This window comes from Rattus norvegicus, chromosome 1, assembly GCF_036323735.1.
Source record: "Rattus norvegicus strain BN/NHsdMcwi chromosome 1, GRCr8, whole genome shotgun sequence".
Taxonomy (NCBI): domain Eukaryota; kingdom Metazoa; phylum Chordata; class Mammalia; order Rodentia; family Muridae; genus Rattus; species Rattus norvegicus.
In genome coordinates this window covers 59,475,512-59,547,600 of record NC_086019.1, presented here as the reverse complement: position 1 = coordinate 59,547,600, position 72,089 = coordinate 59,475,512, and the positions used below count along the sequence as shown (strand labels likewise).

Sequence of the window (72,089 nt, the reverse complement as noted above, 5' to 3'; positions counted from 1 at the left end):
TGTATGAGAGTCAATGTTTTTCGCCTCACATTGAGGAAGGGGCTTAGAGAAATGAATTATCCCCCTCCAACCTCCAAAAACATACACACACACACACAATCAATGACATGTGTAATTGTACCAGGAAATACCCGTATTTTATAGAATGCCATAATGGAAAGTAAGAACCATCTTTTTCGTTAAGGGTTGCCAATATATTCTTTTTTCAAGGTGTGTGCAGCCGTGCCAGTCTTGTTCACCATGGGATGGAAGAGGTCCCTGACCTGTGAGCCTAGAGGTGACCAGGTGCTCCATTCTGAGACTGAGAAAGGCAGGATGCCCACTCAAGGGTCCATAGCAGGGAAGGTTTTCAAGCTATGTACAGTGCTGGAAAAGCCTACACAGGGCATACAGTTAGCAGTGATGTGTTTGCAGGGAGTCCAAGGAACCAGCTTTGTACTGATGCAGGTGGGCAAGCATTTATCATCCACCTGCCACTCTGACAGCAATAAGAGTATTGCTTAAGTTTTATTTCATAGATTTGATCCCTGACCAAAATACCAAAAACTGCACCCTTAACGATGTAGCAAATAGAATAGTGGATACTAGGCCAAGAACCTTTGACTCTTCTAATACCATTGTGTATTTCAGAGCAAGGAAGGAGAGGTATCAATGGACAGCAGTCTGCTTTCCCCACGAGTGCTCTACCACTGAGTTAGTAGCCTTAGCCCTCCTCACCTTTAGAAAAAGGGTGTGACTAAGTTGTCCATGGTGACCTTGAACTCATGCTGTAGACCAGGCTAGCCTTGAACTTCTGATCCCCCTTCCTACTGTGTGTCTTGATTGTCTGGTATTACAGGCCCATTTCTCTACAGCTGACCAGCTTGCTTGCTTCCTCCTTTCTTTTCTTCTCCTTTCTATCTCTCTCTTTCATTCGTTCTTCCTTCCTTTCTCTCTCTCTCTCTCTCTCTCTCTCTCTCTCTCTCTCTCTCTCTCTGCCTTTCTTGATTTTTCGTTCTTTCTTTCGTTCGTTCTTTCATACTTTCCTTCCTTTCTTTCATTCTTTTCTTTCTTTCATTCTTTAACTTTCTTTTCTTCCTTCTTTCATTCCTTTGTTCCTTTCTTTTAAGATTCAATTATTTGAGTGGTCTATCTGCATGTACATCTGTGTGTCCAAAGAGGGCATCAGATCTGATTATAGTTAGTTAGTATCCATAAAATGGTGAATGGAATCAAACTCAGGACCTTTGAAAGTGCAGCCAGGCTCTGAACCACTGAGCCTGCTCTCCAACCCCAGCCCATTTTCGTAAACTTAGCACACTTGGTTCACATGAGAATTGTCTGTCCATGAGCAAGATAAGGTTAATCATAGCAAAGAGTGCTTATCCCTTGCCAGATCAACCTGGGGTCTCCTGTGACTTATGCTGTCCTTTTCCAGGCCTGTCATCAGTGCCTTGGCGTTTGTGGGACTCATCCACAGAGGCATGCAACTCAGAGAACGGTACCCCAACTTGGTGCACAGGAACTCTTTCAGGTGTCACTTGATTGTCACAGGTTTCTGCTCGGTCAGCAAGGAAGGGAAGCCTAGCCCTGTGCCAGGTCAGTTCCCAGTACAGAAGTTCATTCATGGCAAACCCAAGTGATCATTGCAGTGAGCGTTGGCTGTCTTGAGCCCACATCAAGGAGGCCTTCAAGACTTTGGAAGTGGAGAGGGAGGGAAGAAAACAAAAGTATGGTACACTCACACTTTGGAAGGACACACATCCATCCTAAGTGAAACACAAGTTCTGTTTTCCAGTTGACAAGTATATAACATGGCTCTTAAGGCTACACCCACATAAAAAGCCGGTGATGTCAATCACAGCAGGTAAGATGTCAGCCACCTGAGTCATGCAGAGTTTGACCACATGAGACTCACCCCAGGACTTAAATGCAGTGTGTTCAAGGACTCACATGCTATGCTGCGTGGGCTCCTCCTTATGCCACACCTTGACCCCATTGCACCCTGGGCCTCCACACCATAAGCCAGAGTGCAGTTCCCTGGGCACAGTAGGACACACCTAGGCTAGTTTCCACTCCCATGGATGTTCTTGTGGCCTTGTCAGAGCACTGTGACCACATCCCACATCTGAACAGCAAGCTAATCAACAGGATGCTCTAGGAGTCCATCCGTTTGTCTTCTTCAGAGACGCCATAATAGAGGGGGCAGAAATCCAGGCTTTAGGGAGCTACCACAGCCATGATTGTTCATTTGTCCCAGTCACTCCACCTTTGGCCAAGTTACAGCTCTGCCAGGCCCTGCCATGTTGTCTTCAACATGTTTGTGTGTCAGTGATACTTGTATGAACTATGCTACACGTTGGCCTAGAGGCTGGGCTTTCCTCTTGCATTTCTAGCAAGACTACAGAGTTCCCGTGGGAGACTCTCATGGCTCTTCATGTTCTGGCAGCACAGTCTGCAGATGTCTCTAAGGTATTGGACATCAGACCCACTGAGGAGTGAGAGGCTTTCAGTGGCTTATAGACCCAAGGCCTGGGCATGATGGCCTTTATTGTGTGTTTGATAGCATGTATGCTCTGCTCCAAGTGTAGACAGACACTCCCCATGACTGTAGTCTATGCTTGGAGTGTGGGTACACACTCTCCATGCAAACAGCTGTCTATGCACACACAGATGCCATTTTCATGATTTAGACCTGTTATCTTTGATGTTTCTTTTAAAAGACAATCATATAAAGTTACTGTGATTTTGTGCTGGCTTTCTTTACCCAGCCCACAGATGAATATTGGAAGGAGACTCGAATCTGCGTGGGCTCCTCCTTATGCCCATACCCTGACCCCATTGCACACTTTTAGGCAGAGGCATGGCAGAGCGTGGCCTGTAATTGTCCTGTCCATTCCCTATGGATTGTGACCACAATCTGCAATTCTGCACAGCCTGGCATCCAAGGAAATTGGTATAGTTCCCTACAATGTCTCCACAGGCCCAGAGGAAGGACATAAATAGAATCTTTTTGAGACCCAAGTGGCTTCTCAGGGTCAGCCAATGCTCTTGGCTCCTTCTTGTCTCTGAAGACACAGGGCACAGGTCCTGACCTGCATGCACCTGTAGCTGCTGCACACACTAAGGATGACTTGTGCTGGCCTCTGATGCTTCTGGGAGTCCTGAAAACCACAATCCCTGGGCCAAGGGGACTAGTGAGGGACAAGTGAGCACAAGGCCCCTGCTTGCTCCCTGGAGACCAGAAACCCCAGCAGGGTTCTCACTGCTGTGTTCCCCAAGATAGTCACAAGCACCTGTTACAGCAGGTCATGCTCTGGTGGGAAAGGCAGACAGGCGCATCCAAGGCTGTACTGTGGCCATGCTGGGCCTGCCTGCTCTTCAGGGGCATACTCTACCATGCCACTCAGCATACCCCAAGCTGTGTCTGGAGTGCTTTGGTCTCACAGGAATGCTGTGTTCATGGAGACACTGACAAACTAAGGACCAAGACCCTGTCAAGTACCCATCCACACATGACTCCTGCCAGGAATCAGCAGTATGGGCAACCACGTAAACATGGAGACATGGATTATTTCTTCCTTGGGAGCACTTGTGAACCACAGGGTCAGGTGACAAGCTCTAGACCAGGAAAGGGTCAGGAGGAGCAGAGTGACCTCACCTGAACTTGAGGAATAGGGAACCCAGCAAGGGGAGTGACCACCCCTGGTTCACACAATTTAGGGACATATGTGGTGGGAAGAAGCTAAGTTGAGTCAGCCTGGACACATCCCAAGATAGCAGGTGATTGGGGGGGGGGCGGTGTAGGCTTGCATGAAATGATGTGTGTGTGTGTATGTGTGTGTGTGTGCCTGTGTATGTCTGTGGATGGGCCTATCCTGACACCAGACCTGACCGATGCCAGGCACCCACAGCTGGCACAGACCCCACTTTACACTAGGGTTTTTGTTCCCAAAGGTTTTCTAATGGAAGGTAATATGAGTCTTGTACAGGGCTAGTTCACCAGATTTTGTACGAAAGATGAAATCTGATCTTTACAGATTGGAGTCTGAGCTAGTGTTGTGGACCCTCCTCTTCCCACTGTTCCCAGTCTGTTTCGTGTCACAATGTCCAGGGAATAGAACCCTCAGTTCTGCCAGCACCTCTGTGTGAGGCATTGCATCAGATGACATCCAGAATGGTTGTCCCAACTCCACATGTTCTGGCCCAGGTCAAGGTGCACACCAGGAGGCCTAGATGAGGAGGTACTGCCCCACCCAGCCAGACAGACTTCATCTACTCTAACAGATGTTAGGAGGAGGTGCAGATATGACTCACAAAAATGCATCCACTATTGGGCTCAACTACCAAGAACCTGTGAGCAGCAGTGACATTCAAGTCTCCTCTCATCCAAGTAAAGGGACATCAAATACTTCTTTGGAGCCTGGTCAGTAAAGAAATCTTGAGGGCTCCATGAGTAGATAACATACCATGAACCATATCAGAGCCCATGGACTGTACCTGCTTGATGACCCTGGACCTCCTTGGCTAAGGTGAGGAGAGGAGACCCCAAACAGCCCTATACCAGTGACTCAGAAACACTGTCAGACAGGATGGACCAGCCTCCACAACCTGAGATGTGCAGTAAGGGTTCTTTTCCATTCCGTACAAAGATGTCTGGTTTGCAGAGTCTCAAATGGATCTGAGACATACTGCAAGGGAGGCTTTGTGTTGGGTGCAGTAGTTAAAACCAGGACATGAGAAGGGTAACTGCATAGCTGTGATCTCGGAAATTCTGCAGAGCCCAGTTTGGATTATTGGAGGCTAGGCAGGCTTTGCAGTCATAGACCTCCCTCTACTGCCCATGTCCCTTCATGACACCTTCTCTAGCAGATAAGACCAGAGTCCAGGCTGCTTCAGGGCTAACAAGACACTTGTTTCTCTCATACACTTATGCTCCTGAGAATCCTAGTAGCTTACAACCAGAAACAGGAAAAATAGAGCCCATCCAAAGCCCTATGATTAAGTCAGAGCTAGTCCCATCTCCTACAAGTGGGCAGGGAAAGGCGACTGATGTGGTGGGCAGAAGTGGTAAGGGCCAGCAACTGACTTGCTTGGAAAAGGCTGGAGACTGGTCATGCTGGAATGATCTCAAGCAACCTTCAAGGCTGGCTGGCACAGAAAGGGCTGCTGTATATCTCTTGCCCAGACCACAATGTCCTCCAGGGTTCTGTCTTCACCAGGCCAGTATAGGAAGAGGTAGCACCTGAACTTCATGCCATTGAGAGAGCTAACCTCTTGAGGAACCAGCTGGTCCACCAGTGTGCAGTCTCAAGTTTCGCTGGGTGAGAGAGTCGTGGGCTGTCTGTATGATTGAGCAGACACTTGTTGTCCAGGCTGAGGACATACTGGGCACCTCTGCGGTTGTTCTCTGCCTCTTCAACATACAGGGAGATAGAAAACATGGAGGTAGTCTGCACCCTGACTTTTGGCACTTTCTATGCTCCTACAATCCCAGGACTGAAGGTCTACATAGACCATCTAATTCTGGCAGAGTCGATCTGTCATGGGCCAGATAAGCCATATTGTTGGTTGCTCTGTCTTAGCTTTCATGACACACTGCCCTCTATTTTACCTCAGGCTGTCTCCTCCAAGCATCCCAGCATGCATCAGCTCCATATCCTGTCCAACATACCTTAGGGTCCCTGATAATTCCAGATACTTTAATGTTCTCCCAGGCTGCACTGTGGGCTCTTGTGTGCCTCACATTCATCCTAGAAGTTCTTGGGAGCCTCCATGCCATGGCATAGGATATCTTTGTGTCCACACAGAGCCGAGTGATTCCATCCAGTACAGGATTCTCTCCCTATTGTTGAATTTTGGCACTTATGTCTTTAGGAATGGCTCTGCGTGTGGTCAACACACACTACCCTGGAAGACCCGAGAGTTCAAGGACGGCCAACTTTCACTTAAGCAAACTTGTCCACAGACTGCGTGGGTCCCATCAGCTGGGAGTAGCCTCCACATTGCAGTGATGTGCAAACTTCTGCTTTTAAGTCATGATGGACTTAGGATCTAACCTGAGGACCCTACACAAGACACAGGTAGGTGATGTGTAAATGAGGCATGTTACTGGGTCAGGTCTTCAGTGCAGTGTCTTTAGCGGACAGGCTTTTGGGAGGGCATATGCTTCTCTATTAAATGAGCTGGCTCCTCTGAAGGCCTCAACTCTGCTGTGTCTGCCGCTCATGCTCCCTCCTCCAAGAATCTAACTGTCCCTAGCTCTCTGTGACTGGCTGGTCAGTCAGCCTTCATGCCAGTCCACAGCCACTCTACAACACAGAGCCCACACTGTCCTCTGCAGAAGTTTCACAGGACTGCTGCTTTAGTCTCTCTGTTGCGCTATGGGGGTCCAAAGTCAAGTTTCTTAGGTCCCTAAGGGTCCCTGAAAAGGCTTTAGAACAAGGTAGAGGTGAAGAAATCAGGAAATAAACTCCTGCAGTACTTCATGACTACCACTGGAGGGCTCTACACCTTTCTGGTCCTAGTGTGCCACTCAGCAAGCCCTCTCACTCACTCTAAGGTTCTGAGCCTGATGGAGAGGACTCTTGCTAAACCCAGTGTTCCCAAGAAACTGGCTGTATCAGCAGGGCTAACTGTAGAGGATTCTCCACGACCCTGAGAACACAATTTGGAAATCTTGGGTAGGCAGTGTGTGTGGGGGAGCAACCAGGGCTGGATGGAGACCTTCCCCAGAATTTGATCTCCAGCCCTGCATTCTGATTAGCATGAACTACACTCCTGTGAAGGTCTCTGGGTGGTTCCTGAAATTAGGTGGAGGAAGAGGAGGAGAAGGAGGAGGAGGAGAAGGAGAAGGAGGAAGAGTAAAGGAGGAGAAGAAGGAGGGGGAGGAGGAGGAGGAAGAGGAAAAAACAAGTAAGCAAGGACAAGACAGGCACATGGCCCGTACTCACTGCAGTGGCCCATCGTATCCTAGGTGTTTTCCTGCCCTAACTGTGAAGCAGGAACCAAACCCCACTCCTCATGGGACTGTCTGAGATGAGGCCAGCTGTGGGTCTGAACTGTCAGCAAGGAGGACGGGAGCTGTCTGTGCCATACATCGAAGCATAGTGTCCCACATAAGCCCATCTCACAAATGATGCCATCTCCTCCCCAGAGTGGCTCAAGTAAGGGTTAGGAGTGCCTGGTGAATGCCAAGCTCTCCCCTACTCCTGCGGACCCATGAATGGTGCCTTCTCAGGGCCCATCTATCCTGAGCCCAGGGAGCAGCCAGAGGGCATATTCATGCGATTTCATACTCAGGTCAATCTGCTATCCTGTACCCCATGAGTCGGGACTGAACCTCAGTGCTCAAGACCACTTGTTTTTTTCTGGACAAGACTTTCAGAATGTGGTCACACACAGTGTTAGTGACACATTGCATGCCCATGACTGGCATTCATTGTTGCCCTGAGCACCCAGGGATTCAGATCAGCATTGGCCAGATCGACTCTTTGCTACCTGGTCCTAAAGCTCACCTCCACTGTAGTTCCATGTGTCCTGACTGCTGCAGCTGCACCAGAAGCTACCAGATGTCTTCCCACAGAATCGTACTGTAATGTGGGCTCATCCACAGACATCTCACACTCTCCCTGGTGGGAGTTAGGTTGGATGCCTGCTGTGTGAGAGCTGCCTTGCCTTGTGGAGCAGAGTCAGAAGCAGTGGAGGAGATGTTGTCTGTTGCTCTTATTGTCCTCAGTGCCCAGTGCTTCCCTGTGGTTTGGGTTCAGATCCAGCTCCAGTGAATCACTGATTAAATTCAGCCCATAGAAGCTGGAAACACCATGGGGCACAGGGTAGACCAGGAATGAGGGGCAACCAAGCAACCCAGGACCCTGTGTGGACCAGGGAAGCCAATAATCCAGGTCAACTCTCAGGCAGGATGCAAGGCCAGGAGCTCTCTGTGCCCAGAAAGAGGTAGATGGGACCCTGACTCCCACAAAATGCTCCTTCAGAACGATTACATCATCAGCTTTGAGAAAGTCGTCCTCATTAAGGACTTTCCGCACAGCTTGCACTGCCATCTAACTCTGTCTTCCAGGGGTGATCCTCTTCAGGAATATTGACATGTCTTCTATGAATGGTTAATATTCTGATAATTTGTTTCATAAACATTGCTCAGCATAGTATCTGTCTCCAAAAGAAGTCATTCAGCAATTATCCCAGGAAAGGGAAGCAAAGTCCTCCCCTCTTCCTCCACCTCCTACCCCTCCTCCTCCTTCTCCTCCTTCTTCTTCTCCTCCTATTCCACTTTTCCTATTCCTTCTCCTCCAGATTTTTCTCCTCCTCCTCCTGCTCTGCCTCCTCTTCCTGCTCTGCCTCCTCCTCCTCCTCCTCCTCCTCCTCCTCCTCCTCCTCCTCCTCCTCCTCCTCTTCCCCTCTTCCTCCTTCTGCTACTGCTAATGCTGCTGGTGCTATTGCTGTTACTCCTGATGGTGCTGTAGCTTCTGCTGGTGTCTTTTCATTGGCCATGTGTCTGAAATCACCACCTGTTTATACACAGGATATGACAGAATTTCAAGATGACACTGTGAAAGAAAAAAAGAATTTATTCTAAGCAAAAAAAAATATGAGGTAGAATACTTAGATTACCATTTGGAGCTTTGATTGCTTTATTATTTTATTACTTCTTCTCTTCTACTTCTCAGTTAAGATTTTTGAAAGAAATTATTTAGAAATGTTACCAATCAGTAGGCCTTAGGAACAAAAAAAATCAGTATGCAAAAAACTATGCATGCATCCAGGATTCTGACCATCAACAATAACCCACAAACTAGGTTGTTGATACTTATTCAATGACAAACCTTGTTATTAATTTTAAGGCTTAATGGAATGGGACGTGACATTTGAAAAGATAAGACTCTGTTCTGCAGCACTTGGAATTGATGACCACATGTGCTAGGACCAGTAGCCCATGGAAGAGTCCAAGATCCCATGAACCTCTAGTCTTCACCCTGTGGGAGCTATTGGCCTAAGGGGGGGATGGAGTCTATCTGAAGGGATGGGTCAACAAGACAACTCTGTAGAGTGGGGAACTCATCAATCCTATTGGGTCCCTGCTGGGAAGAGGAGAAATCAAGAAGAGGCAGGAGGCTTGGTGTTGGGGAAACCTCATAAAGAACTTAGAGAAGATACAAGGTAAGAATTGTGGGGAAAATGGAAACCAGAGACAAGAGGAAGGAGGAGCATAGAGCAAACTGGAAAGGACAAAGCACAAAGGTACCTGGGCTATGCCTGCTGCTTGTTCTCTGGACTCTCCCTGTGGCTCATTTCTCGGGTGAGATGCTGTTCTGCCCCAGGCGAGGTTTCTTTCTCCTTGGCAAGCAGCAACAAAGATTAATCAAGGCATTTGCTATATTCATGGTCCACACATTAAAACCTCTGTGCCGGACCCTGCTGGAGATGGGCTTATCCTCTAATGGGGCTCTGTGGGAGAGTAGATTATCTTCTTTTATTTCCTTGTTGCGACTCTTCCCACTGAAGGGGCTTGTTGTTTGAATGCATGGGACACTCATGGCACATTTGTGATAGTGGTAGTGCCCTGAGAGGACCAGGCACAGTTGACCTTCTTCCTCCTTTTGGATGAGCCTTCTGGCCATACTGAGATACATGACCGTGGGAGAATGACACCTGCAAGGTGACAAGGACTGGCAGGCTTCCACTTTCCTTGTAATCTAAAAGCACCTGCAGGATCAAGGCTAGGAAATGGGGCTGCAATGGGACGCAATTGCTGTGCCTGGGCTGTGCAGCCATACCCCGGGAGGGCCTGCTGTTGTAGGAAGTAATAAGTTGCCATTTCCTCATTATATTTTCTTTTTATTAGGGAGTATTTTATTACAGAGGCTTGAAATCCCATGCATTTCATCGCACCCAAAATTTCAGGGTCTGGCCTGAGGGGAAGCAGTTCTTCACAACGACCTGTGAACCCCTTCCCATGTTCTTTGAACCAGGCGTGTTTCATCACCTCGCTGGATGTTGGTCTATACATTGGATTTACTGTTAGTAATTGACTAAGGAGGTTCTCCAGTTCTTCTGAAACCCCACAGGGGGCAGGATACACCCCTGCAACAACTTGTATTTGTAATTCTTGGATGATCACTGAATCAAATGGGAGCTTTCCCACTACCATATAATACAAGACTACTCCTATTGTCCACATGTCATTCTTCATCCCGTCATACAGAAGTCCAAGGAAGAGTTCCGGGGAACCAAAAGAGTACGCACCGCAGTGCTGGTTTAGCATATGTCCAGTTTGTGTTTCGGTGCTAAGCCGAAAGTCGATGACTTTGACCTTTTTGTTTTTATCGATCATTATATTGTCCACTTTCAGGTCTCGGTGAACAATCCCCTTTCCATGGCAGTAGCTCACTGCTGACAATATCTGTTCAAATATTTGCCGGGCCTCATCCTCCTCTATGTGCCCTGACTCTCTGATGTACTGGTGGAGTTGTTGGCCTTCCACCAGCTCCATTATGAGGTATATTCTAGTTTTGTTTTCAATGACTTGTAAGAGAGAAACATTGTTGGAGTGGTTGATCTTTCTCATTATGTTTGCTTCTGTCATGGCTGGCCGGAACCACTGCTTGTTCTTTCGGAGAACTTTGACTGCCACTGGGGTTCCTGTGAGCTGGTGGTGGGCCAGGAGGACCTTGGCATGGCTTCCTTTTCCAATAGTCTTCAGTATTTATATTGGGAATGAAAGGTTCCCTCCTGAGAGATACTGGGATCGGGCCTAGGAGGGTGTAACTCCTTGTCAATCTCTGTAGGCATTTTATCAGTACTAATGCTACCTAAAAATAACAGAAAAAATGGAATCAAATAATGAAAAAGATGGAGCAATTCAGGAACTAAAATTACACATGTGGAACCTAAAAGAAACAAATGAAACAAAAAGAAAAAAAATAAAAAAAAAGAAAAGACTAGACTAGAAAAATAGAATAAAATTATGAAAAGGGGGAAAATAGGAAGAATCATAAGCAAAAGCCACCCAAATAACCAACCCCAAAAGAGAAAGCCAAGAGCACACACATACTAAATGCAATGATGAAAATAAAAATCGTCATACTAGAATAGGATTGGGCAGCCAAAGCTGATCAATACTGTGAATGGATGTAGTTTGAAGAAAAAGGTCAGATGAAAGAAACGAGAGGAGAAACAATTAGTATAAGACAAAACAAAGAAATGTAAAAAGCCAACACTTAAGGGAAACTCCATTGAATTTCAGGACCTAGTGATCCACAAAACTCCACAACTCTCCAGAGCAAAATACTGAAAATTAAAATTAACCAACCACAAGGAATAAGGCAGTTAAATATCAGTGAACAGTAAACCTTAAACAAAGGCCGAAGAGTCAAAGTGTCACAAAGGGCAAATTTGTATCAAGACTAAGCCAATGATTGCTTGTACTCAATAAATAGAGAAACAGGAATAATGTAAAAGGATGAAACCGCAGGACATTGAAAATGGAGATAGAGTGAATCATCCGACTGCACAAATGTATATAATCAAAGCAGTAATATAGCATGTGAGAACATAAAAACCACCACCAAAAAATGAAACCAGCAATCCATAATAAAGAAAGAAAGAAAGGAAGAAAGAAAGAAAGAAAGAAAGAAAGAAAGAAAGAAAGAAAAATCAAAACCACAATAAGGAAATAGACAGTGGTCTTGAGAATATATGGCCTAATTCTATCTCTTAAACACAGAAAAAAAAATCAAACCATAAATGAGCAGGCAGCCATCTACATAGGCCTTTAATCTGATATTATGGGGTTGGCATATCAAAATCCTGGGAGCCACTGGTCAGCCAACACAGGTACTTGGGCAGCTGCAGGCCAGTGACAGAGCCTGTCTTGAAAATGAGGTTGATGACCTACCTTAGGAACAGGAGCCCGGGCTGACTTCTGGCCTCTACACTCTCTTGCACTGAGGTGAAGGTAATATAGATACAAGAAGGGGCAAAAGGGGATGGGAACGTGTGTACACACACACACACACACTCACACACACACAAACACACACACACACATAGGCACACACAGAAGCACACACAGAAATACACAAAAGTGTACTTATACTGACACAGACAAACTCTTACAAACACCCAGATTCACACAAAACCCAATCACATATGAACAGGTACACACATACTTACACACAAGCACACCAATAAAAACGCACATCACAGACACACACAAACATACACACAGGGACACACACATGCACAAGAAAACGTACACACATACAAACACATACACACAAACAAACCTGTAAACTCACACACTCCTACATATACTGACAAACACGGGCGAAAGTGTACACACAGTCACACACAAGCAAATCTGTCAACACACATCATCCTACACACACTGATACATACACATATGCACAGTACAGTAAAATCCGATACAAACACACACAGCTCACTAGATACAACCAAGTCGCAGAGGGCTCCACTCCACACCTCCTCTCAAAGCACTCAAAGAAAGCCAGGCCTGGCTACAGCTTAACATCTGTTGGCTGGACCTCCTCAAAGTCGCTCATCATGAGGTCACAATAGGACCTGTCATGACATGGTTGGGAAGGGCTTCAAGGCTCTGGCTTCTGTGGGCTATGGAGAGACTTTAGGCTTTTAGAAATCAAACCCTGTAAGATGTTTACCTCTCCTCAGTTCTCTGTTTTGAATATTTGCTGTGCCTCCTGCTTTAAAGTCCTCATGTCTATGCTCGCTGTGTCAATTTTTCTTTGAATTCTGAATGATTAGCCTCAAACTGATGGTACAGATTTTAAAAAATGAAAAAAGACAAAGCTGTGTTTCTAAACTGACCCATCAAGATGACACTGTTCTCATAAATCCTCAGAAAGGCTCTAGGTTATCATCAAACACCTGAGACAAAGCTGCAGGGATAGGCAGAGCACTTGCCTCCCAAGGGTGAGGACTTGAGTTTGAATACCCAAAGCCCACAAGCTCAGCATCTGTGCAGTGGGGAGGGGTTGGGGCTTGAAGACAGGTGGTCTGACATGCAGGCGTGAGGACCTGTCCAGAGGATGGCTCCTGACAGGACATGGGGTAGTGGTATGCATGGACACCTAGGCACATAAGGGGGTATGCATACACATCCAGACACTTCCTCTCACACAGAGGTTGGCATGATGTATAGAAAACCAAGTCCATCCTGAGTGTAGGGCTCACTTTAAATATTAAGGTCCAGTGATGGAACAGGCATGTATGAGGACAAGGAGCACTGTGCAACTTGGGACCAGAAGGAACAGAGTGGCTGTGCTGACACAGTTGAAATAAATTCTCAATCACAGTCTGTGAGAGCCAGGTCACAGGACCCAGGCAGCTGTGTTATTTGTGAGCAGCCAGTGCAGCCAGAAGCTAACTATTGAGCACTGACTGGCCCAAGCCCAGAAAGGGTCTCTGTTTTTCAGAGTGCTGTGGGCAGAGCAGTGTGTAGCGCTTTCCTTCTGAAGACTCTTCTGGGGTTTTGAATCCCCTGGAGAGGACCCTCATGGCTGCAGACACTCAGCCTGGGAGGAAAGATCCTCATCTGTGGAGTTCATTGAAAGACCTGAGAGCAGAAAAGGAAAGAAACAGGAAAATGTGCCACCTCTGCTCACTGTGGTTCAGCTTCTGCCTTTGCAGCTGAGCTCGGGTGTCCTGGAGTCCTCCCTAGCCTGAGTCAGTGATCTAAAGTTCAAGTCCCTACTTCCTGGTTTGTAGTATCAAACACAGCACAGTTTCAGGCAAGAAAAGCTGTGAACACCATCTAGACATTGCTGTCTACATTTGAGGGGGACTGTTGAGCCCCAAAGGGAGCAAGGTTACAAGGTCAGTTATTACAATAATGGCCAAGGTTGGAATCCAAGTCCCAATCTCCCTTTGCTCTGGGCAGAGGGTAGGCCTGGCAATTGGTTCTTGCTGTGTACATGGGGAGAATCAAAGGGACTTATGGGATTGCAGGCACAGACCGGCCCAAGCTTGGCTTAGGGAGCCTCACACCAACTCAATATTTGATGTGTTCCCAGCTTTGTCTACCACCCTCAGCTGTGTGCCATTTTCCCTGCCTTGTGCAAGGGACTCTAAACATCTTCCTATAGAAGGCGATCAAGGAGGAGTTGCACAAGGAGAGGTGGCGCTCTGTGGGGAGGTTCACATGGACTAACATGTTAGAGGGCGACAGTCCCAGGACTGATACTGGGTGGACACTCTCCTCTGACATCCAACACAGAGATCTTTGACAGAGATCAAGAGAAGGCTTCTCTGAATAGCTGTGCAGAGCACCTCCGATTCATGGACTCAGGACTGACACCCATAGGATGCTTTTGAGGAGCCGATTGTGATTCAAGGGCTCATCTTCCTGGGTCCCTGTGCCTCTAGAGATGAGCCCAGGACTTGGCTGTGGATGGTTATGGGGTCAGATCAGAGGATGGGAGGGGGCTTGTCCTTGGCTCCTGGGAGTAGTGCAATTTTTCATTCCGTGCTCCTGCTTTTTTTTGATTTTCTTTCCCTTGGCATAAGGAGGGACTGGAAGAAGTCTGTCTATGGGGAGTGAGGCTGTCTGGGAAACTGCTCGCTATTCTACATTGTCATGCAGCTGGGGGCTTGGGGTTGTTTGCAGGATAACCTCTGCACCATTCCAGTCTGCTTCTCTCCACTTTATCCATGCATCCCTGTCCCAGGGCTGGGAGACCTGGATACAAAAGTCCCACCTGTAGCTTCCAGTCCAGGGATGGAGTCACTCAGTGAATGGATTCCAGGTGGTTCTGTGTAAAGCAGCATCGAACAGGGTAGTTACTGAACATGTAGGTACATGCAGGAGGATACTGCACTGCACCCACCCACATTTCATATAAAACCAATCCTCATGCTCAGGTACTAATTGGTTCTATTTACACCTTTCACCATTTTTGCTACTCACTGTACTGTGAAGGGTGAATTTTTATTGTTTCACTTCTGCAAAGAGACAGAGTTTAGCATTGGTGACTCCCTACAGCCTGGCTGGAAGGGAGGCCTTAACACCCATGTGTCCTTCTAGGAAAAAGCTCTTTCATAGGATGCCTCCCTGAGTCCCAGGATGTGTGGAGGGCTCTGGGCCCTATCCAGGGTTGACCTCAGTATATTAACGGGAGCAGAGGCTTCTCTCTGATAGAACAGTACCACCCTCCTGCAATATGTCTATGATGGTTTGTATATGCTTAGCTCAGGGAGTGGCAATATTAGGAGGCGTGGTCTTGTTAAAGTAGGTGTGTCACTGTGGGCATGGGCTTTAAATCCCTTTTCCTATCCACATGCAAGCCAATCTTCCCCAAGCAGCCTTCAGATGAATATGTAGACCTCTCACTTACTCTGGCACCATGACTGCCTGGATGCTGCCATGCTCCCAGCTTGATGATACTGGACTGAGTCTCTGAACCTGCAATCCTGTGTCCATTAATGTTGTCCTCATAAGAGCTGCATTGGTCATGTTGTGTCTGTTCTCAGCAGTAAACCCCTAACTGAGACAATGTCGATGTTCCCTGCTCCAGCTTCCTGGCTATAGAAGCTTCACACATGACCGGTATTCTCTTGGGATATGGGCCTAATAGGCTCTAGGCTGTGTTCTTGATCTGAGAATGCTAGGACATCCTGCTCCTAAGGGCATTGTTACTGTTCCCATGCAATACTGTGAAAACATCAGCAGGCTCCTGCTTTCTTACCCCCCTGAACACAATGCTGCCTTTTCCAGGAGTGGATCCAACAGCTCTCAGAACCTCCTCAGGAACTATGTGTTTCGCAAGGATTACCTGCACTTGCTTACACACCCCTATCCTGTGTTCTGAAAACTTTTCAAAGCCCATTCATCTGAGACTGGTGAGTTCAGGACAGTAGTCCCAAGTGTCTTGTCCTACGCTGACAGTTCATTCTCATGAGGCATCACCTGCCCTTGACAGAGGATTTTTCCAAGGGGCATTGGATGTGCAGGAGAATTGTGTGTGCTGACTCCTGTCAGATCAGCACAGGATAGCATCAAGGCCCCATTTGCTCTTGATTTTGGAACTCGTGGTCTTGGCACTGTCTTGTTGTTATTTAGGTCCCTGTCAGTCCCTAATTGAATTTTAGCATGGGAACCCAGGGCAGTTGTCTACAAAGATATTCCTAGTATGGACCACATCTTCACAGTGCCATACGTAAAGCACAACAAAACACCAGCAGGCAGAGAACCCTCAGGGGCTGGAACTGGCATGTTCAAACACTCTGGCTTGACCTTGGACAGCAGAGATTCAGAGAACACCTTCTATGTAGGAAGATCTCCTTCCTCCTCTCAGAGTTTAGGACATCTAGAGGTAGGCTAAGGTGCTGGCACACATGTGAGCAGGGTCAGCACTCTGGGCTTGTTCAGTGTCAAAGCCTGCCTGCCACCCCTGTGTCACAGTCACAGCAGCCCATCTCATGAGAATTCTAGGGGTGCTGATATCCTGGATGAATAATCCATGTTCTGCTGCTATTTTCTTTGCTTCCACATGGACAACTGAGAGAAGGGATTGATTAAGTGTAGGTGAGGAAGCCCTGCAAATATCTACTTGGTGTTACCAAAGACAATGGATTCTGACTGGCAAGATCTTTGAATTAGATTTTGAAAAATGCCACCTCGGGACAGTTAGTAGGTACTCTCAGGAAAGTGTAGCATGGTGGGCACAATGGGACAGGATCCCTGAGGCTGGTACAGTGGGACAGGGTCATTGGGGCAGGTAAAACTGAGTAGGAACCCTGAGCCAGGAACAACAGGGAAGGGACCCTGGTTCAGTTACAACAGAGCAGGGATCCTGGGGGAGATGCAATGGGGCAGGAGTCCTGGGGAAGGGATCTTGTAGTAGTGTCCCTGTGGCATGTGCAACTGACAGGGACCCTGGGCAGGTGCACTGTGACGTGCACCCAAGCTGGAATGTTCAGACAGGTGTGTGTTTGCTTCATGCAGCTGCTGTCTGAAGTAGAGAACACTGGCAACTGCCCCAGAGGGGATTTTGGGAAGTCCTTCCAAGAATGCCTCAGCTCCTAACTGAGAAGCTATACATTCCACAGATGGGCCTTTATTGAGATGAGCAGATTCTAAGGGGGCTCCCTTCAATGAACAGCCAAAGAAAGCAGAAATGAAGAACAAGCAATTGCAACAGCCATGTCCAAGGTGTTTAGCCCAGAAAAGTAGGACTGGAAGAAACTGATTAAGTCAAATCACTTCTCTGTCTATCCATCCATCCATCCATCCATCCATCCATCCATCCATCCATCCATCCATCCATCCATCCATTTCCCTGAGGGAAGTCAGCTTTTCTTTCTGAGAAGGTAAAAGCAGCGCTCCCTTGTGGTGACAATGAGGATTGCAGGCAGTGAGATAAGTGTGTATTTATTTATTGATTGATTGATTGATTGATTGATTGATAGATTGCATGATCTGTGATAGACTGCCACTTGTGTCCAGTCCCCATCTGCATTGGCTGTACCACAAACCCAGTCTCAGTGTGACACAGAAGAGGCCTAACTGGAAAGTATGTCCTCTCTCTAAGGGACACTGTACGATAACATACTCCGGACTGCAGGTCAGACAAGGCCTGTGTTTAGGAGACTTGTGGACAGATGAATGCCTGTGAGTCTGGACTTAGACTCTGTGGAGGGCTCAGGTCACCTGACTGTCCTGAAGCTTCCCACTGTGATTTATTTCCCTCCTACAGAGTCAGCCACCTGAGCAACTGCATTTCCTGGTTATCCCCTATTCCTCTTACACTGTGTAGAGTGTTCAATCTCAGGGAGGGCCTGGGAATCTGAGAGACACCACTGAGCCCTCTGGGCCTGGCTGACTCAACCTGAGGCTACTCTGTGTTTCTTCATTTTGCTCACCATCCAGAGACCTCAAAAGTCAGCAGTGAGCTTACTGAGAGGTCAGGAACCTCCATATTGGCCCAAGAGCAACTGTCCTCTTTTACAGGTTAATCCACAGAGCCTGTAATTCTGATTGGTGAGACAGTCTGGAAGAGTGAAAGATGTCACCTCCCAAAGACAAGTGCTGTGATAGTGGACACTGAGGAACTTCAGGGATCAAACCCTTCCCCATTCTTCTCCACCCTCTCTTGTTCTTCCTTGAGATGTTTCCTGCAGATCTAAAAGATCCAGGCAATCCATGACATGGGTTTGAACATTTTCTCAACATTTTATTCATTGCCTGATAACTAAGACTAGGTAAAATTTATTTATTTATTCATTCATTCATTCATTCATTCATTCAATCATTCGTTATACATACGTACAGGGTAGCTGTATTTAGAAAGACCAGAGAGGGCATCAGATGTCATTAGAGACATTTGTGAGCCTCCATGTGTTTGCTGGGATTTGAACTCAGGACCTCTGGAAGAGCATTCAGTGCTCTTAGCCACTTATCAATCTTTCCATTTTCCAGGCTAACTTTTTTAGTTCCAATAATTTCTTCTTTATTCAGGTTACATCCTGATCCCAGTCACTATCCCTCTTCCCTTCCCAGTCCCACCTTACAAATCCTTTCTACCATAATGCTCTCACTTCTCTTTGGACAAGGGGAGAGTCCCTTGGGTACGACACCACCCTGGGACATCTAGTCCCAGGTGGCCCGAGCACATTCTGTCCCACAGATTTACAATCAGGCAGTCCGGGTATGGGGAACAGATCCAATGGCAGGCAACACAGACTGAGACAGTCTTGGATCTACTTGTCAGATGACCCACATGGAGACCAACGGCAGATAGCTAACCCGGCACTGGGGTTGGTTGCACAGGCTCTAGCATACTCCATGGTCTAAAGTATCTGACGGTAGGGGGCTTCTTGTAGTGTTTTAACCCAACCAGTTTGCTTGGCACTCTCCCCCACTCTTCCACAAGACTTCCCGAGCTCCATCTGAGGATTGGCTGTGGCTTTCAGCTGCTGAGTGAAGCCTCTGGAGACAGGTGTGCTACTTTTCTGTCTGCAAGTAAATCAGTAAGAATATCATAAATAGCGTCAGAGGTTGTGTCTGTCACATGAGACAGATCTCACTTTGTGTCAGTCATTGATTGGTTGGTCGCTCAATATCTGCTTTACCTTTATCCCTGCACACTTATTGGCCAGACAGATTTCGAGTTGAAGGTTTTGTGAATGTATTGATGTCTCCTACCTCTTCTAGAAGTCTTTCTTGTTACAGGAGGTGGCCATTTCATTTTCTTGCTCTGGTAAGCCTGCAAGGGAGGCTTTGTGTTGGGTACAGTAGTTAAAAGCAAGACCTGGGAAGAGGAACTGCAGAGTTGTGATCTAGGACTTCCTGCAGCAGCCAGCTCTGGGTCCTTGGAGCCTAGGCAGGCTTTGCAGTCATAGAGCTCCATCCACTGCCCAAGTCCCATCCTGACACCTTCTCCATCTCTATTACAGACCATTGTAATGCTGGCATAGTCGCTCTGTCCTGGGCACGATAGGCCATGCTACCCTGGAAGAACAGAGAGTTCAAGGACGGCCAAATTTCACTTAAGCAAACTGTTCTCAGACTGTGTGGTTGCTCTGTCTTAGCTCTCATAACACACTTTCCTCTACGTTGCCTTAGTCTTTATCATCCAAGCATCCCACCATGCATCAGCTCCATATCCTGACGACCCTACCTTAGGGTCCCTGATAATTCCAGATAATTTATGTTCTCCCAGGATGGACTGTGGGCACTTGTGTGGCTCACATTGATCCTAGAAGTCCTTGGGAGCCTCCATGCCATGGCATAGGATGTCTCTGACTCCGCACTGGCCTGAGGGATTCCATCTGGCACAGGATTCTCTCCCTATTGTTGAATTTTGGCACTTATATCTTTAGGAATGGCTCTCCATGTGGTCAACACACACTACCCTGGAAGACCAGAGAGTTCAAGGACGGCCAACTTTCACTTAAGCAAACTTTTTCACACACTGTGTGTGTCCCATCAGCTGAGAGTAGCCTCCACATTGCAATGATGTGCAAACTTCTGCCTTTCAGCCATGATGGACTTTAGGATATACCCTGAGGACCCTACACAAGCCACAGGAGGGTGATGTGTAAATTGGGCATGTTATTGGGTCAGGTCTTCAGTGCAGTGCCTAAAGCTGACAGCCTTTTGGGAGGGCATATGCGTCTCTATTAAATGAACTGGTTCCACTGTTGGCCTGGAGTCTGCTGTGTCTGCCGCTCATGCTCTCCTCCAAGTCTCTAACTGTCCCTAACTCTCCTTGACTGGCTGGTCAATCAGTCTTCATACCAGTCTAGAGCCATTCTATAAACACAGAGCCCAGACTGTCCTCTGCCGACGTTTAACAGGGCTGCCTTAGTGTCCTGGGTTCCCTATGGGGGTGCAAACTCAAGTTTCTTAGGTCCCTATGTGTCTGACAAAAAGCCTTTAGAGAAAGGTAGATGTGAAGAAATCAGGAAATAAACTCCTACATTACTTCATGTCTACCACTGGATGGCTCTCAACTCTTCTGGTCCTGGTGTGCTACTCAGCAAACCCTCTCACTGGAAGGCTCTGTGCCTGAAGCAGAGAACCTCTGCTAAACACAATGTTACCAAGAAAATGGCTGTATCTTCAGGGCAGCCTGTAGAAGATTCTCCCCGACCCTGAGGATCCAATTGGGAAAACTTAGGTAGGCAGGGTGTGGGAGCCACCAGGGCTGTATGGAGACCTTACCCAGAATTTAATCTCTAGCTGTGCATTCCGATTAACATGACCCACACTCCTATGAAGGTCTCTGGGTGGCTCCTGATATGAGTTGGGGGAGGGGAGAGGACAAGGAAGCTGGGTCAAGACAGAAGCACTGTCCTTACTCACTGCGTCTGGGCTTGTTCCTGCCCTAACTGTGAAGCAGGAACCAAACACCCCCTCCTCATGGGACTGTCCGTGATGAGGCCAGCTGAGGATCTGAACTGTCAGCAAGAAAGACAGGAGCTGTATGTGCCACAAATCAGAGCACAGTGTCCCGCATAAGCCCATCTTCAAATGATGCCATCTCCTCCCCAGAGTGGCTCCAGTCTGGGTTAGGAGTGGGTCATGTATTCCGAGCTCTCTGCTACTCCTGCAAACACAGCAATGGTGCCTTCTCATGCTCATCTATACTGAGCCTAGGGAGCAGCCAGAGGTCATACTCATGGGAATTCAGACTCAGTTCAATCTGCTATCCTGTAGCCTATGAGTCTGGACTCAACTTTAGTGGTCAAGGCCAGTGGTTTTTTTCCTGGACAAGACTTTGAGAATGTTAGTGACACATTGTATGCCCTTGGCTGGCCTTAACTCTAATAGCCCTGAGTGACCATTCCAGCCTGCACTCAGGGATTCAGATCAGCATTGGCCAGATCAGGCTTTTTGCTACCTGTTCCTATAGCTCACCTCCACTGTAGTTCATGTGTCCTGGCTGCTGCAGCTGCTCCAGAAGCTACCAGATGTCTTCCCACAGAATCCTGTAGTCCCTGTGGGCTCATCCACAGACATCTCACACTCTCCCTGCTGGGAGTTAGGCTGGATGCCTGCTGTGTGGGAGCTGCCTTGGCTTGTGGAGCTGAGTCAGAAGCAGTGGAGGAGATGTTGTCTGCTGCTCTTAATGTCCTCAGTGCCCAGGGCTTGCCTGTGGTGTGGTTGTGGTCCAGCTCCAGTTAATCACTGATATAAATTCAGCCCGTAGAAGCTGCGTACCCCATTAGGCACAGGGAGGACCATGACTGAGGGGGAACCATGCAATCCAGGACCCTGTGGGGATCAGGGAATATTCCAGGTCCCCTCTCACGCAGGATGCAAGGCAAGGAGCTCTGTGTGCATTGACACAGGGGCATGGGACCGTGACTCCCATGAAATGCTCCTTCATACCTATTACATCATCAGCTTTGAGAAGGTCTTCCTCAGTAAGAACATTCCACACTGCTTGCCTCTGCCATCTGGCTCTCTTTTCCAGGGCTGCATGCCCTCAGGAACATTGACATGTCTTCTATGAAAATTAATATTCTGTTAAATCATTTTGATAAACAGTTCTCAGCATGATATCTGTGTCCATAAGTAGTCATCAGCAATTCTCAAGGGGACAGGGAATCAAAATCTTCCCCCTGCTCTTCCTCCTCCTCTTTCTCCTCCTCTTCCTTCTCTTCCTCCTCCTCCTCTTCTTTCTCCTCCTCTCTTCCTCTTCCTCCTCCTCCTCCTCCTCCTACCCTCCTCGTTCTCCTCCTCCTGCTGCTGCTGTGCCTAATGCTGCTTCTACTATTGTTGCTACTCCTGTTGCTGCTGTAGTATCTGCTGGTGTCTTTTCCATTGCCATGTGTCTGAAATCACCTACTGTTTATACTGAGGACATGAAAGAATTTCCAGATGACACTGTGAAATAGACAAGACAACTTATTCCAAGCAAAAAAGACAGTCAGGTAGAATTCTTAGCTTACCATTTGGGGCTTTGATTTGCCTGACTATATTATAACTTCTTTTTTCTACTTCTCAGTTGAGGTCTTTGAAAGAAACCATTTAGAACTACTGCCTATAAAATTCAATAGATCACTAGGTCTTAGGAACAAAAAAAACCAGTATGCAAAACAATATGCATGCATGCAGGATTCTGACCATCAACAATAACCCACAAACTAGGTTGTTGATACTTATTCAATGACAAACCTTGTTAATTAGTTTTGAGGCTTAATGGAATGGGATGTTACATTTGAAAACATAAGACTCTGTTCTGCAGCACTTGTGATTGATGACCACATGTGAAAGATCAGTAGCCCGTGGAGGAGTCCATGAGCCCATGAACCTCTAGTCCTCACCCTGTGGGAGTATTGGACTAAGGGGGAGCTGGAGTCCATCTGAAGAGATGGGCCAACTAGAAAACTCTGTAGAGTGTGGAACTCATCAATCCTATTGGGTCCCTGCTGGGAAGAGGAGAAATCAAGATGAGGGAGAAGGCTTGGTGTTGGGGAAACCTCATAAAGAACTTAGAGCAGATACAAGGTAAGAATTGTGGGGAAAATGGAAACCAGAGACAGAGGAAGGACCAGCATAGAGCAAACTGAAAAGGACAAAGCACAAAGGTACCTGGGCTATGCCTGCTGCTTGTTCTCTGGACTCTCCCTGTGGCTCATTTCTGCGGGGAGATTCTGTTCTGCCCCAGGCAAGGTTTCTTACTCCTTGGCAAGTAGCAACACAGTTTATCAGGGCATTTGCTATATTCCTGGTCCACCCCTTAAAACCTCTGTGCCGGACCCTGCTGGGGATGGGCTTATCCTCTAATGGGGCTCTGTGGGAGATGGGTTGTCTTCTTTGATTCCCTTATTGCTACTCTTCTCACTGAAGATGCTTGTTGTTTGAATGAATGGGACACTCACGGCACATTTGTGATAGTGGTCCTGTGTTGGTGTCATCGGTAGTGGCCTGAGACGACCAGCCACAGTGGATCTTTTGCCTCCTTTTGGATGAGCATTCTGGCCATAGTGAGATACTTGACCATGGGAGGATGACACCCGCAAGGTGCCAAGGACTGGCAGGCATCCACTCCTCTTTGGTTCTAATCTAAAACAGCAGCAGGATCAAGGCTAGGGAATGGGGCTGCAACGGGACTCACTTGCTGTGCCTGGGCTGTGCAGCCATCCCCCTGGAGAGCCTGCTTTTGTAGAAAGAAATAAGTTGCCATTTCCTCATCATATTTTCTTTGTTTTAAAGAGTGTTTTACTACAGAGGCTTGGAATCCAATGCTTTTCATGGCATCCAAAATGGCCGGGTCTGGTGTGAGGGGAAGCAGTTCTTCATAGGGACCTATCAATCCGTTCCAGTGTTCTTTGAACCAAGGGTGTTTCATCGCCTTTCTTGCTGTTGGTCTAAAGTTGGGATTTACTTTCAGTAATTGACTAAGGAGGTCCTCCTGTTCTTTTGAAACCCCACAGGGAGCAGGATATACCCCTGCCACTACTTGTCTTTGCAGTTCTTGGATGATCACTGAATCAAATGGGAGCTTTCCCACTACCATACAGTACAAGACCACTCCTATAATCCACATATCATTCTTCGGCCCGTCATACCGATGGCCAAGGAGGAGTTCAGGGGAACCAAAAGAGTACGTGCCGCAGTGGTGGTTTGGCATTTTTCCAGGTTGAAATTGGTTGCTAAGCCCAAAGTCGATGACTTTGACCTTTTTGTTTTTATCAATCATTATATTGTCCAGTTTGAGGTCTCGGTGAACAATCCCCTTTCCATGGCAGTAGCTCACTGCTGACAATATCTGTTCAAATATTTGCCGGGCCTCATCCTCCTCTATGTGCCCTGACTCTCTGATGTACTGGTAGAGTTCTTGGCCTTCCACCAGCTCCATTATGAGGTATATTCTCGTTTCCTTTTCAATAACTTGTATGAGAGACACTATGTTGGGGTGGTTGATCTTTCTCATTATGTTTGCTTCCATCATGGCTGGCTGGAACCACTGCTTGTCCTTTCGCAGAACTTTGACAGCCACCGGGGTTCCTGTGAGCCGGTGGTGGGCCAGGAGGACTTTGGCGTTGCCCCCTTGCCCAATTGTCCCCAATACTTGGTATTGGGAATGGAAGTTGCCCTCCTCAGAGATACTGGGCTCGGGTGTAGGGGTTGGTAACTCCTCCTCAGTCTCTGTAGGCATTTTATCAGTACTAATGCTACCTAAAAATAACAAAAATGGAATCAAATAATGAAAAAATGGAGCAATATAGGAGCTAAAATTACACTTGTGGTACCTAAATAAACAAACAAAAGAAAAAGAAAACAAACAAACAAAGACAAAGTAAAAACTAGACTAGAAAAATAGAGCAAAATTATGAAAAAGTTAAGGGGAAAATATGAGGAATCATAAGTAAAAGCCACCCAAATAACCAACCCCAAAAGAGAAAGCCAAGAGCACACACATACTAAATGCAATGATGAAAATAAAAATCGTCATACTACAAAAGGATTGGGCGGCCAAAGATGGTCAATACTATGAATAGATGTTCATTGAAGAAAAAAAAAAACAGATGAAAGAAACCAGAGGAGGAAGAATTAGTATAAGACAAAACAAACAAATATAAAAAGCCAACAGTTAAGGGAAAACTCCATTGAATTTCAGGACCTAGTGATCCACAGAAATCCACAACTCTCCAGAGCAAAATACTGAAAATTAAAATTAACCAACCACAAGGAATAAGGCAGTTAAATATCAGTGAATAGTAAACCTTAAACAAAGGCCGAAGAGTCAAAGTGTCACAAAGGGCAAATTTGTATCAAGTCTAAGCCAATGATTGCTTGTACTCAATAAATAGAGAAACAGGAATAATGTAAAAGGATAAAACCGCAGGACATTGAAAATGGAGATAGAGTGAATCATCCGACTGCAGAACCGTAAATAATCAAAGCAGTAATATAGCATGTGAGAACATAAAAACCACCAAAAAATGAAACCAGCAATCCATAATAAGTAAGTAAGTAAGTAAATAAATAAATAAATAAATAAATAAATAAATAAATAAATAAAACAAAAAACAAAACCACAATAAGGAAATAGCCAGTGGCTTTGCCAATATGTGACCTAATTCTTTCTCTTGAAGTCATCCAAAAATCAATCAATCAAGAAATAGGCAGCCACCCATCTACATAGGCCTTTAAACTGATATTATGTGGTTGGCATACCAAATGCCTGGGTGCGACTGGACAACCAGCCCAGATACTTGGGCAGCTGCAGGCCAGTGAGTGAGCCTGTCTTGAAAATAAGGTTGAGAACCTACCTCAGGAACAGCAGCCGGGGTGACTTTTGGCCTCTACACTCTCTTGCACTGAGGTGCAGGTAATATAGATACAAGGGGCAAAAGGGGATGGGCACGTGCACACACAGACACACAGGCACAAACACACACACACACACACACACAGGCACACAAACAGGCACACACACAGAAATACACAGAAGTGAACTTATACTCACACAAACTCTTACAAACACCCAGATTCACACAAAACACGCATACTTACACACAAGCAAACCTGGAAAAACACACGTCAGACACATACACACATACACACAGGGATACACATACACACAAGAAGACATACACACATACAAACACATACACACATACAAACCTGTAAACTCACACACTCCTACATATACTAACAAACACACAGGCAAAAGAGTACACGCACTCACACACAGGCCAATCTGTCAACACACACTCTCTTACACACACTGATACATACACATATACACAGTACAGTAAAATTCGATACAACCACACACAGCTCACTAGATACAACCAAGTCGCAGAGGGCTCCACTCCACACCTCCTCTCAAAGCACTCAAAGAATTCCAGGCCTGGCAACAGCTTAATATGTGTTTGCTGGGCCGCCTCATAATCGCTCCTCATGAGGTCACAATAGGACCTGTCATGACATGGATGGGAAGGACTCTGAGACTGTGGCTTCTATGGGATATGGAAAGACTTTAGGCTGTTAGAAATAAAACCCTGTAAGATGTTTAGCTGTCCCTAGTTCTCTGTTTTGAATGTTTACTCTGCATCCTGCTTTAAAGTCCTCATGTCTACACTCAGGGTGTCACGTTTTCTTTGAATTCTGAAGGATTAGCCTCAAACTGATGGTATAGTTTTCTTTTTTTAAAGACAAAGCTGTTTCTAAACTGACCCATCAAGAGGACACTGTTCTCATAAGTCCTCAGAAAGGCTCTAGGTTATCATCAAACACCTGAGACAAAGCTGTAGGACTAGGCAGAGACTTGAGTTTGAATCCCCCAAACGCCTAATGGATGCATCAGCAAAGCTCATAAGCTTTCTCTGTGGAGAAGTTAACATGGACCAACAGATTAGAGGGCCAGAGCCCCAACCCATGCTGGGTGGACACTCTCCTCTGACATCCAACACAGAGATCTTTGTACAGAGATCAGGAGAAGGCTTCTCTTAATAGCTTTGCAGAGCACCTCAGGCTCAGGGACTCAGGACTGATACCCATAGAATGCTGTAGAGGAACCCTTTGTGATTCAAGGGCTCATCTGCCTGGGTCCCTGAGCCTCTAGAGATGATCCCAGGACTGGGCTGTGGCTGGTTATGGGCTCAGACAGGGAGGTGCCAGGGGGTTTGCCCTTGGCTCCTGGGAGTAGAGCAGTATTTCTTTCCCTGTCCCTGCTTTTTGAACTTTTCTTCCTTGGGAAAATGGAAGGACTGGAAGAAGTCTGTCTATGGAGAGTGAGGCTGGCTGGGAAACTGCTCGCTGTTCTCCATTGTCATCCTGCTGGGGGTTTGGAGTTGTTGGCAGGTTAGCCTCTCCACCATTCCAATCTGCTTCTGTCCATTTAATCCATGCATCTCTGTCTCTTCACTTCGTGACATGGTTGCACAAGTCCTACCTGTAGCTGCCACTCCAGGGCATAAGTCCCTCAGTGAGTGAATTCCAGATGGTTCTGTCTAGAGAGAAATTGTACAGGGTCGTTGCTCAGTATGTAGGTACATGGAAGAGGATACTGCACGGCATCCAAACACATTTCATATAACATCAATCCACATACTCTGGTACTCATCGGTTCTATTTACACCTTTCGCGATTACTGCTATTCACTGTACTGTGAAGTGTGAATTTTTATTATGTTTCACTTCTGCAAAGGAAGAGACAGTGTTTAGCACTGGAGATTCCAAAGGCCTAGCTGGAAGGGAGGCCTTGACACACAGGTGTGCTCCTGGGAAATAGCTCTTTCATAAAACGCCCCGTTGAATCCCATGATGTGTGGATTGCTCTATGCCCTATCTAGGGTTGATGTCAGTGTAAATATATATATATATATATATATATATATATATATATATTTACATATTAATATATATATATTAATATATATATTAACTTGAGTATTTCTTATATACATTTCCAGTATTCCCTTTCCCAGTTTCCGTGCAAATATCCCCTTCCCTCCTCCCCATCCTCCCCCCCTTGTCGCCCTCCTCCCAACAATCTAGTTCACTGGGGGTTCAGTCTTAGCAGGACCCAGGGCTTCCCCTTCCACTGGTGATCTTACTAGGATATTCATTTTCCATGTTCCCTTCCCCACCTTCCAGACTTTAGAAGCTTCACACATGAGTGGCATTCTCTTGGAACGATGAGGCTAAGAGGCTGTAGGCTGTCTGCTGGATCTGAGTGTGCTAGGATATCCTGCTCCTAAGGGAATTGTTACTGCTCCATTGCAATACTGAGAATAGCATCAGCAGGCTTCTGGTTTGTACTCCCTGAAACAATACTGTCTTCTCCAGGAGTGGATCCAACAGCTCTCAGAACCTCCTCAATAACTATGTGTTTCGCAAGGATTACCTGCACTTGCTTACACACCCCTATTCTGTGTTCTGAAAACTTTTCAAAGCCCATTCATTTGAGACTGGTGAGTTCAGGACAGTAGTCCCAAGTGTCTTGTCCTACGCTGACAGTTCACTCTCATGAGGCATCACCTGCCCTTGACAGAGGATTTTCCCACGGGATTTGGATGTACGGGGAATTGTGTGTACTGACTCCTGTCAGATCTGTACAAGATGGCATCAAGGCCCCATTTGCTCTTCATTATGGAATTCACATTCCTGGCACTGTTCTTGGTATTTAGGTCCATGTCAGTCCATAGTTATATGTTAGCATGGAAACCCAGGGCAGCTGCCTTCAAAGATATTCCTAGTATGGACCACATCTTCACCTTGCCAGACGTAAAGCACAGCAAAACACCAGGCAGGCAGAGAACCCTCAGGGGCTGGAACTGGCATGTTCAAACACTCTGGCTTGACCTTGGCCAGCACAGATTCAGAGGACAGCCTCTATGTAGGAAGATCTCCTTCCTCCTCTCAGAGTATAGGTCATCTAGAGTTAGGCTAAGGTGCTGGCACCCATGTGAGCAGAGGCAGCAGCCTGGGCTTCTTCAATGTCAAAGCCTGCCTGCCACCCCTGTATCACATGTCAGAGCAGTCCATCTCATGAGAATTCTAGGAGTGCTGATACCCTGGGTGACTATCCCATGTTCTGCTGCCAGTTTCTTTGCTTCCACATGGCCAACTGTGAGAAGGGATTGAGAAAGGGAAGGTGATGAAGCCCTGCTAATATCTACTTGGTGCCAGCAAAGAAAATGGGTTCTGACTGGCCAGATCTTTGAGTTAGATTTTCAAATATGCCACCTCGGGACAGTTAGTCGGCACTTTCAGGAAGCTGCTCCAGGGTGGGAACAATGAGACTGGATCCCTGAGGCTGGTGCAGTTGGCCAGGGATTTTGGGACATTAAAGCTGAGTGGGAACCCTGGGCCAGGTGCAACAGGGCAGGGACCCTGGTTCAGTTACAACAGAGCAGGGATCCTGGGGGAGATGCAAGGGGGCAGGAGTCCTGGGGTAGGGATCTTGTAGTAGTGGCCCTGTGGCATGTGCAACTGGCAGGGACCATGGGGCAGGTGCACTGTGACGTGCACCCAAGCTGGAATGTTCAGACAGGTGTGTGTTTGCTTCATGCAGCTGCTGTCTGAAGTAGAGAACACTGGCAACTGCCCCAGAGGGGATTTTGGGAAGTCCTTCCAAGAATCCCTCAGCTCCTAACTGAGAAGCTATACATTCCACAGATAGGCCTTTATTGAGATGAGCAGATTCTAAGGGGGCTGCCTTGAATGAACAGCCAAAGAAATCAGAAATGAAGAACAAGCAATTGCAGCAGACATGTCCAGTGTGTTTTGCTCAGAAAAATAGGACTGGAAGAAACTGATTAAGTCAAATTACTTATCTATCTATCTATCTATCTATCTATCTATCTATCTATCTATCTATCTATCTACCTATTCACCCATCCATCATCCATCCATCTATCCATCCATCCATCCATCCATCCATCCATCCATCCATCCATCCATCCATCCATCCATCCATCCATCCATCCATCCATCCATTCATTTCCCTGAGCCAAGTCAGTTTTTATTTGTAAGAAGAAGGTCACAGCAGCGCTCCCTTGTGGTGACAATGAGGATTGCAAGGAGTGAGATGGATTATTTGTTTGATTGTTTGTTTGTTTGTTTGTTTGTTTATTGCATGAGGTGGGATAGAATGCCAGTTGTGGCCAGTCCCCATCAGCATCCACTGTGCTACAGACCCAGGATCAGTGTGACACAGAAGAGGCCTAACTGGAAAGTTTGTCTTATCTCTAAGGGACACTGTATAATACAATACTCTGGACTGCAGATCAGTCAAGGCCTGTGTTTAGGAGACTTGGGAATAGAATGAATGTCTGTGAGTCTGGACTTAGACTCTGTGGAGGGCTCAGGTCACCGGACTGTCCTGAAGCTTCCCACTGTGATTTATTTCCCTCCTACAGAGCCAGACACCTGCGCAACTGCATTTCCTGGTTATCCCCTATTCCTCTTACACTGTGTAGAGTGTTCAATCTCAGGGAGGGCCTGGGAATCTGAGAGACACCACTGAGCCCCCTGGGCCTGGCTGACTCAACCTGAGGCTACTCTGTGTGTCTTCATTTTGCTCACCCTCCAGAGACCTCAAAAGGCAGCAGTGAGCTTGCTGAGAGGCAAGGAGCCTCCATATTAGCCCAAGAGCAACTGTCCTCTTTTACAGGTTCATCCACAGAGCATGTAATTTTGATTGATGCAACAGTCTGGAAGAATGGATGACATCGTCTCCCAAGGGCAAGTGCTGTGCTAGTGGATACTGAGGAGCTGCAGGGATCAGACCCCTCCCCATCCTTCTCCAGCCTCTCTTGTTCTTCCTTGTGATGGTTCCTGCAGATCTGAAAGATCCAGGCAGTACATGACATGGGTTTGAATATAATCTCATTACACTTTATTCCTTTCTCTGAATCTAAGACCAGGTAATTCCTACGTTTGTTTGTTTATTTACTTATTTATTCATTTGATATATATGTGTGGGGTGTGTGTGTGTGTGTGTGTGTGTGTGTGTGTGTACATATATATATAATGTCGCTGTTTTTAGATATACCAGAGAGGGCATCAGACCTCATAGAGATATTTGTGAGCTACCAAGTGGTTTCTGGGACTTGAACTCAGGACCTCTGGAAGAGCATTCAGTGCTCTTAACACTGAGCAATCTTTCTGATTTCCATTCTAACTTTCTTAATTCCAGTACTGTATTCTTTATATAGGTTACATCCTGATCCCAGCCACTTTCCCTCCTCCTTTCCCAGTGCCACCTTACAAATCCTTCTCACCATAATGCTCTCCCTTCTCTTTGTAGAAGGGCAGACTCCCTAGGTACCACCCCACCCTGGGACATGTATTCCCAGTAGTATCAGGCACCCCCTGTCCCACAGATTTACAATCAGGCTGCCCAGGTATGGGGAAGGGTTCCCATGGCAGGCAAGAGAGACTGAGACAGTCCTGGATCTACTTGTCAGATGACCCACATGGAGACCAACTGCAGATAGCTACACCTGGCCCTGGGGTTGGTTGCACAGGCTCTAGCATACTCCATGGTCCAAGGTATCTGACTATAGGGGACTTCTTGTAGTGTTTTTAACCCCTCTAGTCTGCTCACCACTCTCCCCCACTCTTCCACAAGACTTCCCAAGCTCCATCTGAGGACTGACTGTGGCTTTCAGCTGCTGAGTGAAGCCTCTCCAGAGACAGGTGTGCTACTTTTCTGTCTGCAAGTAAATCAGAGTAACGTAAGTACTGTCAGAGGTTGTCTCTGTCACATGAGATGGATCTCACTTTGGGGCAGTCATTGATTGGTTGTTCCCTCAATATCTGCTTTACCTTTATCCCTGCACACTTATTGGCAAAACAGATTTTGAGTTGAAGGTGTTGTGAGTGCATTGACGTCCTCTTCCTCTTCTAGAAGTTCTTTCTTGCTACAGGAGGTGGCCATTTCCATCTTCTGCTCCGGTAGGAATCTAAGCTAGAGTCACCCCCATACACTCCCCCATCCTCTCCCTTACCAGGCATCCAGCAAGTCACCAGAGATCCCTGGACACTCCTGCCCAGACAATTTGTAATCTCACTCCTAGCCCTCTTCCAAACCCCTCTCCCTAGACCTGACCAGCATTTCCATCTCCTTTCCTGCCTCTTCTCTTACCCTGTTCCATCATCCTTCTTAGACTATTTTGTTTCTCCTTCTTGTGAGATCCACACCTCCTCACTCAGGCCCTCCTTCTTCCTTCATGCCTATCAACCTGTTATCCTGCACTTTATGGTTAATGTCCACTTATAAATGACATACATTTTTCTGTGGTTCTGGGTTACCTCACTCAGGATAACATTCTCAAGTTCATCCATTTGCCTACAAAATTCATAATGTATTTATTCTTAATAGCTGACGAGTATTCCATTGTGTAGAAATACAATATTTCCTGTATCCATTCTTCAGTAGGGGGACATACAGGTTGTTTTCAGTTCTTGGACATTACAGGTAAAACCACTATTAACATAGTTCATCAAGTGTCCTTGTGGGATGGTGGGTCACCATTTGATTATATGTCCCAGGGTTGTTTTGCTAAGTCCAGATGAAAACTGATTCCCAGTTTTCTGAGAAACTGCCAATATGATTTCAAAAATGGATGTACAAGTTTTCAATCCAAGCAGCAATGGAGGAGTGTTCCCACTATTCCACATCCTCATCAGCATGTGCTGGATGTCACTTTAGATTTTTATTTTATCCATACTGATGCACATAAGTTGGAATCCCAGGGTGCTTTTGATTTGGATATACCTGAGGACCAAGGATGGTGACCAGTTCTTTAAGTGGCTCTTGGCCCTTCAAAGTTCTGCTGATGAATTTATCTCTGCACCACATTATTAGGTAAAGATATTTGGTCTCTTGTAGTTTCACTTGTTATTTATGTAATTTTAATTTTAATTTTGTGCACTATAGGGTTGGTGAAGATCCTCTTCCAACCTGTATGCAGACATTTCTATTAAGTGTTTTGTTTTACTTACAGAAGCTTTTCAGTTTCATCAAGTTTCATTTATTAATTGTTGATCTCAATATCTGAGCGCCATTGGTGTTCTGCTCAGGAAGTTGTCTCCTGCACCAATGTGCTCAAGCCTATTTCTCACTTTTTCTTGTATCAGATTTGATGTATAAGGGTTTATTTTGAGGTCTTTGATCCACTTGGACATGTGTTTTGCAAAGGTTTATAGATAAGGCTCATTGCATTCTTCCCTATGCCTATATCCAATTAGACCAGAACCACCTGTTCAAGATGCTTTCTTATTTTTTGTCATATGATTTTGCCCACTTTATTGACAATAAGCATCCATACTTGTGTGGGTTTATTTCAGGGTCTTGGATTTCATTTTATTGATCAGCCTGCCTGTTCCTATACCAATACTGTAGTTTTATTGCTATAGCTCTGTAGGACAGCAGTAAATCAGAGATGGTGATTCCTCCCGAAATTCTGTTATTGTTCGGGAATGTTTTAGCTATCTTGGGTTTATTTAATCTTTCACTTGAAGTTGAGAATTTCACGCTAAGGTCTGTAAAGACTTGTTTTGGTATTTTAATGGGTATTGCATTCACTTTCTGATATCTTTCAATTGCTTTTTTCAGAGATTTAAAATTTTTGTCATACAGATCTTTCACTTTCTTAGAGTTACACTAAGATATTTATATTATTTGTTGCTATTGTAAAGAGCAATGTTTCCCTAATTTATTTGTCAGCCCCTTCATTGTTGTTTAAAAGAATGGTACTGATTTTTTTTTAGTTAATGTTGTATCCACCCACTTTACTGAAGATATTTATCAAATATAGGAGTTCTGTGATAGAATTTTTGGGGGCTCTTGTACATACTATGATATCATCACAAATGCCAATATGATATCTTCTTCCCTTCCAATGCATATCTCGTTTTTCACATTTAGTTGTCTTATTCCTCTAGCCTGAACTTCAAGAACTATATTGAAATGTTAGGGAGAGGGTGGCCAGCCATGCCCTGCCCCAGAGTTTATGGGAATTATTTTAAGTTTCTCTCTATTTAGTTTGACATTGGCTAGTGGACTGCTGTATATTACTTTGTGTTCATGTATTCTTCCGTATCCTTCTCTCTGTGTAAGTTTCACATGGTGGACTGTCACGTTTTGCCAAAGGCCTTTTCAGAATCTACTGAGATGATCATGAGATTTTTTAAACTTAATCAATTTATTCATTTAATTTCAAATGATATCCACTTCCTTGTTGCCCCTCCGCAATCACCCATTCCATCCTCCCCATGCCCCTCAGCTTGGCGTCTATGAGGGAGCTCCTCCACTCTCTCCCCTACTCCCGCCTGACCACTCTAACATTCCCCTATGCTGGCATATCAAACCTCCACAGGACCAGGGGCCTCCTCTCCCATTGATGTCAGTGAAAGCCATGTATCTGGAGCCATGGTTCCCTCCATGTGTATTCTTTAGTTTTTGCTTTGTTCTTCGGAGCTCTGTGTGTCCAGTAACCTGATAATGTTTTTCTTATGGGGCTGAATTCCCTCAGGTCCTTCAGTCCTTCACCTAGCTCTTCCAGTGGGGTCCCCAGGCACAGTATGATTGTTGGCTGTAAGTATCTACAGCTGTATGGGTCAAGTGCTGGTACAACCTCTCAGGGAATAGCAATAGCAGGCTTCTGTCAGTAAGCACATCTTGACATCAGTACTAGTGTCTCAGTTTGGTATCTGCTCATGGGATGGAATCCTAGGTGGAGCACTGAAGGAAAGGTATGGCCTTTCCTTCAGTGTCTGTTCTATTTTTTTATTGCTGTCTTTACTTTGGACTTGAACATACCTAGGTTAAAAATTTGAAATGAGGAGTTGGGGATTTAGCTCAGTGGTAGAGCGCTTGCCTAGCAAGTGCAAGGCCCTGAGTTCGGTCCCCAGCTCCGAAAAAAAAGAAAAAGAAAAAAAAATTAGGATGATTGTGTGGCCCCTTTGCCTATGTGGGGCTGTGTCTATGTAGTGGAGGTGTCTATACAGATTGCAGGTCCCCCTTGTTGCATACGTCAGATAAAGTCAACCTTTTGCATCCTGGGGGACTCTCACTTCCCTAACATCTGGGACTTTGTAGTGGCTACACCCAGTTCATCATTCCCCACTGCTACATACTTTTAATCAATTTCCTGAAATTCTAATTCGCTCATGTCTTTTCTATCACCTGATCCTGTCCTCACCACAACCCTGCATATGTATCTACCACTACTCTCTTGCTCACAGGTCCCTGCCTTGCTCTACCTCCTGTGATTATTTTGTTCCCTGTACTATGTGGGAATGAACATCCACACTTTGGTCTTCCTTCTTTTTTTTTTTTTTCCGGAGCTGGGGACCGAACCGAACCCAGGGCCTTACGCTTCCTAGGCAAGGGCTCTACCTCTGAGCTAAATCCCCAACCCGGTCTTCCTTCTTCTTAAGCTCCATATGGTTTGTGAGGTTTATTGTGGCATATTGAGCTTTTAGGGGTAATAACAACTTATGAGTTTGTACACAGCTTGTGTCTGGGTTACCTCTCTCAAGTTTATATATTTTAGATCTATTCATTTCCCTGTAATTTCGTGAAGTCATTGTTTATACTAACTTGGTAGTACTCTAATGTGCAAATGCATCTCAATTTCTATATCCCTGCTTCCATTGAGGTACATGTGGATTGGTTACAACGTCTAGATATTATAAATAAGGCTTATATAAACATAAGGGAGCATGGGGCCTTGTTATATGTTGGAACATCTTTGAGGATTTATGTCTAGTAGTGTTATAGCTAGTTGTTCATGTAGAACTATTTTTAATTTTCTGAGGAAGCACTGAATTGATTTCTAAAGTGATTTTACCAGCTTGCAGTTCTACCAGCAGTAGAAGAGTGTTGCTCTTTCTCCACATCCTTGCCAGCATTTCCTGTCACCTGTGGTTTTGATCTTAGTCATTGCTGTGCTGTGGATTGTGAGGGTCATTTTGATTTACACTTCCCTTAAGAGGAAGGATGTTGAACACTTCTTTAAGTGCTTCTCATCCTTTCAAGGCTCCTTAGTTGAGAATTCTTTGTTTAGCTCTGTACACCGATTGAAAAGTATTGTTTTTGGATTTTTGGAGACTAACTTCTGAATTTTTGTGTATTTTTTATATTAGCTCTCTATCAAATGTAGGATCAGTAGAGATCTTTTCCCAATCTCTGGATTGCCATTTTCTCCTAATGATTAAGACCTTTGCCTTACAGATACTTTTTAATTTTATGAGGTCCCATTTGTCGAATGGTGATTTTAGAACATAAGCCATTGGCATTCTAGTCAGAAATTTCCCCCTGTGCCAATGTGTTTGAGGCTCTTTCCCACGGTCTCTTCTATTATATTCAGCATGTCTGGTTTTATATGGAGGTTCTTGATCCACTTGGACTTGAACATTGTACAAGGATTTGAGAATAGGTAAATTTGCACTCTTTTCATGCTCACCGACAGTTCAACCAACACCTTTGGTTGAAAATGCTGTTTTTTTTTTATGCCAGATGGATTTGGCTTCTTTGTCACAGATTAAGTTCCCATCCATGTATAGGGTTATTTTCTGGGTTGTACATTGTATTACTTTGATCTACTTTCCTGTCCCTGTACCAATAACTGTTTGTTTTTTAAAAATATTACTCTGTAGTACAGGTTGAAGTCAGGAATGCTGATCTCCCAGAATTTCTTTTATTGTTGAGAATATTTGCCCTATCCTGTGTTTTTTTGTCATTCTAGATGAATTTGAGAATTGCTCTAACTCTATGAGGAAGTGAGTTGGAATTTTGACGGGGATTGCATTGAATCTATAGACTGCTTTTGGTAAGATGGCCATTTTACTCTCTTTATCCTGCTGATCCAAGAGCATGGGAGATCTTTCCATCTTCTGGGGTCTTCTCCAATTTCTTTCATCGGAGACTTGTCCCTGTTGTACAGATCTTTCACTTGCTTGGTTAGAGTCACGCTGAGGTATTTTATATTATATGTGACTAATGTGAAGGGTGCTGTTTCCCTAATTTTTCTAAGCCCATTATTTTTTTGAGTAGGGGAAGACAGGTGATTTGGTAGAGTGAATTTTCTACCCAGGCACTCTGCTTAAGTTGTTTATCAGCTGGAGGAGTTCTGGTACAATTTTTTCTGGTCACATGTTTATACTACCATTTCATCCACCAATAGTGATATCTTAACTTCCTCCTTCCCAATGTGTATCCCTTTGATCTCTTTTTGTTCTCCTATTGCTCTGTCTATAAACTCTCGTAATATATTGTATAGATAGGGGCAGAGTGGGCAGGCTTGCTTTGTTCCTGATTTTAGTGGGATTGCTTCAAGTTTCTCTACATTTTGTTTGGTATTGGCTGTTTGTTGTATATGGTTATATATTTACGTAAGTATGAATGTGTATGACCAAATACATATATATATATATATATATGTGTGTGTGTGTGTGTGTGTGTGTGTGTGTGTGTGTGTGTGTGTTTGTGTGTGTGTGTGTGTGCATGGACATTCATTCAGGTTATATGTCCTCTGCCCTTGTAACACTGAATTACATTAATCAGGGTTGTTCTAGCTCTCAGTATTATAAAGGGGAAAAGTTTGTGGAAATGGTGTACTTTTAAACTACCCCCATAGTTAAGCAGGTTTACATGGCCAAAACATTTAAATTCTGATGCTTAATGAAATTGAGCACCCTCACTTTGTTATTTTCTTTCTCCCTTATAAGTGTGGCTATGTTGGACCACCATATACATCTGTGTACATAGGTGCGTGTGGAGGCTTGCCCTGAGGTTGACGGAAATTATCCTCTAATTACTCTCCCTTGCTCAATGAAAGAGAGTCTCTCAATGGCTAACTGGCTGCCTGTTTTTCCTAGCATTTATGTAATCATCAGTTGATCACTGAGCCATCAGTAGTGCACATATTTATTTTTGAAAGTCACAGTCAAGAGTTTATTTTGCCCCTTTTCTGCATGGAATTCTTTCTTGGTTTATTACTCTTTTGATATATTTTAAGTTGTACTCATACCTTTTTGGCCAGGTTGGTTATAGGGTTATTCCACAAATCCTGCCCTTTTCTTTGAACTGGCATTTAGTTGATGAGCAAAGATTGGATTTTAAAGTTCTGCTCAGACCGTAGAGTAGGTATAGTTTGTTTCAGCCAGAATACATAAAATAACTGAAATAATGTGCAAAAATGAACAGCTCTCACGGAAACATTAAAATTTAGATGAAAATTTAGTTAGGCTAGTTAGTTGTATTTTTATGTATAATCTTTTGTGTTCTTCTCTTGTCCAGCCAAGATGCACACTTATCTGGCAGTTCTGGAGACCATGAAAACCTGATTTTTAAAGAGCGTCCACACAACTTCTCAAAAAGTCATGATGTGTCTGACAAAGTGGAAGCTTCTCGTAAAGTAACAGAGCTTGAGAATGAACTGAACACTAAGTGAGAAGAGAGAGGTCACCTGTACTCAAGCAGGTCTCACCTTGGCAGTCGATTTGTGGGGTGGGCCTGAAGAGGAAGGAACAAATGTCCTTCTAAGTGATGTTTAATTTCTTTTTCTGAAATGGTTGCAATTGAGAGATGTTCCACATCCAAGAAATTTTGTCTTACTTTACCAAGAAAAATCCTGCCTAGTTCTTAGTGATCTGACTAAGGTGAAGTTACCCGTTCTTGTTAGCTTTGGCACTCTTGGACCCAGAAGGCAGAATGAAGGGCTTTAAAGATGACAGGGTGTTTCCTCTACCCTACCTTTTCCATTGTCATTCCAAGGGCAGTAGGCCTAGATATTATCTTTCTGTTCTTTCTCCAAACTCCATTTTCCTCCCAGACAGTGATAGCCGAAAATTTCAGAGCACTACTGTGTCATAATGGACCTTGTCTGCAGGAGACAGGCCTCTCAGCCTAGGGCATTCCTGTGTCATTGGGGACCCTGTATGCAGGAGACAGGTCTCTTGGGGCAGGTGAAATGTTGCCTGTACGTTCTTTAAGTTACATGAGTGGGCTACAAGTAGTTTTTTATGTAAGGCGCACAACACATCATTCATCTAAAATGTGAGCCTCCTGATCCAATGTAAATGTATGAGATTGAATATCTAATTCATAATTTAATTTCCAAAATTCTAGAGAAAGGTTTCATTTTGATGCTAGGGATTTTATTTTTATCAATTCAAATCACCAGAACACTAATCATTAGTGGAAAGCAAAGGTGACAGTCCTGTTAGAGAGCTAACTAATACTTCAGAGGTTCCAAAGGCTGTAGAGCTCTCACAGCATTACACAGACAGCATTCTTGCAGGTAGGAACAAAGACGTCCGAGACGAATGGGAGCTCATGGGTGGCTGTCAAGCACAGCTATCTCAGAAGTTGTAAATTTAGTAAAGAGATTTATAAAAACTGTCAGGAAAGGAAGAAGCGTGTTGCTCTGCCCCCTGTGACTTAAGTGCTATAAGAAAACTTGTGTCAGTTGAGTCTACATCTCTTTCTCAGCGTAACAGATTTATTTAATTTTAATTCCTGAATTTTGCATCCTCATTCCTCAGTTGAGCTATGGGAGAAAGGCCTCAGTTTGCTTATTTTGTGTGAAAGGTGACTTTATGATTTCAACACATTTTCTTTTTCAGAATCTCTAATATGGTTTTAGAAGAACTTTCTGTTCCATAGAAATCTGTGCATCAGGGAAATAATCACAATTTTAAATAAAACGGAAGCATTTGAAACCCAAAAATTCTTTTTAATAAGAGCTGTACGATCAATTGTTGAAATACAACCATTAGTATTTTTTACGTTTATGAGTTTCCTATTTGAAAGCGTATCTTTTTTTTTTCCTCTGTAAGAGAATAGAGTGTTCCAGAGAGCTGATGAAGGATTTGCACACTTGTCTTGCCCAGGAAGTGCATTCACCTTGTGTCTGCAGCACATGGGCAGCCTTTCATAGCATAAAAATACCTCCCAAAGAAGAGCAGGTACCTGCTGTCCCTAGTGCATGGGAAGACAGATGCACTCAAGAACCTGCAAGCATCTGAAAACACTGCATGTGTGTTTGTGAGACCTGTAGTGAAGTAGACTTGGCCATCCCTGGACAGTGAGGTCAGATGTGAATAAGTGTTGCAAGATCACATTGAATAGCATACACTACTGTTGGGAAATGTTTTCCTAAGGCCTGGACTCCACAAACTACGCACAGATAAGCCATTGCCTTAAAGGTCTTCTGGCCATTCACGTTTCAAATGTAAGTGGCCACTCAGTACTGATGGAAGGAAGGTATGTTTTATTATCATGGCACAAGATACACTGATTCGTTCCAGCTGGCTGAAGGGTCAGTGGGATGTTGTGTCCCCTCACCCTCATGACTACTGTGCTTTAGCACGGGGAGCAGGACAGTGTCCAAATCTCAGGGTTTGGGTGAAATGTAAGGATGGAGTTGGGAAGTTGCTGGTCAAAGGATGTAAAGTTCAGATGAACAGGGAATGACTTTGAGTACTGTTACCTGTAGCCTATGACACTCAGCAGTGTCCTACAAATAATGCAAAGGAACTTTAAGAAAGGGGAAGCATGTTTGAGGGTTTAAAAAGCTGAGATGGGTATTCAATGCCACAGTAAATTGATTTGTATTTTACAAGCACTGTAAATGCGAAGGATCCTGAAAGGTAGAGTGGAAAACTCCAGTGTATGGGCATAGAGCTCATGCGCGCGCATGAGTGGCCAATGAACGATACCCGCCCCTCCTCTCTCGGACTTAGCCACGCCCTTCATTAGTTCCTGAGGGGATTTTTCAGAACAGAGGTTATGGCAGTTTCACTATCCAATTCCAGTGAGTATGAGGGGAGCCCATGGAGTTTGAAATGACTCCTTTCTTCTCTCAGGGATGTGAGAAAAAATAAGAGAATTTGGGTTGGCTTAGTAGCACTATTTTGTGAGTCTTAGCTTGAGTTCCCTCGGGATGGAGACCAACTGCTTCTTTCCGAATCTTAGGGAAGTTGACCCGTTTTCTCCCAACTGTCCTTATGGCTCCTTCCTCCATCTCCTGCTTGGGGCCTCTGTGGACTCTCATTTGCTGCATCAGCACATGAAGGTTCCCTGACTTGGCACCTCCTTATGCTGAACATCAGCAGACTCCATACTGAGTAGGATTTGGGAGTACAGCTGTTAATACCAATAATTATGTAACCCTACTCGATGCCCTCTTAGAGCACGCCGCAGAAAAATAGATTGAAAAAGTGAACAAAAATATAAACATCATGTGTGGTAATGGCTTCCAAGCAAAGAATCTGAACCTTACAGCAGCCCCACCTAAGATTTATGAACAGGAAACCGGGAAGGGGAATGACATTTGAAGTGTAAGTAAAGAAATGTATCTAATAAAAAATTAAAAAAACAAAAAAAGACAAACAAAGAGGTCTATGCTGTGAATATAATCAGAAAGATGATCTTATCTGCCTCTTTTGTGTGTGTGTGTGTGTGTGTGTGTGTGTGTGTGTGTGTGTGTGTGTGTTTTACCTTGACTTCCGTAGTCAATGGAGTTCAGATAACTGTAGGAATGCATTTTATGGTTTAGAGGCACTGATAGGATCATTCCTTTACTTATGCTCCCCCTACTAGTTTTCTCACACATATCTCATCAAGATTTAAGCTGTTATGCATCCATAAAACTTAATGCTTACTGAATCATTTTAACTTTCCTATTCTTTTCATCTTCATTAATATTCCTGGTACCTAAATAATACAATCCTGTCAAAGGTGTTTCAAATTTAGCTGGTAGACTGATACGCCTCTTAAAACACATGACTTAGGAAACAAGCTAACCTACATTATGGCTGATTGGTGCATTGCAAAACAGATTAATTCTAAATTAAATATATTAGACTATTTAAAATAGTCCTGCTTTAATATTTGTAATCATATCAAACTTTAAATATGGGATTATAAAGCCTGTGATTTGACTGTACTATACTGCATTCTCCATATAGATTTTTACATGAATTACTGAAAATTTCTTGGCAAAAACTTATTATGTGAGCACCTTTATAACTAATACCACTGGGGCTTTTCCATTTAATGGTTATGTGAACCGTATGTTTAAATACAGGTAAAAGGAGATTTACACTTAGCAGCCAACTAAGTAACCTGGATGTAGTCACTTATATTCACTGAGTAGTTGCTTGTAGAAGGGAGCGCAAACTGCAGATCAGGTATTTCAAGGAGCTCTCTTGGTATAAACTTAGCCCTAGCTAATTTGGCCATAGGGAATTCATGGTCCTTCTGATACTTGATCAGTCCAAGCCAAACTTCCTACACAAAAGTTCAGGATGCAGTTCCTCCTGTCTCTATGTCTTTTTTTTTTTATTAACTTAAGTATTTCTTATTTACATTTCGATTGTTATTCCCTCTACAGGTTTCTGAGCCAACATCCCCCTAACCCCTCCCACTCCCCTTCTCTATGGGTGTTCCCCTCCCCATCCTCCACCATTACCACCCTCCCCCCAACAATCACATTCACTGGGGGGTTCAGTCTTGGCAGGACCAAGGGCTTCCCTTTCCACTGGTGCTCTTACTAGGCTATTCATTGCTACCTATGAGGTTGGAGCCCAGGGTCAGTCCATGTATAGTCTTTGGGAAGTGGCTTAGTCCCTGGAAGCTCTGGTTGCTTGGCATTGTTGTTCACATGGGGTCTCGAGCCCCTCGAGCTCTTTTAGTCCTTTCTCTGATCTTATCTGCCTCTTAAAATTCAGTTTTTAGCAGGTGTGCTTCCTGACCAAAGAAGTCAGATGAGTGCATGAGCAGCCCCTTCGAGGACAAGGCTTGGATTCCCAGGAGCAGACAAGGAACTCTGTGGGCATACTCCAAGGAATCTGGTGAGAACCACAGCCAGCATTTTGGATCTTTGCAAATTTGCCTAACCTCTATTCTGGCAACTAGTGCTACATTCCTTAGGGAGAGCACAGCTCTGCCTGCTTCAAGCTCAAGCTTAGCTATCGGGAAGCTTCCCCCTGGGACTGGACCTTGGCACCTAACTCAGGACCACTTTACCTCACCTTGAGAGATAGACTTCCATCCACCCCAAGATAGACAAGACTTCCATCCACCCCACGACAGAGCTGGGGTTAGAGCAGCGACTTTCAGGCTCTGGAGCACACCAAGAATGCACACTCCAGTGTTTGTGGGCTGCAGGCAGAACTGAGCAGAGGTTTCTGTTGGCTTCCGTTTGGAGGACTGGGGTCCAAGAGTTGGCTCCAGTTCTCCTCCGTTTGTAGGTAGCTGGTTCCTCTTGGTGCCCTGTGGTCTCTCTCTGCCTCTTCAAGTGTCTGTGACTTTAGGGTCCCTTTTATAAGGACACCAATGTCATTACAAGAGAGACCACCTTTCAGGTTTCCTTGAATGGATCACGTGGAAGGCATTGTCTTTAAGTGTCACCTACTAAGTGCCAGGGACTTCATCCTTCACCATATTAATTGCTTTACAACTTGTCCAAGTGAAGGTAGTGAAGAGAGACTCATAGGGTCAGAGCATACCTGACAGAACTATCTCACCATGCCCCATTCTAATTGGACCAGACTTTGTAAATGTGTCCCAGGTCTTTCTGGCACTGCTGTCCATCATTGTTCTCACAGTATAGCTCTGTCATTAACGGGGGGAAACTGAACAAAAGGCATCTCCTCAGAAAGGAAGAACAAGGCAGTCGACTTTTAGATGGAATCCTGTTATAAATGGCAGAGACCCTAAGGAATCTGCTAAAGTTGAGCACTCAACAGTGAGTTATACAAGACCAATGAATATAAGCTCTGTCAGCAGAAATAAAGCATTTCTATATCCTAGCAGTAAACAAAACAAAATAGGGGAAAATTTCTATGTTGTACACCAACTTTTATAAAAATCAAAAATATTTTGTAAATAATTTGGCCAAACACACACTAAACTTTTAACTATAGCTTCTATTTTTGTTTGAAATCTAGGAAGTAAGTAAATTTCATCAAAATATTGCAGAATAATTCATAATCAACTGAATACATTTAGAAATCAACAGTATAGAACTCATAGGTTTTCATTACTCAGTATATAACTCACAGGTTTTCAAACTCATACCGTGGGTTTTCTTTACCAATCAGAGTTTAGAAGTGCAGATAATGCTGTCTCCAGGTAGTCACATATACTCTGTGAGAAGATTCAGAGAGTTAATTCTCTAACAGGAGGGTCCACATCCCAATCTGGAGACAGAATTCCCTTCAAGAGGGTCTAAATCACCTGCAGGTATGAGTAGCCCCCTCAGAGGAAGGACTGAATCTCCTGCAGGCGAGAATGACAAAAATGAGAGGATCCAGAGGAGGAGGGACTTATTTTCTTCTCTGATGAGACTGGAGCACCAGCAGGAATTTGACTCTGTAGTCTGAGAGATTATTTTCAGCATGATGTTCTGAGTTCCCTGAATCCACAGCTGGAGCACCGAGCCACCATCAGGAACACTGCACCTGGACCAGTTGTCTAAGGGAATTAAATACGAATTTCACTTCTTTGGCTTACAAAATCCCACCATGCTCTAGCTTCCTTCCAACATCCACCTTTCATTGCCCACCATCTCAGCTTCTCCCACAGAGCCTGGCTGCAGGTTAAAGAAAAAAAGGTAGTTGAATTGGAAACAGAAAATGCTGTTCTGTCCCTGAGACTGGCATAGGTAATCTCTGTCCTGTAGACTGATTGACTGATGAGACACATGTGAGTGTTTGCTTTGCATAGTCTACTGCAGTTGCAAAAGATTAAAAGAACGGTATCTTTCCTTTGATGGTTGGTCCGCTCCAGTGTGGTGCACATTTGGTGAGTCATCCATTAGTGGAACAGAGATTAATCCTAAATTTTTCATCCTCGTGATCAGACGTATTTAAGGAATAATCCATTAATGATACATCCATCAGTTGGGTCTGGACAACTTTGTTGTACATTTTATGCATGATAAATTCATCCATATTAATTTTAATTAATCTATAGATATAGTAGTCACCTCCTACACCCAAAGACTTGGTCTAAATACGTGCAAACTCAGGTGATGAGATATGGTTTCTCAGACACCCCCACAGCATGCCACACTGCAGGGTGGATGCTGCACAGTTCAGATGCAGACGTTTCCTGTTTGGCTGAGTGTTCAGTGTACCCTTCACCTTCTGACAGGCTCTTCTGACACTCTTCTTACACAACCTCCACTGACACTCCCGTTGTTTATTTTCCTTGGATTTTTGTTTTTAAGTGTAGTGCTCTTTTTTCAGGGTCCCAATTCTTGAAGGCATTGTATCCCCTGCATATAAACAGTCTGCCTTGTCTTAAATTGGTACCTGTGTGTGTGTGTGTGTGTGTGTGTGTGTGTGTGTGTGTGTGTGTGTGTGTGTGTACAGCCACATATTTCATGATCCTACCCATAGCTGACCCACTCAGAACACATGCAGGAGGTGGGAACATGAAATAAAAATAAAGGAGTAAAATGCTAGGTGCAAGGGAGATAGGAGCAGAGCATCATGAGGAAGAGTCCAGAGTCCAGGGAGGCAGGGTGTGAAAGTACAGCAGCATCTTAAAGGGGCTGCCAGTTCTTAGGGTGTGGGGATCAGGTGTGTTAGGAGCACAGGAAGAAGTTGAATGTGATGAGCTTTCAAGTTTAACTACTGTCTGATCTCTGCAGTGCCATCACTGGAAAAGTGATGTAAGTAGTACCTAGTGCCCTAGTCAAATCACAGACACTTTCACTGTCAGATCCCAGTGTGCTGGGAACCCCTACCCTGGGAAGTCCTCAGGGGTGTAAGGAGCATGCACTGGTTTCCTTTGTGTTGTACTCACCATGAGTGAGGAAATATTTGTCTGCACCTCTTCTGGAAGCAGAGATAGTAAACATGGGTGACACTCCTGATAGCCTATCTGTATAAAGTTTTGGCTTCAGTGGTGTTAGCTCTCTGGCTAAAAGATCTAATCTAACAAGTCTTAAGATTTCACAGATGAGGGAATTATGAAAGCAGTTAACTGAAATACATACACTGCTATTCTGAATTTGAAACAGGCTTCAACCTGACACTCTTCTTCCTTACCCTCCCCAGACTTCTTTCTTTTGTCTACATACATTCCTAGTGGCGTCTCTGAGGACCCAATTCTGACTTGTGACTGGGCCTGGGTCATGCTCATGGGTTGGGGAAGTAACAGATGACTACACTGGGGCCCCTGTATCCATGTTGCAAATGAAGTTCCACAGCTCATGATTATAACTCTGGATACAGAACCCATTGCAAGAGATCCTCAGCTGAAATCACGGAACTCACGAGGGACTAAAGACCACTGACTTGCAACATGATGTTCATCTTTCTAAACCCCTCAACATTTCACCAAATAACCGGTATTCTAGAGTACCCCAGCACACACTGAGAAGTGTAGAGAGAAAGAATTTCATGTCTATGTTCCTCTGCCCATGAGAAAGAAGTTTCAGGACAGTAAATAGGTTTTGAGGGTAAGTTTCTCTTTTATAAACACCATTCTCTCTCTCTCTCTCTCTCTCTCTCTCTCTCTCTCTCTCTCTCTCTCTCTCTCTCTCTCTCCAGTTTAAAATTATTTATTTTTATTTCACATGCATTTGTGTTTTACCTGCATGTGCATCTGTGTGTGGCTGTCAGATATCTTAGGAATTTTGCGTGTGGGGGCAATTCCAGTTAAAACAGTCAGAACAAAGAGGAAATGCAGCATCAACAGTAGCAATCAGGTCCCTCTCCTTAGTACCCTGTGGATGTACCTGACCTTGGGGCTACAGTCTTCTTTGTGAATGCATGCCATGCATGCACTGCACTACAGCTGTGACGCTGGTGTCCTATGGCTTCCAGAGGAGCTGCATCTTGCCTTGTCTACAGAATACCTGCATCCAGCCCTGTCTCCAGGCAAGCATGCTGAGGACGAAACATTAGCCACATGTAAACAACATGGGATTTGTAAGTATACAAAGAATATGATTTCCTATGAAATCTGCAGTATAAAAGGAGGGTAGCATGAAGGAGAGAGATGCTATAGACTAGGACTCCAGTTACACAGTGGTTTCCATATGGATTTGTCAGACATGACTAGGAAGGGTGCTGGGAACCTGTGCAGATTTGGACAAACACAAATGCTTTTCTGTAATGGGATCCAAGAGGAAAACAGGATCAGATGAAAGCTCCTTACCCAAGGATGACCTCTCTTCAGTGAGAAGGCCAGAGTTATGTGTGGCTTCCATCTCAAGACCTCGGGTCGAATGTGTGAGTCAGGTGTCCTTGTGCCTGCTGTTCTCCAGTGCTTTTAACAAGAAGGCTTCCTCCTTCAAATTGGCAAGCTTGAGGGTGGCAAGCTCTGTCCCTGCTGTGGTTGGATTATGGTCATCCAACAAGGGTGTACATGAGTATACGTGCACTGTGTGTATTATGTAGGGCCCACAAAACCTGAAGAGGGTAAGATATTCTAGATCTTGAGTTGCACATGACTGTGAGCTGACTTGGAAATGTTGAAAACAAGTGAAGGTCCTCTGAAAGGCAGCCAGTGCTCTGAAATCCTGAGCTTTCTCTCTAGTTCCTGCTCTGTAGGTTTTCTCATGTCCTGTTGATTACTGTCTGCTCCACTAGCCTGTTCCACAGGAATCAGTCTTATGATTGTGTAGCATCACAACACCAAAAATACTTTAATCTCTGACTGGATGCCCTGAATGATTTTTACACGGGATAAAACTCGGCTACATTTGTGTTTGATTATTAACAGTGCCTCTGGAACTAAACTCAGATCATCAGCTATTCCTTTCACCTCTGAACCTTCTCAAAAGCTTACACTATATATTCCGTTCTGTCCTCAGTGTACCATATATTGCTATAATCACCAGTATTGTTAAAGCAAGCCAAAGGAGATTTATAAAATCTTCAGATTTTGAAATTTACATTCACACATAGCTTGTGCTACACATCATTAATCCCCCTTTCAGGAGAGAGAAGGTCTCTTTACTGTCCAAACCACCCTTGTGTACAGGGTGAGTTTTAGGACAGCTTCAGTTTGTGGTAACACTCTGTCTCAAATTAAGCACACAACAGCAACAACCCAACCACACTCACACAGAAACACATGCATGGAACACACACACACACACACACACACACACACACACACACACACACACACACAGAGCACTTTCCAGTTTCTACCCTTCCCATTCCTCAAGTGAGCATTCAGTGTAACTGTACTTTAATCTCACCTACCTCAGTCCTTCCAGTCTGTAGGCTTCTCTTAAACCCTCCGGAATTGGCAACTGACATCAGGCCGGTTTCTGCTTGCTGGTGGGGAAATTGGGTTGTGTTGCTTTGTTAATCTGTACTCCCTTAGCCATCTTCCCCAGGCCCTGAGAAGATTCCATTAACCTCCTTCAGAGTACTTCAGTGTTTTTAAATCATACTCAACAAAGTAAGAAACCATTTGGTTTGATTGCAGCATTTAGGATTGTGTTGAGTAGGTACCAGCAGAATGTACACTGTTTATGAAGTAGGTCTGTGAGTAAGGGCTAGGTGTAATTTTATCTGCTGAGTGAGTGTTTGCTCCATATCGTTATCCATTTTGACTTCTGTCGTATATTTATTCCTATAGACTAAAGGGTTTGAGTTTGTGTTGGCTTCTTCTGTGATTTCAGTATCCAGCACCTCTGGACTTATCCTATAAGTATGACCAGATTAACAGGGCTGTTGATTTTCCATGGAGATGCTTGTTTACATTTTTACTTAATCCACATCTTATGTTCAAGTGGAGGGAGAGCAGCTTGCTGGCTCTGCAGCAACACACATTGACCCAGAGTGAAGGTTCTCTATGTTACTGATTCGAATTCCTGAATCATCATGACATTTTGCATGAGCTATCCTCCACTGTCTCGGGCATTTGAGTACTCCTTTCCCAGTTGGTGACTCTGTTTGGGAAGACTCAGGAGGTGTGCCCTTGCTGGAGAAAGAATGCCAGTGGGGCTGGACTTTGAGGTTTTAGTGCTCTGCACCACTCCCTGTGCACTGTCTGCTTTGTACTTGTGATTCCAGATGTGAGTCCTCTGCTTCCTGCTCCTTCCACTGTGCCCTGTAGTCATGGAACTTAACCTATGGTAACAGGTGGTCTGTGAAATAGGATCACTAATCGCCTACATGTTTTATAGTTTGCTGTGCTCATGGCATTTCTGTCACAGAAATACTAAGGTAACTAATGCAGAAGGGGATGTAATAGAGCAGACTCTTGCTCTGTGATACCTGACCATGCCAGTTTGTCCTTATTATTTGTTTTGGAAAATATGCAAGAATTCAGAACTTTGATCTAGAAGTGGCCCAGTGCTCTAAGAAGAGTTTAATGGGTATACTGGCAGGAGCTTGGGAGTCAGGAGTGCCAAGACCTATCCAGAATGTGGAAGCCCACGACAAGGGGATTCAGAAGGCAATAATATTTGTAACTGGTCTGGGATAATTTGTATGATGGTTTTACAAAATGTGGCTTCTTTCCGACCACTTCGTAAAAACCTACCTGAGGCTAAATTAAAAAGTAATAAACAAATTTCTTCGATGAAAATTTGAAGAGAGCCCAGTATGGCCTCTGTTATACTGAGGTTATAGGACTTCAATGAAAAAGAGCAAATGGGGCAAATAGAAATGCAAAATGTATAGTTTACAGAGAAAAGGACACTGGGAAGATTAATATTATAGCCAATGCCTAGGCCAGAAGAGAGCCTGCAATTACTTAGGAGATTAGAACCTTAATATAAGGCCATGTCTCCTCAGGTGATGACATCACTCAATTAACCTTGTAATCTGTGGTAGAAAGTGACTTACTTAGTGTTTTCCTGCTATTAACAGACACCATGACCAATGCAAATCTTATAAGAAGAACACTGCTTTGGGTTTGGCTTACAAGTTCAGCAGTTTGCTTCATTATCATCAAGGTGGGAGCATGGCAGCATCTAGGCAGATATGGTACAGAAGGAGCTGGGTGCTCTACATCATCATCTGATAGATGACTTAAGAATGTAGGCTTGAAAGTATCCAGTTTCTAATCTGGGAAGGAGAACAACAGGCCTGAGAGGAACAGGCCTCATGTGCAGAGGGATGTCCCATCTGTACATGGTTGGGAGAAGCTCAGAGAAGGTTAGTCAAACCTGTCTATCCAGTAGAGGTTAGTTAACTGTGGAAACTATCACTAACAGTAAAGGTAACTTTGAAGTCTGAGGAAGAGAAGGTTTGTTGCCATTGTTTGTGGACCATGCTTCAGAGGTGATGAGACACAGAGAAACTGTGTCTTCGGTTCATGCCACGAAGAGTGCTACCTGAGCACTTCACATCTTAAGTTGTGTATGTTGTCAGGGCCCTTACACAAAGGTGATCTAGTGATAGTGTCTTGCTTTGTTTGTAGCAATCACATGAATTTAAATTCCCTACTTGTTCTTGTTCTTAAAAACTCACTGATTAGTTTTAGCTGAGACTCCTGGGAGACTTTTCTCCCACATGCTGTAAGTTTTAAAGATTTGGTGATTAACATAAATTACTATTCATAGGTGAACACAGGGCCCACATTGACCTCACCTTGCTATCTGGAACTGTTACTCCTGAGCCAAGGGTCTCAAGGGTCTCTGCCTCAGAAAGAAATGTGGTAAAGTGATCTCATAATCTATTCACATTCCTTGTATCATCCAGAACATCTGCTAGAATGAGAGGATCCTTCTCTGCTCAGGACAATGTAGATACTGCTTCCCCAGGAGGAAAGAAAGGGCCACTACCTGCCTCTGTGGGGCAGTCCCTGGTGTTCACTGTAATGTCACCCAACAGTCCCACCTTGAATCTGCTGGTCCACTTGAGCATGGAGCCTCCCTTTTATTCTGGGAGATAAACAGGAGTCTCCAGCTAGGAACAGTGGTCCAAACATGAGGTTAAGTGAAGGCAGTGAGAATGGTGTATATACATTAAGGGTTTCTGATTGAATGATTCTGAACTTAATGTATTTCCTACTGGAGTCATCTGTAAGTGATATATAAGCTTTGTATTAAAATGTACCTTTAGGTCCAAGATTTTATGGTAGGTCAATGCCCTACTTTTTCATAAAGATAATTTAAGAACTGCATAAAGAAGAGAAAATACTGATCAGAAAATGTTCCTAGGTGTACATGACTGGTTTACATGTGCATGTCTCTGTGCTCAGCTCCAAGAGCACACAATATGCATTAGAAAGTAGATGATAAGAACTCTCTCTCTCTCTCTTTTCTCTCTCTCTCTCTCTCTCTCTCTCTCTCTCTCTCTCTCTCTACCTCACTTTCGATCTCTCACTCTCTCATGGGTGTGTGTGTCTCTGTGTGTGTGTGTGCATGTGTTTATGAATCTGTGTCTGTCTGTCTGTCTGTCTGTCTCTCTCTCTCTTTCTCTCTCTCAGTGTGTGCATGTGTGTGTGTGTGTGTGTGTGTGTGTGTGTGTGTGTGTGTGTGTGTGTGACAAACTGAAGGTGAGCTCAAGGTCTGCATGCCCAGTTGGAACAAGGATCCCATGTTGATTGACTCCCACCTTGACAAGTATCTTGTTGTTGGTATGACCAGCATGTGACCATTGGGACAAGATAGAAGGATTTACAAAGCCAACAGTTTTGACCGATTTATGCGAATTAGGGCAGATTTGAGAGTACAATTAAGAGTTTTAAACTTTGTTTGAAAAAACTAAACAGTGTTCTTGGAAGAGTTTCTTTGGAGTAGACCGCCAAAGGCCAAATTTTATCTGATTGTTGGTGAGCACCTGTGGGTTTTTATGTTCCTAATGGAGTATCCCTTAGGTTTGGGTCAGACAATGTATGCCTTATTATTTCCACTGTTTTTAACATCTCAAATGATGTCCCACGTTCTAGGTGCCAATCCACAAATACCCACTCCTACATCTTCTCCCTCCTCCCTCCATTTTGCCACTATGATGCTGCTCCAAAACTCACCCAACTTTTCGAAACCCACCACTCCAGCCTCCTCCTACGTTCGAGCATCACATCTCCACAGGACCAAGGGCCTTCCATCCCATGGGTTTCAAATAATGCCATCCTCTGATATATATCGGTTGGTGGTCTATTTTCTGGAAGCTCTGGGTCATCAGCCAGAATATATTGTTCTTCCTCTATTGCAGGACGTCCTCTGTCACAGGACATCCACTGTTTAAGCACCACCACTACCTCAGAAAGTCCACTGTCTGTGTGTCAACTCCACTGTTACAGGACCATAAGTGTCTCAGCACTTCAACTATCACAGCACTTCTACTATTCAGGAGCTCAAGAGTCTCAGCATCTCAAGTGTCACAGGACCTCCTTTGTCCAAGAACTGGACTGTCCAAGCAACACTACTATTGCGGGACCTCCACTGTCACAGGACTTCCACTGTAGGAGCACTACAACTGTCTCAGGACACCCACTGTCCTATAACCTCCACTATCCCAGGAATTCCACTGTCGTAGCACCACCCGTAGCAACTAAAGTGTTTCAGGACATCAAATGAAGCAAGATCTCCCATGATTCTGCAACTTCACTGCCACAGGATCTCTACAGTGACAGGAATACCCCTGTATCAGCAATTCCAATTTTGCAGCACCTCCACTGTAGCAGAACCTTCAATTGTGCAGCAGCTCCACTGTAGGTAGATTGACCTCCATGATCTCAGTGCATCGATTTTCAAAGGACCTTCACTGTCACAGAACCGGCGCTATTTCAGTGCCTCCACTGTCGCAGGACCTACCTCTTCACAGGATCTGCACTGTTGCAGCAACTGTAATTTCAATTTTTCAAAGTCATTGCTGTTTATATTTGAGGCTGAATGAAATGTGATGCTACTTTTGAAAGCATAAGAATTTGTTCTATAGCTCTTGTGATAAATGCCGTGTGTGCTTGGACCAGTAAACTATGGAAGACTTCATGAGCTCATACCACTCTCCACCTCACTTTGTGGAAGCTGGTGTTTTTAGAGTGTGATAAACTTCAGGTGAATGGATGCATTCAGCTGCACCACGCTCTAGAGTGGGCTACACAGCCGTCATATTGAGTCCTTGCTGGGAAGAGAAGAAATCCAGAGGAGGGAGAAGGCTTGGGTTGGGGGAAGTATCATAAAATACTTAGAAGATATAAGAAGGTAAGAATTATGGGGAACTGGAAAACAGAGCCAGAGGAAGAATGAGCACAGAGCAAACTGGGAAGGACAAAGCACAAAGGCACGTGGGTTTTGCCATCTGCATGTTCTCTGGAAAATCTCCCTTGGCCTCATTTCTGGGAGAAAACTCTTCCTCCACCCCCTTGTAAGGTTTCATTCTTGAAGGAAAGCAGCAACACAACTTCATCAGTGAATTTCCCCATTGGAATTGGTTCATCCTTTAATGCCTCTGGGAAATCCCCAGATGGGGTATGTCCTGCTCTCTGCTGAAGGACAGCAGGAAAGTAGGTTGTCCTCTGTTTTCTCGTTGCTACAGCTCTTCCAAATGTGGCTTATTGGCGAGTGAAGACACAGGACACTTCTGGTGTGTATGTATGCTTTGTTCACTGTGGGTGTTGTCGGTAGTGTCCTGAAAAGAAGAAGGGCATGCCCAATGGCTCTTTGCTTCCTCTTTGACTAGCCTTATGATCATAGGGAGACACTAGGCCATTGGAAGATGAGGAGAACAATGTGTCTATGTTGTGTTCACTTCTATTCCTATTTAGTCGTAGAGGGAAATCAGCAAGGGTAGAGAAGGGGACCGTAACTGGACAAAGCTGCTGAGCCTGTGTTGTGAAGCAATTCCTGTGTATAACTTGATGTTACATTAAGCAATAGGATGCCATGTTCTGTTTATACCTTTTTGATGCAATGAATCTATAATATTTTACCTCAAACCTCAATATATTACGTTTCTTCCTCTTTTGGAGAATCTGGCATGAGAGGGATCACTTCTTCATAAGGATTTGTGAACCTCTTCCAGTTTTCATTGACCAGGGGTACATCATCACCTCTGTGACTGTCAGCCCATAGTTTGGATTTACTTTCAGTAATAGGCTAAGCTGTCTCTTCTGACAACCCACAGTGAGCAGGGTACACACCTGCTACAACTTGTCTTCTGAACTGTTGTATGTCAACAGAGTCAAATACAACAGTGAAATATAAGCCTACTCCTAAGATCCATATGTTGGTTTTTTTTTTTTTGCACCACCATAAAGTTGTCCTAGGAAGAGATCAGGTGCACCAATAGGGTAAGCACCATGCTGCCAGTTCAGCATTTGCCCAGATTTGTCTTGAGTTGAAGGCCAAAGTCGATGCTTTTGACTTTTCTGTTCTTCTTTAACAAAATATAATCTGGTTTCAGGTCACTGTGAACTTATACAGTGCCCATAGCCATAGATAAAGCCTGCTAATATTTGCCTAAATATTTCCTTGGCTCCTTCCTCCTCTCGGTGGAAAGACTTTCAGATGTATTTGTAAAGCTGTAAAATTTCAACCAGTTTCACGATAAGTTATTAGAATTGTCTCAGACTCAATTGGAGAAGCAAGATGATGTTGGGGTGGATGAAAAACTTCATTATATTGCCATGGTCATGTTTGGCTGGCACCATTGCTTCTTCTTTGCATGCACTTTGATAACCCCTGTAGCAGAACTTCCACTGTCCCAGCACCTGAACTATCCCAAGACCTCCACAGTCAAAGGACCAATATTGTGGTAGGGCGTCTGTGGTCAGGCAACTCCTCTGTCTCAACCCTCCAAATTGCAAGACCTTTACGGGCACTGGAAGTCACTGTCCCTAAACTTCCACTGTTGGAGTACCTCAACTATAACAAGGACCTCTACTATTGCACAACCCCCTTGTCATAGCACGTCTATTGTTACAAAGTAGTCCACTGTCAAAGGACCTCCAGGGTCTCAATCTCTCCACTGTTACAGGATCTCTACTGTCTTAGGACCACTGCTGTTGGAGGACCTCCTGTCTCTCAGCAACTTCAGTTTGTTGGAGCTCTCCTATCAGAGGACATTTACATTTGCTGTACTTCCAGTGTCACAGCTTTTATAAGAACCTCCATTCTCACAGGACCTCCAGTGCGTCAGTACCTCCACTGTCCAAGGACTTTTATATTGTAGGACCTCTACTGTCCTACAGAATGTCCACTGTCGCTAGATTTCCACTGTCACAACACCACAACCATTACAAGAACTGAAATTTTGGCATGACCTCCAGTGTTCCAGCCCCTCCAGTGTCATAGGACCTCCACTATCCCAGGACGTCCACTGTCTCACCAAGGCCAATTTAAAGGACCTCTACTATAACAGGTTATCCACTGTAGCTGGACTTACACTGTTGCAGTACCTCAACTGTTGCAGGACCAACAAGGTTGCAGGACATAGACACTCTCAGCAGCTAGAATTTGCAGGACCTCTACTGGCACACAAATTCCACAGTTGCTGGAGCTCCACTGTCACTGCAAATGCACTGTCTCATGATATTCACTGTTGCTGGACCAGTAGTGTGGCAGTACCTCCATTTTTGCCAAGCCCCTCCACTGACGCAAGACTTCCACTTTTGTAGCACCTTCACTGTCCAAGCAAACCAACTCCTGCAGTATGTCCATTGTCTCAGGGCATTCACTAATGCCAGCTCTCCAATGTTGTAGTACTTTTTAAAAATTCCTCTAAAAAAGGTTACTTTGTTATTTACAAATTACAATTCAGGTGTTGAGAAAATAAATAAGGTCAGTTTCCCCCCTAGATACTAAGTAAATAAAATGTTTTTCTAGACACAATATATGTAAAAGCTTGTGAAAATGTTCATATAAAGCTATTTGTGGTGGCATGTGCATTTAATGCCAGCTCTAAGAATGCAGAAAGAGGCAGATTATGGTTAGTTTCCGGTCCCCTCGCCTGTGTAGTGAATTCCAGAACAGCCTCAAATGTATAGTGAGTCCCTGGGCTCCGTTTTGTTCTGATTGCTTGCTCGTGTTTGCATTTTTAGGCTAGTCAAAAATGTATATATAAGATCACCCTATTATACCAAGAGCAGTTATTAAATATAAGAATTATAGATGCATCCTTTGAAGCTCTTCATCTTAGAAAGAATGAGGGAGAGAGAATGAATGAGTTGGCTTTGGTTTCAGTTTCAGATCGTTATGGCTCAGGTAAACCCAGAGCACAGAGTGAAGTTTTTATGAGCTTTATTTTTCTTGGATAATTTATGTATGCACATTTCAAACGTTATCCCCTTCCCATGCTCTCCCAACCCCCTGCCCCTGCTTCTATGTGGATGTCAGCCACCTGAGTCATGCAGAGTTTGACCACATGAGACTCACCCCAGGACCTAAATGCAGTGAGTTCAAGGACTCACATGCTATGCTGCGTGGGCTCCTCCTTATGCCACACCTTGACCCCATTGCACCCTGGGCCTCCATACCATAAGCCAGAGTGCAGATCCCTGGGCACAGTAGGACACACCTAGGCTAGTTTTCACTCCCATGGATGCTCTTGTGGCCTTGTCAGAGCACTGTGACCACATCCCACATCTGAACAGCAAGCTAATCAACAGGATGCTCTGGGAGTCCATCAGTTTGCTTCCTCAGAGACCCCATAATAGAGGGGGAAGAAATCCAGGCTTTAGGGAGCTACCACAGCCATGATTGTTCTTTTGTCCCAGCCACTCCACCTTTGGCCAAGTTACAGCTCTGCCAGGCCCTGCCATGTTGTCTTCAAAATCTTTGTGTGTCAGTGATACTTGTATGAACTATGCTACACGTTGGCCTAGAGGCTGGGCTTTCCTCTTGCATTTCCAGCAAGACTACAGAGTTCCCGGGGGAGACTCTCATGGCTCTTCATGTTCTGACAGCACAGTCTGCAGATGTCTCTAAGGTATTGGACATCAGACCCCACTGAGGAGTGAGAGGCTTTCAGTGGCTTATAGACCCAGGGCCTGGGCATGATGGCCTTTATTGTGTTTTTGATAGCATGTATGCTCTGCTCCAAGTGTAGACAGACACTCCCCATGCCTGTAGTCTGTGCTTGGAGTGTGGGTACACACTCTCCATGCAAACAGCTGTCTACGCACACACAGATGCCATTTTCATGATTTACACCTGTTATCTTTGATGTTTCTTTTAAAAGACAATCATATAAAGTTACTGTGATTTTGTGCTGGCTTTCTTTACCCAGCCCACAGATGAATATTGGAAGGAGACTCTGGGATCTGCATGGGCTCCTCCTTATGACCACACCTTGACCCCATTGCACACTTTTTCTCAGAAGCATGGCAGAGCATGGCCTGTAATTGTCCTGTCCATTCCCTATGGATTGTGACCACAGTCTGCAGTTCTGCACAGCCTGGCATCCAAGGAAATTGGTATAGTTCCCTACAATGTCTCCACAGGCCCAGAGGAAGGACATAAATAGAATCTTTATGAGACCCAAGTGGCTTCTCAGGGTCAGCCAATGCTCTTGGCTCATTCTTATCTCTGAGGACACAGGGCACAGGTCCTGACCTCCATGCACCTGTATTTGCTGCACACACTAAGGATGACTTGTGCTGTCTTCTGCTGCTTCTGGGAGTCCTGAAAACCACAATCCTTGGGCCAAGGGGACTAGTGAGGGACAAGTGAGCACAAGACCCCTGCCTGCTCCCTGAAGACCAGAAGCCCCAGCAGGGTTCTCACTGCTGTGTTCCCCAAGATAATGACAAGCACCTGTTACAACAGGCCATGCTCTGTTGGGAAAGGCAGACAGGCACATCCAAGGCTGTTCTGTGGCCATGCTGGGCCTCCCTGCTCTTCAGGGGCATACTCTGCCATGCCACTCAGCATATCCCAATCTGTGTCTGGAGTGCTTTGGTCTCACAGGAATGCTGTGGTGATGGAGACACTGACAAACTAAGTACCAAGACGCTGTCAATACCCATCCACACTTGACTCCTGCCAGGAATCAGCAGTATGGGCAACCACGTAAGCATGGAGACATGGATTACTTTCTTCCTTGGGACCACTTGTGAACCACAGGGTCAGGTGACAAGCTCTAGACCAGGAAAGGATCAGGAGGAGCAGAGTGACCACACCTGAACTTGAGGAATAGGGAACCCAGCAAGGAGAGTGACCACCCTTGGCTCACATAATTTAGGGACATATGTGGTGGGAAGAAACTAAGTTGAGGCAGCTGGGACACATCCCAAGATAGCAGGTGGTTGTGTGTCTGTGTGTGTCTGTGTGTGTGAGTGTGTGTGTGTGTGTGTGTGTGTGTGTGTGTGTGTACTTGACTGAAATGATGTGTGTGTGTGCCTGTGTATGTCTGTGGATGGGTCTATCCTGACACCAGACCTGACCGATGCCAGGCACCCACAGTTGGCACAGACCCCACTTTACACTAGCGTTTTTGTTCCCAAAGGTTTTCTAATGGAAAGTAATATGTGCCTTGTACAGGGCTAGTTCACCAGATTTTGTACGAAAGATGAAATATGATCTTTATGGGTTCTTGCCTGAGCTAGCCTTGTAGACCCTCCTCTTCCCACTGTTCCCAGTCTGTTTTGTGTCACAATGTCCAGGGAATAGAACCCTGAGTTCTGCCAGCAACTCTGTGTGAGGCATTGCATCAGCTGACATCCTGAATGGTTGTCCCAAATCTACATGTTCTGGCCGAGGACAAGATGCACACAAGAAGGCCTAGATGAGGAGGTACTGCCCCTCCCAGACAGACAGACTTCATCTACTCTAACATGTTAGGAGGAGGTGCAGATATGACTCACAACAATACATCCACTATTGGGCTCAACTACCAAGAAGCTGTGAGGAGGACATTCAATTTGGAAATCTCAGGTAGGCAGTGTGTGTGGAGGAGTAAACAGGACTGGATGGAGACCTTACCCAGAATTTGATATCCAGCCCTGCATTCTGATTAGCATGAACTACACTCCTGTGAAGGTCTCTGGGTGGCTTTTGAAATTAGGTGGACGAAGAGGAGGAGGAGGAATGGGAGGAGGAGGAGGAAGAGGAAGAGGAATAGGAGGAAGAAGAGGAGGAGGAAGAAGAAGAGGAAGATGAAGAGGAGGAAAAAGGGGAAGAGGAGGAAAAAACAAGTAAGCAAGGACAAGACAGGCACATGGCCTGTACTCACTGCAGTGGCCCATCGTATCCTAGGTGTTTTCCTGCCCTAACTGTGAAGCAGGAACCAAACACCACTCCTCATGGGACTGTCTGAGATGAGGCCAGCTGTGGGTCTGAACTGTCAGCAAGGAGGACGGGAGCTGTCTGTGCCATACATCAAAGCATAGTGTCCCACATAAGTACATATCACAAATGATGCCATCTCCTCCCCAGAGTGGCTCAACTAAGGGTTAGGAGTGCCTCATGAGTGCCAAGCTCTCCCCTACTCCTGCAGACCCATGAATGGTGCCTTCTCAGGGCCCATCTATCCTGAGCCCAGGGAGCAGCCAGAGGGCATATTCATGCGATTTCATACTCAGATCAATCTGCTATCCTGTACCCCATGAGTCGGGACTGAACCTCAGTGCTCAAGACCACTTGTTTTTTTCTGGACAAGACTTCGAGAATGTGGTCACACACAGTGTTAGTGACACCTTGCATGCCCTTGACTGGCCTTCAGTGTAGCCCTGACTGACCGTTCCTGCCTGCACCCAGGGATTCAAATCAGCATTGGCCAGATCAGACTCTTTGCTACCTGGTCCTATAGCTCACCTCCACTGCAGTTCCATGTGTCCTGGCTGCTGCAGCTGCACCAGAAGCTACCAGATGTCTTCCCACAGAATCCTGTAGTCCCTGTGGGCTCATCCACAGACATCTCACACTCTCCCTGCTGGGAGTTAGGCTGGATGCCTGCTGTGTGGGAGCTCCCTTGGCTTGTGGAGCAGAGTCAGAAGCAGTGGAGGAGATGTTGTCTGCTGCTCTTATTGTCCTCAGTGCCCAGGGCTTCCCTGTGGTTTGGGTTCAGATCCAGCTCCAGTGAATCACTGATTAAATTCAGCCCATAGAATCTGCGGACCCCATGAGGCACAGGGAGGACCATGACTGAGGGGTAACCAAGCAATCCAGGACCCTGTGGGGATCAGGGAAGCCAATAATCCCGGTCACCTCCCTGGCAGGCTGCAAGGCCAGGAGCTCTGTGCGCCCTGACAGAGGTAGATGGGACCCTGACTCCCACAAAACGCTCCTTCAGACCTATTACATCATCCTCTTTGAGAAGGTTGTCCTCATTAAGAGCATTCCACACAGCTTGCACTGCCATCAAACTCTATCTTCCAGGGGTGATCACCCTCAGGAGTATTGACATGTGTTCTATGAATGGTTAATATTATTCTGATAATTCACTTCATAAACATTGCTCAGCATGGTATCTGTCTCCATAAGAAGTCATTCAGAAATTCTCCCACAACAGGGAGGCAAAATCATCATCATCACCATCATCATCATCATCATCATCATCATCATCATCATCACCATCCTCTTTCTCCTCCTCCTATTCTTCCTCCTCCTCCTCCAGATTTTTCTCCTCCTCCTCCTCCTCCTTCTCCTCCTCCTCCAGCTTTTTCTCCTCCTCCTCCTCCTCCTCCTCCTCCTCCTCCTCCTCCTCCTCCTCCTCCTTCTGCTACTGCTAATGCTGTCGGTGCTATTGCTGTTACTCCTGTTGGTGCTGTAGCTTGTGCTGGTGTCTTTTCCTTGGCCATGTGTCTGAAATCACCTCCTTTTTATACTCAGGACATGACAATTTCAATATGGCACTTTGAAAGAAAAAAATTATTCTAAGCAAAAATCTTATGAGGTAGAATACTTAGATTACCATTTGGAGCTTTGATTGCCTTATTATTTTATTACATCTTCTCTTCTACTTCTGTTAAGATTTTTGAAAGAAATCATTTCGAAATGTTACACACACACACACACATATATATACATATATATATATATATATGTATATATATATATATATATATATATCACTAGGTCTTAGGAACGAAAAAATCAGCATGCAAAAAACTATGCATGATTCTGACCATCAACAATAACCAGCAAACTAGGTTGTTGATACTTATTCAATGACAAACCTTGTTAATTAGTTTTGAGGCTTAATGAAATGGGATGTTACATTTGAAAACATAAGACTCTGTTCTGAGGCACTTGTGATTGATGACCACATGTGAAAAGATCAGTAGCCCATGGAGGAGTCCATGAGCCCATAAACCTCTAGTCCTCACCCTGTGGGAGCTATTGGCTTAAGGGGGAGCTGGAGTCCATCTGAAGGGATGGGTCAACAAGAAAACTCTGTAGAGTGGGGAACTCATCAATCCTATTGGGTCCCTGCTGGGAAGAGGAGAAATCAAGAAGAGGGAGAAGGCTTGGTGTTGGGTAAACCTCATAAAGAACTTAGAGAAGATACAAGGTAAGAATTGTGGGGAAAATGGAAACCAGAGACAGAGGAAGGACCAGCATAGAGCAAACTGAAAAGGACAAAGCACAAAGGTACCTGGGCTATGCCTGCTGCTTGTTCTCTGGACTCTCCCTGTGGCTCATTTCTGGGGGGAGATTCTGTTCTGCCCCAGGCGAGGTTTCTTTCTCCTTGGCAAGCAGCAACACAGCTTTATCAGAGCATTTGCTATATTCCTGGTCCCCCCCCTTAAAACCTCTGTGCCGGACCCTGATGGGGATGGGCTTATCCTCTAATGGGGATCTGTGGGAGAGTAGATTATCTTCTTTGATTTCCTTATTGCTACTCTTCTTACTGAAGATGCTTGTTGTTTGAATGCATGGGACACTCACGGCACATTTGTCATAGTGGTCCTGTGTAGGTGTCATCGGTAGTGGCCTGAGACAACCAGCCACAGTGGACCTTCTTCCTCCTTTTGTATGAACCTTCTGGCCATAGTGAGATACTTGACCATGGGAGGATGACACCCGCAAGGTGCCAAGGACTGGCAGGCATCCACTCCTCTTTTGTTCTAATCTAAAAGCAGCAGCAGGATCAAGGCTAGGGAATGGGGCTGCAATGGGACTCACCTGCTGTGCCTGGGCTTTGCATCCATCACCCTGGAGAGCCTGCTGTTGTAGAAAGCAATAAGTTGCCATTTCCTCATTATATTTTCTTTTCATTAGAGAGTATTTTATTACAGAGGCTTGAAATCCCTCGCATTTCATTGCGGCCAAAATTTCAGGGTCTGGCCTGAGGGCAAGCAGTTCTTCATAACAACCTGTGAACCCCTTCCCGTGTTCTTTGAACCAGGCATGTTTCATCACCTCGCTGGCTGTTGGTCTATACATTGGATTTATTGTTAGAAATTGACTAAGTAGGTTCTACAGTTCTTCTGAAACCCCACAGGGGGCAGGATACACCCCTGCAACAAGTTGTTTTTGTAATTCTTGGAAGATCATTGAATCAAACGGGAGCTTTCCCACTACCATATAGTACAAGACCACTCCTATTTTCCACATGTCATTCTTCATCCCGTCATACAGAAGTCCAAGGAAGAGTTCCGGGGAACCAAAAGAGTATGCACCGCACTGCTGTTTTAGCATTTGTCCAGGTTGTGTTTCAGTGCTAAGCCCAAAGTCGATGACTTTGACCTTTTTGTTTTTATCAATCATTATATTGTCCAGTTTCAGGTCACGGTGAACAATCCCCTTTCCATGGCAGTAGCTCACTGCTGACAATATCTGTTCAAATATTTGCCGGGCCTCATCCTCCTCTATGTGCCCTGACTCTCTGATGTACTGGTAGAGTTGTTGGCCTTCCACCAGCTCCATTATGAGGTATATTCTCGTTTTATTTTCAATGACTTGTAAGAGAGAAACAATGTTGGGGTGGTTGATCTTTCTCATTATGTTTGCTTCTGTCATGGCTGGCCAGAACCACTGCTTGTCCTTTCGGAGAACTTTGACCGCCACTCGGGTTCCTGTGAGCCGGCGGTGGGCCAGGAGGACCTTCGCATGGCTTCCTTTTCCAATAGTCTTCAATACTTTATATTGGGAATGAAAGGTTCCCTCCTCAGAGATACTGGGATCGGGGCTAGGAGGTGGTAACTCCTCCTCAGTCTCTGTAGGCATTTTATCAGTACTAATGCTACCTAAAAATAACAAACAATGGAATCAGGTAATGAAAAAGATGGAGCAATTCAGGAACTAAAATTACACATGCGGTCCCTAAAAGAAACACAGGAAACAAAAAGAAAAAAATAAAAACAAGAAAAGACTAGACTAGAAAAATAGAGTAAAATTATGAAAAGGGGGAAAATATGAAGAATCATAAGTAAAAGCCACCCAAATAACCAACCCCAAAAGAGAAAGCCAAGAGCACACACATACTAAATGCAATGATGAAAATAAAAATCGTCATATTACAATAGGATTGGGCGGCCAAAGATTGTCAATACTGTGAATGGATGTTGTTTGAAGAAAAAGGTATGATGAAAGAAATGAGAGGAGAAAGAATTAGTGTAAGAGAAAACAAACAAATATAAAAAGCCAACACTTAAGGGGAAACTCCATTGAATTTCAGGACCTAGTGATCCACAAAAATCCACAACTCTCCAGAGCAAAATATTGAAAATCAAAATTAACCAACCACAAGGAATAAGGCAGTTAAATACCAGTGAATAGTAAACCTAAAACCGAGGCCGAAAAGTCAAAGTGTCACAAAGGGCAAATTTGTATCAAGTCTAAGCCAATGATTGCTTGTACTCAATAAATAGAGAAACAGAAATAATGTAAAAGGATGAAACCGCAGGACATTGAAAATGGAGATAGAGTGAATCATCTGACTGCAGAAATGTATATAATCAAAGCAATAATATACCATGTGAGAACATAAAACCCACCACCAAACAGAATCCAGAAATCCATAATAAATAAATAAATAAATAAAGAAAGAAAGAAAGAAAGAAAGAAAGAAAGAAAGAAAGAAAGAAAGAAAGCATAACTAAAAATCAAAACCACAATAAGGAAATAGCCAGTGGTGTTGCGAATATATGGCCTAATTCTATCTCTTAAACAAATAGAAAAAAGAATCAATCCATAAATAAGCAGCCAGCCGTCTACATAGGCCTTTAATCTGATATTATGGGGTTGGCATGTCAAAATCCTGGGAGCCACTGCTCGGCCAACACAGGTACTTGGGCAGCTGTAGGCCAGTGAGAGAGCCTGTCTTGAAAATGAGGTTGATGACCTACCTCAGGAACAGGAGCCCGGGCTGACTTCTGGCCTCTACACTCTCTTGCATTGAGTTGCAGGTAAAACGGGATGGGGACGTGTGCACACACAACACACACACACACACACACACAGGCACACAGGCACACACACAGGCACACACAGAAGCACACACAGGCACACACAGAAATACACAAAAGTGTACTTACACTCACACAGACAAACTCTTACAAACACCCAGATTCACACAAAACACAATCACATAGGAACAGGCACACACATACTTACACACAAGCAAACCTGGAAAAATGCACATCACAGACACACACACACACACACACAGGGACACACACACACACACACACGAAGAGGTACACACATACAAACACATACACACAAACCTGTAAACTCACACTCCTTCATATACTGAAAAACACACAGGCGAAAGTGTACACACACTCACACACAAGCAAATCTGTCAACACACATCATCCTACACACACTGATACATACACATATGCACAGTACAGTAAAATCCGATACAACCACACACAGCTCACTAGATACAACCAAGTCACAGAGGGCTCCACTCCACACCTCCTCTCAAAGCACTCAAAGAGGTCCAGGCCTGGCAACAGCTTAACGTCTGTTGGCTGGACCTCCTCACAGTTGCTCCTCATGAGGTCACAATAGGACCTGTCATGACATGGTTGGGAAGGGCTTCAAGGCTCTGGCTTCTGTGGGCTATGGAGAGATTTTAGGCTTTTAGAAATCAAAGCCTGTAAGATGTTTACTCTCCTTAGTTCTCTGTTTTGAATGTTTGCTGTGCCTCCTGCTTTAAAGTCCTCATGTCTATTCTCGCTGTGTCACTTTTTCTTTGAATTCTGAATGATTAGCCTCAAACTGATGGTACAGTGTTATAAAAATAAAAAACGACAAAGCTGTGTTTCTAAACTGACCCATCAAGAGGACACTGTTCTCATAAGCCCTCAGAAAGGCTCTAGGTTATAATCAAACACCTGAGACAAAGCTGCAGGGATAGGCAGAGCACTTGCCTCCCACGGGTGAGGACTTGAGTTTGAATCCCCAAAACCCCCATCAATGTTGGATGCATCCGCAAAGCCCACAAGCTCTGCATCCATGGAGTGGGGAGGGGTTGGGGCTTGAAGACAGGTGGTCTGACATGCAGGCATGAGGACCTGTCCAGAGGATGGCCTCTGACAGGACATGGGGTAGTGGTATACATGGACACCTAGGCACATAAGGGGGTATGGATATACATGCAGACACTTACTCTCACACAGCGGTTGGCATGATGTATAGAAAACCAAGTCCATCCTGAGTGTAGGGCTCACTTCAAATATTAAGGTCCAATGATGGAACAGGCGTGTATGAGGACAAGGAGCTCTGTGCAACCTGGGACCAGAAGGAACAGAGTGGCTATGCTGACACCGTTGAAATAAATTCTCAATCACAGTCTGTGACAGCCAGGCCACAGGACCCAGGCAGCTGTGTTATTTGTGAGCAGCCAGTGCAGCCAGAAGCTAACTATTGAGCACTGACTGGCCCAAGCCCAGAAAGTGTCTCTGTTTTTCAGAGTGCTGGGGGGCAGTGCAGTGTGTAGCCCTTTTCTTCTGAAGACTCTTCTGGGGTTTTGAATCCCCTGGAGAGGACCCTCATGACTGCAGACACTAAGCCTGGGAGGAAAGATCCTCATCTGTAGTGTTCATTGAAAGGCCTGATTGCAGAAAAGGAAAGAAACAGCAAAATGTGCCACCTCTGCTCACTGTGGTTCAGCTTCTGCCTTTGCAGCTGAGCTCAGGTGCTCTGGAGTCCTCCCTAGCCTGAGTCAGTGATCTCAAGTTCAAGTCCCTACTTCCTGGTTTGTAGTATCAAACACAGCACAGTTTCAGGCAAGAAAAGCTGTGAAAACCATCTAGACATTGTTGTCTACATTTGAGGGGGACTGTTGAGCCCCAAAGGGAGCAAGGGTTACAAGGTCAGGTATTAAAGGAATGGGCTAGGGTTGGAATCCAAGTTCCAATCTCCCTTTGCTCTGGGCAGAGGGTAGACCTGGCAATTGGTTCCTGCTGTGTACATGGTGAGAATCAAAGTGTCTTATGGGATCGCTGGCACAGACCTGCCCAAGCATGGCTTAGGGAGCCTCACACCAACTCAATATTTGATGTGTTCCCAGCTTTGTCTACCACCCTCAGCTGTGTGCCATTTTCCCTGCCTCGTGCAAGGGACTCTAAATATCTTCCTATAAAAGGCGATCAAGGAGGAGTTGCACAAGGACAGGTGGGGCTCTGTGGGGAGGTTCACATGGGCTAACACATTAGAGGACCACAGTCCCAGGACTGATACTGGGTGGACACTCTCCTCTGACATCCAACAGAGAGATCTTTGACAGAGATCAATAGAAGGCTTCTCTGAATAGCTGTGCAGAGCACCTCAGATCACAGACTCAGGACTGACACACATAGAATGCTGTAGAGGAGCCGATTGTATTCAAGGGCTCATCTGCCTGGGTCCATGTGCCTCTAGATATGAGCCCAGGACTGGGCTGTAGCTGGTTATGGGCTCAGATAGGAGGGTGGGAGGGACTGGTCCTTGGCTACTGGGAGTAGAGCAATTTTTCTTTCCCTGCTCCTGCTTTTTTTTTTTTTTTTTTTTGCTTTTCTTTCCCTTGGCATAGGGAGGGACTGGAAGAAGTCTGTCTATGGGGAGTGAGGCTGGCTGGGAAACTGCTTGCTGTTGTACATTGTCATGCTGCTGGGGGCTTGGGGTTGTTGGCAGGATAACCTCTGCACCATTCCAGTCTGCTTCTCTCCACTTTATCCATGCATCCCTGTCCCTGGGCTGGGAGACCTCGATACATAAGTCCCACCTGTAGCTTCCAGTCCAGGGATGGAGTCCCTCAGTGAATGGATTCCAGATGGTTCTGTGGAAAGCAGCATCGAACAGGGTAGTTACTGAACATGTATGGACGTGGAGGAGAATACTGCACTGCACCTACCCACATTTCATATAAAACCAATCCTCATGCTCAGGTACTAATTGGTTCTATTTACACCTTTCACCATTTTTGCTATTCACTGTACTGTGAAGGGTGAATTTTTATTGTTTCACTTCTGCAAAGAGACAGAGTTTAGCATTGGAGACTCCCTACGGCATGGCTGGAAGGGAGACCTTAACACCCATGTGTCCTTCTAGGAAAAAGCTCTTTCATAGGATGCCTCCCTGAGTCCCAGGATGTATGGAGGGCTCTGTGCCCTATCCAGGGTTGACCTCAATATATTAACTGGAGCTGAGGCTTCTCTCTGATAGAACAGTACCACCCTCCAACAAGATGTCTACGATGGTTTGTATATGCTTAGCTCAGGGAGTGGCAATATTAGGAGGCGTGGTCTTGTTAAAGTAGGTGTGTCACATTGGTCATGGGCTTTAAGACCCTTTTCCTATCCACATGCAAGCCAATCTTCCCCAAGCAGCCTTCACATGAACATGTAGACATCTCACTTAGTCTGGCACCATGACTGCCTGGATGCTGCCATGCTCCCAGCTTGATGATACTGGACTGAGTCTCTGAACCTGAAATCCTGTGTTCATTAATGTTGTCCTCATAAGAACTGCATTGGTCATGGTGTGTCTCTTCTCAACAGTAAACCCCTCACTGAGACAATGTCGATGTTCCCTGCTTCAGCTTCCTGGCTATAGAAGCTTCACACATGAGTGGCATTCTCTTGGGATATGGGCCTAATAGGCTCTAGGCTGTCTGCTTGATCTGAGAGTGCTAGGATATCCTGCTCCTAAGGGCATTGTTACTGTTCCCATGCAATAGTGTGAATAGCATCAGCAGGCTCCTGCTTTGTTACCCCCCTGAACACAATGCTGCCTTCTCCAGGAGTGGATCCAACAGCTCTCAGAACCTCCTCAGGAACTATGTGTTTCCCAAGGATTACCTGCACTTGCTTACACACCCCTATCCTGTGTTCTGAAAACTTTTCAAAGCCCATTCATCTGAGACTGGTGAGTTCAGGACAGTAGTCCCAAGTGTCTTGTCCTACGCTGACAGTTCATTCTCATGAGGCATCACCTGCCCTTGACACAGGATTTTCCCAAGGGGCATTGGATGTGAAGGAGAATTGTGTGTGCTGACTCTTGTCAGATCTGCACTAGATGGCATCAAGGCCCCATTTGCTCTTGATTTTGGAACTCATGGTCCTGGCACTGTCTTGTTGGTATTTAGGTCCCTGTCAGTCCCTAATTGAATTTTAGCATGGGAACCCAGGGCAGTTGTCTACAAAGATATTCCTAGTATGGACCACATCTTCACCGTGCCAGACATAAAGCACAACAAAACACCAGGCAGGCAGAGAACCCTCAGGGGCTGGAACTGGCATGTTGAAACACTCTGAATTGACCTTGGCCTTAGCACAGATTCAGAGAACAGCTTCTCTGTAGGAAGATCTCCTTCCTCCTCTCAGAGTTTAGGACATCTAGAGTTAGGCTAAGGTGCTGGCACAATGTGAGCAGGGGCAGCACTCTGGGCTTGTTCAGTGTCAAAGCCTCCCTGCCACCCCTGTGTCACAGTCACAGCAGCCCATCTCATGAGAATTCTAGGGGTGCTGATATCCTGGATGAATTATCCATGTTCTGCTGCTAGTTTCTTTGCTTCCACATGGACAACTGAGAGAAGGGATTGATTAAGTGTAGTTGAGGAAGCCCTGCAAATATCTACTTGGTGTTACCAAAGACAATGGGTTCTGACTGGCAAGATCTTTGAATTAGATTTTGAAAAATGCCACCTAGGAAAAGTTAGTAGGTACTCTCAGGAAGGTAACCGCAGGACATTGAAAATGGAGATATAGGGTTGGGGATTTAGCTCAGCGGTAGAGCGCTTGCCTAGCGAGCACAAGGCCTTGGGTTCGGTCCCCAGCTCCGCAAAAAAAAAAAAAAAGAAAATGGAGATAGAGTGAATAATCCGACTGTAGAAATGTATATAATCAAAGCAATAATATACCATGTGAAAACATAAAATCCACCAACAAAATGAATCCAGCAATGCATAATAAAGAAAGAAAGAAAGAAAAAGAGAAAGAAAGAAAGAAAGAAAAAAGGAAAGAAAGAAAGAAAGAAAGGAAGGAAGGAAGGAAGGAAGAAAGAAAGAAAGAGAGAAAGGAAGAAAGAAAGAAAGAAAGAAAGCATAAATAAAAATCAAAACCATAATAAGGAAACAGCCAGTGCCTTTGCCAATATGTAACCTAATTCTTTCTCTTGAAGTCATCCAAAAATCAATCAATCAAGAAATAGGCAGCCAGTCATCTTCATAGGCCTTTAAACTGATATTATGGGGTTGGCATACCAAATGCCTGGGAGCGACTGTTCAGCCAGCCCAGATACTTGGGCAGCTGCAGGCCAGTGAGAGAGCCTGTCTTGAAAATAAGGTTGAGGACCTACCTCAGGAACAGCAGCCGGGGTGACTTCTGGCCTGCCTCTACATTCTCTTGCACTGAGGTGCAGGTAATATAGATACAAGGGGCAAAAGGAGAAGGGCACGTGCACACACAGACACACACAAACACACACAGGCACACAGACACACAGACACACAGACACACACACACACACACACACACACACACACACACACCACAGGCACACACAGAGGCACTCACCCAGAAATACGCAGAAGTGAACTTATACTCACACAAACTCTTACAAACACCCAGATTCACACAAAACACACATACTTACACACAAGCAAACGTGGAAAAACACACATCAGACACACACACACACACACACAGGGACACACACTCACGCACAAGAAGAAGTACACACATACAAACACATACACACATACAAACCTGTAAACTCACCCACTCCTACATATACCGACAAACACACAGGCAAAAGTGTACACACACTCACACACAGGCAAATCTGTCAACACACACTCTCTTACACACACTGATACATAAACATATACACAGTACAGTAAAATCCGATACAACCACACACAGCTCACTAGATACAACCAAGTCGCAGAGGGCTCCACTCCACACCTCCTCTCAAAGAACTCAAAGAATCCAGGCCTGGCAACAGCTTAATATGTGTTTGCTGGGCCGCCTCACAATCGCTCCTCATGAGGTCACAGTAGGACCTGTCATGACATGTTGGGAAGGACTCTGAGACTGTGGCTTCTATGGGCTATGGAAAGACTTTAGGCTGTTAGAAATAAAACCCTGTAAGATGCTTAGCTGTCCATAGTTCTCTGTTTTGAATGTTTACTCTGCCTCCTGCTTTAATGTCGTCATGTCTACACTCAGGGTGTCACGTTTTCTTTGAATTCTGAAGGATCAGCCTCAAACTGATGGTATAGTTTTCTTTTTTTAAAGACAAAGCTGTTTCTAAACTGACCCACCAAGAGGACACTGTTCTCATAAGTCCTCAGAAAGGCTCTAGGTTATCATCAAACACCTGAGACAAAGCTGCAGGACTAGGCAGAGACTTGAGTTTGAATCCCCAAAACGCCTATTGGATGCATCAGCAAAGCTCATAAGCTTTCTCTGTGGAGAAGTTAACATGGACCAACAGATTAGAGGGCCAGAGCCCCAACCCATGCTGGGTAGACACTCTCCTCTGACATCCAACACAGAGATCTTTGTACAAAGATCAAGAGAAGGCTTCTCTGAATAGCTGTGCAGAGCACCTCAGGCTCAGGGACTCTGGACTGACACCCATAGAATGCTGTAGAGGAGCCGTTTGTGATTCAAGGACTCATCTGCCTGGGTCCTGTGCCTCTAGAGATGATCCCAGGACTGGGCTGTGGCTGGTTATGGGCTCAGATAGGGAGGTGCCACGGGGTTTGTTCTTGGCTCCTGGGAGTAGAGCAGTTTTTCTTTCTCTGTCCCTTCTTTTTGAACTTTTCTTCCTTGGGAAAAATGGAAGGACTGGAAGAAGTCTGTCTATGGAGAGTGAGGCTGGCTGGGAAACTGCTCGCTGTTCCCAATTGTCATCCTGCTGGGGGTTTGGAGTTGTTGGCAGGTTAACCTCTCCACCATTCCAATCTGCTTCTCTCCATTTAACCCATGCATCTCTGTCTCTGCGCTTCGTGACATGGTTGCACAAGTCCTACCTGTAGCTGCCACTCCAGGGCATAAATCCCTCAGTGAGTGAATTGCAGATGGTTCTGTCTAGAGAGAAATTGTACAGGGTAGTTGCTCAGTATGTAGGTACATGGAAGAGCACACTGCACTACATCCACACACATTTCATATAACATCAATCCACATACTCTGGTACTAATCGGTTCTATTTACACCTATCGCGATTACTGCTATTCACTGTACTGTGAAGTGTGAATTTTTATTATGTTTTACTTCTGCAAAGGAAGAGACACTGGAGATTCCAAAGGCCTAGCTGGAAGGGAGGCCTTGACACACAGGTGTGCTCCTGGGGAAAAGCTCTTTCATAAAACGCCCCGTTGAATCCCATGATGTGTGGATTGCTCTATGCCCTATCTAGGGTTGACCTCAGCATATTAATGGGAGCTGAGACTTCTCTCTGATAAAACAGTACCACCCTCCTTGAAGATGTCTGTGATGGTTTGTATAAGCTTAGCTCAGGGCTTGGCACTATTAGGAGGCATGTTCTTGTTAAGTAGGTGTGTCACATTGGTCATGGGCTTTAAGAACCTGTTCCTATCCACATGCAAGCCAATCTCCCCCAAGCAGCCTTCAGATAAAGATGTTGAACTCTCACTCTCTCTGGCACCATGCCTGCCTGATTGCTGCCATGCTCCCAGCTTGATGATACTGGACTGAGTCTCTGAACCTGCTATCCTGTGTTCATTAATGTTGTCCTCATAAGAGCTGCATTGGTTGTGTTATGTCTCTTTACAGCCGTAAACCCCTAACTGAGACAATGTCCATCTTCCCTTCCCCAGCTTCCAGACTTTAGAAGCTTCACACATGAGCGGCATTC

General features: G+C 45.1%; 1 protein-coding gene, 1 long non-coding RNA gene and 1 pseudogene across 4 annotated transcripts; 1 reads left to right on the top strand and 2 right to left on the bottom strand.

Annotated features, from left to right (window-relative positions):
- Nucleotides 1–22,906: 22,906 nt before the first annotated feature.
- LOC134485011 (sperm motility kinase Y-like) lies at nt 22,907–26,356 on the bottom strand. Its single transcript, XM_063280832.1, has 2 exons — nt 25,762–26,356; nt 22,907–24,664 (listed from the first exon to the last, which is right to left on the bottom strand). The coding sequence occupies exon 2, from the start codon at nt 24,642–24,644 to the stop codon at nt 23,544–23,546; it is 1,101 nt and encodes a 366-aa protein (XP_063136902.1). The 5' UTR covers nt 24,645–24,664; nt 25,762–26,356; the 3' UTR covers nt 22,907–23,543.
- A 14,299-nt stretch (nt 26,357–40,655) lies between these two features.
- Nucleotides 40,656–55,729, top strand: LOC134485010 (uncharacterized). 3 transcript variants are annotated; one of them, XR_010062913.1, is made up of 3 exons: nt 40,670–40,769; nt 42,688–42,810; nt 52,099–55,729. It is a non-coding gene; the product is annotated as an uncharacterized LOC134485010 (long non-coding RNA). The 3 variants fall into 3 exon arrangements; XR_010062914.1 differs by having other exon boundaries at nt 40,684–40,769; nt 41,147–42,810; XR_010062912.1 differs by having other exon boundaries at nt 40,656–42,810.
- LOC134478864 (sperm motility kinase Y-like) lies at nt 53,124–70,212 on the bottom strand (annotated as a pseudogene).
- Between the last annotated feature and the right edge of the window lie 1,877 nt (nt 70,213–72,089).

What these genes read in the sequence shown, in the direction of transcription:
- LOC134485011 (XM_063280832.1), bottom strand. Translation starts at nt 24,644, where the DNA reads ATGCCTACAGAGACTGAGGAGGAGTTACCAACCCCTACACCCGAGCCC.